General features: G+C 42.2%; 1 long non-coding RNA gene across 1 annotated transcript; it reads left to right on the plus strand.

Annotated features, from left to right (window-relative positions):
* Positions 1 to 13963: 13963 nt before the first annotated feature.
* LOC135229235 (uncharacterized) lies at positions 13964 to 40111 on the plus strand. Its single transcript, XR_010320019.1, has 3 exons — positions 13964 to 14268; positions 31371 to 31871; positions 38631 to 40111. It is a non-coding gene; the product is annotated as an uncharacterized LOC135229235 (long non-coding RNA).
* Positions 40112 to 72089: the final 31978 nt, after the last annotated feature.

Raw genomic sequence — 72089 nt, forward strand, 5'->3', positions numbered from 1 at the left:
ACAAACGTGAGTGATGCCCTGCAGGCTCCAGTCGGCGGGGCAGCCCTGCTCACACGGTCTCAATACGGGTAGTCGGCTTCGTGCCTGGGGGGTGGTTTCCGAATGTTTCCTCGTGGCCCCCCCCCCCGTGCGGGGCGACAACTCTCCCCTGGGCGGGGACCTAGTAGAGGCCTGCAGGGCATCAGGGTATGGAGGGGCAGAGCTTGGGCGGGGAGGGCGCGGCCCTGCAGGTTCCTGTACATGACCACGGCAGGGGGCTGCGGGTCCTGAAGGCTGGGCCTGGTCGAGGACCCACTAGGTCTCGCAGAAGGAGTGGGTTAGGATAATCATAGCATTAATGGGAGTATTGAGAGAGCACCCTGGGGCGTTGGGTCCCTCGGGAAGAAAAGCCTCTGCTGTCGCCACTGGAGTGGTACCCAGGTCGTCCCGGCTTAGGTCCAGGAGGTTCCCATGCTCGGAGGGTCTGGTGGGCAGAACAGAACCGGCGGTGCGCACGCCCTCTCGCGGCCTTGCGCCGAATCGCTGAGGTTCAGTGTCAGGTGATTCTAAGCCATGGTTTTGGAACTCAATAGTGAAGCAGAGCAAATAAATGATGCAGTGCCTTGATGGGACCGGTGGAGACAACAAGAAGCAAAGCACAGCTGAAACTTCAAAATTCCACTGAGTGTTAGTAGGATTTGGAGGGAGAAAATAGACGGAGAGTCGAGAGGCCCAGAGATGCAGAAGGGTTAGAGGATTAGGGGTTAGGGTTTGGTGTTAGGGGTTCAGGTTGGGGGGTTAGAGGTTTGGGAGTTAGGTTTAGGGGTATAGGTTTTAGGTGGCTGGGGGTTGGGGTTAGGGCTGGGGTTACTAGGCTAGGGCACAAGTGGTTTAGGGTTATGGTTAGGGTTAGAGTGAGGCTGAGGTTGATTCCCAGTCTTGTGTACCGTCTCTTCCTTCACCAGAGTTACCACATATCTGTCGTTTGGTTGGAAACCCTGATGGCATAGTGGTTAAGACCCACCAGTGCTAACCAAAGGTCTGCAGTTCGAATCCACCAAGCGCTCCTTGGAAACTCTATGGGGCAGTTCTAATCTGTCCTATAGGGTCTCTATGAGCTGGAATCGACTCGACGGCGGTGGGTTTGTTTTTTTTGGTTATTGTTTAGTTAGCTTTTCTCTACCCACTCTCCGTCTGCCTGGTGAACATCAAGGATTGTTTCTGTGTGTAAATGTTTTCATGAGTTTTTATGATAGTGGTCTCTTAGTGTATATGTCGTTTTGTGATTGACTTAGTCAGCATGATGCGCTCCAGATTCATCCATGGTGTGAGATGTTTCGGAGATTCATCATTGGTCTTCATTGTCGTGTAGTGTTCCACTGTGTGTATGTACCGTAGTTTGTTTATCCATTCCTCTGTGGACGAGCACTGAGGTTGTTTCCATCTTTTTGCTACTGTGAATAATGTCTCAGTGAACACGGGTGTGCATATGTCTATTCCTGTGACTGCTCATGGAAACCCTGGTGGCTAGTGGTTAAGTGCTACAGCTGCTAACAAAAAGGGTTAGGGTTTGAGGTTCGGGATGTTAGGGTTAGGGTTGTTAGAGTTCTGGTTGTTAGGGTTTGGGTTTAGGGGTTGGGGTTAGGGTTTTGGGGTTAGGGATGTTAGGGTTAGGGTTGTTAGGGTTTGGGTTAGGGTTTTTCGGTTGGGGTTAGGTGTTAGGCTTAGGTTTAGGGTTTGAGGTTAGAGTTTGGATTTACAGGTTAGGTGTTAGGGGTTGCAGTTTGGGGTTTACAGTTTTGGGGGTTTAGGGTTTTGGGGTTTAGTCATTAGGGTTTGGGTTAGGTTTTAGGGGTCAGGATTTAGATTTAGGGTTGGGGTTGGTGTTGGGTTTGTTTGGGATATGTGGTTTGGGGTAAGAGGGTGGGTGTTAGAGGTTTGGGGGTTAGAGATTGAGGGAGTTAGAGGGTGAGGGGTTAGAGGTTGAGAAGATTATAGAGTGAGGGAGTGAGAAGGTGAGGGTGTGAGGGGGTGAAGGTTAGGGTTTAGGGTTAGAGGGTTTAGGCTTAGGGTTCAGAGGCTTAGGGTTGGGGGTTAGGGTTTCAGAGTTCAGAGGTTGGGGTTGGTGTTGTGGTTAGGGTTAGAGAGTTAGGGTTAGAGGGTTAGGGTTGGAGGTTTAGGGTTAGAAGATTAGGGGTATGGTTTAGAGGTTTAGGGTTAGGGGTTAGGGCTAGGGTTTAGGGGTTCAGGTTTAGGGGTGTGGGATGGGTCTGGGGTAAGGTTTTAGAGTTTAGGGTTAGAGGGTTATGTTTAGGGCTTAAGGCTTAGAGTTTAGGGTTTTAGGACTTAAGGTTTAGGGCTTAGGGCTTAGAGCCTAGGGTTTAGGACTTAAGGTTTAGGGTTTAAGGCTTAGAGTGAGGGTTAGGGCTGGGGGCTGGGGTTAGGGTTTAGGGTTTAGTGTTAGGGTATTAGGGTTAGAGGGTTAGATGGTTTAGCGTTTAAGTTTAGGGTTTAGGGGTTGGGGTTAAGGGTGTTAGTGTTTAGGGTTTTGGCATTTAGGATGTTAGGGTTGAATGTGTTAGGGCTAAGGGTGTTAGGGTTTTGTGTGTTAGGGTTTTAAGTGTTAGGGTTTACAGTTTAGGATTAGGCTTAGACCCATTCTTAGGTTTAGGGCTAGGGATTTGAGGTTTAGGGTTTGGCGTTGGGTTTGGGGGTTGGGGTTAGGTTTAGGGCTAGGATTAGAGGGCTAGGGTTAGAGGGTTAGAGTTTCAGGTTAGCGTTAGAGGGTTAGGGTTCGAGTGTTAGGGTTAGGGTTAGGGTTGTTAAGGTTAGGGTGGTTAGGGGTTAGGTGTTAGGATTTAGGGTTTAGGGTATAGGGGTTAGAGTTTGGGTTAGGGTTAGAGTTTAGGGCCTTGGGGGTTAGGACCTAAGGGCTTAGGGCCTTAGGGGCTTTGGGGCTTAGGGCTTAGGGGCTAGAGTTAGAGGGCTAAGGCCAGAGGGCCAGGGTTATGGTTTGATTCCTGGTTGGCAATTTTTTTCCTTCAATATTTTGTATAAGTCATCCCATTGCCTTCTTGCCTCCATGATTTCTGCTGAGTAGTCCAAGTTTATTATTATTTACTCTCCTTTTTTGGTGACTTCCTTTATCCCTAGCCTCTCTTAAAATTCTCTTTATGTTTGATTTTGGCAAGTTTGATTATTATATGTCTCGGTCACTTTCTTTTGAGATCACCTTATGTGGAATTTGATGAGCATCTTTCATGATATCAGGGAAGTTTTCTGCCAACAAATCTTCAACAGTTCCCTGTGTATTTTCTGTTAGCCCTCCCTGTTCTGGTACTGCAGTCACTCATAGTTATTTCTCTTGATAAAGTCCCACATGATTCTTTGGATTTCTTCATTTAAAATTCTTTTATCTGGTTTCTTTTCAAATATATTGGTCCCAATAGTTTTATCTTCTATCTCAGTAATTCTGCCTTCCAGTTCTTCAGTTGTGCTCTTCTTACTTTCTATCGAGTTTTCTAACTCTGTAATTTTATTGTTAATCTTCTGAATTTCTGATTGCAATCTCTCTATGGTTTCTTGCAGCTTATTAAATTTTTAATTATGTGCTTGAGTAACCTTTTTAATTTCTTCAGCTGCTTTATCTTTGTGTTCCTTGGCTTGTTCTGTATTTTGCCTCATTTCCTTCCTGATATCTTTGAGAGCTCTGTATATTAATCTTTTGTATTCTGTATCCGGTAATTCCAGGATTACACCTTCATCGAGAAGATTCCTTGAGTCTTAGTTCTGAGAGCTTGTTGAAGCAATCATGGGTCAGCTTCTTTTTTTTTTATTTTAATAATTTTTATTGTATTTTAAGTGAAAGTTTACAAATCAAGCCAGGCTCTCACATAAAAACTTATACACAACTTGTTACATATTCCCAATTACTTTCCCCCCAATGGGACAGCCCACTCCCTCCTTCCACTCTTTCTTTCCGTGACCATTTTGCCAGTTTCTAAGCCCCTCTACCCACCCATCTCCCTTCCAGGCAGGAGATGCCAACATTGTCTCAAGTGTCCACCCAAACCAAGTAGCTCATGCCTCACCAGCATCCCTCTCCAACCCGTTGTCTAGTCCAACCCATGTCTGATGAACTGGCTTTGGGGATGGTTCCCGTAGTGGGTAAACGGAAGGTGTGGGGGCCATGATCACTGGGGTCCTTCCAGTCTCAGTCAGACCATTAAGTCTGGTCTTTTTATGAGAATTTGGGGTCTGCATCCCACTGTTCTGCTCCCTCAAGGGATCTCTGTTATGTTCCCCGTCAGGGCAGTCATTGGTTGTGGCCCGGCACTGTCTAGTTCTTCTGATCTCAGGATGATGTAGTCTCTAGTTCATGTAGTCCTTTCTGTCTCTTGGGCTCGTTATTATCTTATGTTCTTGGTGTTCTCCATTCTCCCTTGATCCAGGTGGGTTGAGAATCATTGATGCATCTGAGATGGCTGCTTGCTAGCATTTAAGATCCCAGATGCCACTCTTCAAAGTGGGATGCAGAATGTTTTCTTAATAGATTTTATTATGCCAGTTGACTTAGATGTCCCCTAAAACCATGGTCCCCAAACCCCTGCCCCTGCTTTGCTGACCTTCGAAGCATTCAGTTTATTCAGGAAACTTCTTTGCTTTGGTTTAGTCCAGTTGTGCTGACCTCCACTGTGTTGAGTGTTGTTCTTCCATTCACCGAAAGTAGTTCTTGTCTATCTCTTTAGTAAATACCCCTCTCCTACCCTCCCTCCCTCCCCCCCTCATAACAACAAAGGAATATGTTCTTCTCAGTTTAAACTATTTCTCAAGATCTTATAATAGTGGTCTTATACAATATTTGACCTTTTGCTACTAATTTCACTCAGCATAATGCCTTCCAGGTTTCTCCACGTTATGAAGTGTTTCACAGATTCGTCACTGTTCTTTGTTGATGTGCAGTGTTCCATTGTGTGAATATACCATAATTTATTTATCCATTCATCCATTGATGGGCACCTTGGTTGGTTCCATCTTTTTGCTATTGTAAACAGTGCTGCAGTAAACATAGATGTGCATATATCTATTTGTGTAAAGGCTCTTATTTCTCTAGGATATATTCCGAGGAGTGGGATTGCTGGGTTGTATGGTAGTTCTATTTCTAGCTTTTTAAGGAAGCACCAAATTGATTTCCAACGTGGTTGTATACCATTTTACATTCCCACCAGCAGAGTATAAGTGTTCCAGTCTCTCCACAGCCTCTCCAACATTTATTATTTTGTGTGTTTTGGATTAATGCCAGCCTTGTTGGAGTGAGATGGAATCTCATTGTAGTTTTGATTTGCATTTCTCTAATGGCTAATGATCGAGAGCATTTCCTTATGTATCTGTTAGCTGCCTGAATGTCTTCTTTAGTGAAGTGTCTGTTCATATCCTTTGCCCATTTTTTAATTGGGGTGTTTGTCTTTTTGTGGTTGAGTTTTAGCAGAGTCATGTAGGTTTTAGAGATCAGGCACCGGGTGGAGATGTCTTAGCTGAAAACTTTTTCCCAGTCTGTAGGTGGTCTTTTTACTCTTTTGGTGAAGTCTTTAGATGAGCATAGGTGTTTGATTTTTAGGAGCTCCCAGTTATCCGGTTTCTCTTCATCATTTTTGGTAATGTTTTGTATTCTGTTTATGCCATGTATTAGGTCTCCTGATGTCCCTATTTTTTCTTCCATGATCTTTATCGTTTTAGATTTTATGTTTAGGTCTTTGATCCATTTGGAGTTAGTTTTTGTGCATGGTGTGTGGTAGGGGTCCTGTTTCATTTTTTGGAGGTGGCTATACAGTTACGCCAGCACCTTTTGTTAAAAAGACTATCTTCTCCCCAATTAACTGACACTGGGCCTTTGGCAAATATCAGCTGCTCATATGTGGATGGATTTATATCTGGATTCTCAATATTGTTCCATTGGTCTATGTGTCTGTTGCTGTACCAGTACCAGGCTGTTTTGACTACTGTGACAGTATAATTTGTTCTAATATCAGGCAGAGTGAGTCCTCCCACTTTGTTCTTTTTTAGTAATGCTTTACTTCTCCGCGACTTCTTTCCCTTCCATATGAAGTTGGTGATTTGTTTCTCCATCTGTTTAAAAAGTGTCATTGGAATTTGGATCGGAAGTGCATTGTATCTATAGATGGCTTTTGATAGAATGGACAATTTTACAATGTTGTCTTCCTATCCACGAGCAAGATATGTTTTTCCAATTACGTAGGTCCCTTTTGGTTTTTTTGCAGTAGTACCTTGTAGTTTTCTTGGTATAGCTCTTTTACATTTTTGGTAAGGTTTATTCCTAAGTATTTTATCTTCTTGGGGGCTGCTGTGAATGGTATTCATTTGATGATTTCCTCTTCAATGTTCTTTTTGTTGATATAGAGGAATCCAACTGATTTTGTGTGTTTGTATTGTAATCTGAAACTTTGCTGAACCCTTCTATTAGTTTTCTTGAGGATTCCTCAGGGTTTTCTGTGTATAAGATAATGTCTTTGGAAATAGAGATAATTTTATTTCTTCCTTACCAATCTGGATGCCCTTTATTTCTTTGTCTAGCCCAGTTGCTCTGGCTAGGACCTCTAGCACAATGCTGAATAAGAGCAGTGATAAAGGGGATCCTTGTCTGTTTCCCGTTCTCAAGGGAAATGCTTTCAGGCTCTCTCCATTTAGGATGATGCTGGGTATTGGCTTTGTATCAATACCCGTTATTATGTTGAGGAATTTTCCTTCTATTCCTATTTTGCTGAGAGTTTTTATCATGAGTGGATGTTGGACTTTGTCAAATGCCTTTTCTGTATCAATTGATAAAATTATGTGGTTCTTGTCCTTTTTTTATGTGGTGGATTACATCAATTGTTTTTCTAATATTGAACCAACCTTGCATACCTGGTATAAATCCTACTTGGTTATGGTGGATTATTTTTTTGATATGTTGTTGAATTCTACTGGCTCGAATTTTGTTGAGGATTTTTGCATCTATGTTCATGAGGGATATAGGTCTGTAATTTTCTTTTTTTGTGTTGTCTTTAGCTGGTTTTGGTATCAGGGTTATGCTGGCTTCATAGAAGGAGTTAGGTAGTATTCCATCCTTTTCTATGCTTTGAAATACCTTCAGTAGTAGTGGTAAGTCTTCCCTGAAAGTTTGGTAGAACTTTGCAGTGAAGCCATCAGGGCCAGGGCTTTTTTTTTGTTGGGAGTGTTTTGATTACCTTTTCAATCTCTTTTTTTGTTATGGGTCTATTTAGTTGTTCTACTTCAGTTTGTGTTAGTTTAGGTAGGTAGTGTGTTTCTAGAAATTCATCCATTTTTTCTAGGTTTTCAAATTTGTTAGAATACAATTTTTTGTAGTAATCTGATATGATTGTTTTAATTTCAGTTGGATCTGTTGTGATATGGCCCATCCCATTTCTTATTCAGATTATTGGTTTCTTTTCCTGTATTTCTTTAGTCAGTCTGGCCAATGGTTTATCAATTTTGTTAATTTTTTCAAAGAAGCAGTTTTTGGCCTTGTTAACTCTTTCAATTGTTTTTCTATTCTCTAATTCATTTAATTTTGCTGTAGTTTTTATTTTTTGCTTTCTTTTGGTGCCTGACAGTTCCTTTTGTTGCTCTCTTTCTGTTTGTTCAAGTTGTAGGGAGAGTTCTTTCATTTTGGCTCTTCTTTAATATGTGTGCCTTTATTGATATAAATTGACCTCTGAGCACTGCTTTCACCATGTCCCAAAGGTTTTCATAGGAAGTGTTTTCAGTCTTGTTGAATTCTGTGAATTTCTTTATTCCCTCCTTAAGGTCTTCCATAACCCAGTCTTTTTTGAGCAGGGTATTGTGCAGTTTCCAAGCATTTGATTTCTTTTCCCTGGTTTTTCTGTTATTGATTTTTACTTTTATGGTCTTTCATTCAGAGAAGATGTTTTGTAATATTTCAATGTTTTGGGTTCTGCAAAGGCTTGTTTTATGACCTAATATGTGATCTATTCTAGAGAATGTTTCATGTGCACTAGAAAAGAAATTATAGTTTGCAGCTGTTGTGTGGAGTGTTCTGTATAAGTCTATGAAGTGAAGTTGTTTAATTGTAGCAATTAGATCTTCCGTGTCTCTATTGAGCTTCTGACTGCATTTCCTATCCTTCACCGAGAGTGTTGTGTTGAAGTCTCCTGCTATAATTGTGGAGGTGTCTATCTCACTTTTTAATTCTGTTAACATTTGTTTTATGAATGTTGCGGCCCTATCATCATTGGGTGCATAAATATTTAATACAGTTATATGTACCTGGTAAATTGTCCCTTTAATCTTTATGTAGTGTCCTTCTTTATCCTTTGTGGTGGATTTAAATTGAAACTCTATTTTGTGGGAAATTAATATTGCCTCTCCTGCTCTTTTTTGATTGTTGTTTGCTTGATATATTTTTATCCATCCTTTCAGTTTTGGTTTATTTGTGTCTCTTAACTCTAAAGCGTGTCTCTTTTAGGAAGCATACAGACTGATCGTGTTTTTTTATCCAGTCTGCAACTTTCTGTCTCTTTATTGGTGAATTTAGGCCATTTACATTAAGTGTAATTATAGACAAGTATGAGTTTAGTGCTGTCATTTTGATGCCTGTTTTTGACAATTTCATTTTCCATTTACTTTTTTGTGCTGAGTTTTTCTTTGTAGAATGTGTGTTCCTCCTTTTTATAGTAGTTGAATTTATTTTGGTGAGTCGTTATGTTTATCTTGGTTTTTATTTTGAAGTATGGAATTGTTAGACCTTGTTGTGGTTATCTTAATATTTACCCTGGTTTGAGTAAGTAAAAACCTAAGTTGTTTCGCCCTGTATCGCCTTGGTTTCCTCTCCATATGTAATTTCTAAGCCTCCTGTATTTAGTCCCTCTTTTTTCACTATCGTAATCTTTTACATAATCACATCAATGATTCCCTGTTTTGAGCAATTTTTTAATTAATCTTATTTTGTTTTTGTGATTTCCCTATCTGGGTTGATATCAGGATGTTTTGTTCTGTGACCTTGTGTTGTGTTGGTATCTGATATTATTGATTTTCTGACCAAAGAATTTCCTTTAGTAATTCTTGCAGTTTTGGTTTGGTTTTTGCAAATTCTCTAAGCTTGTGTTTATCTGTAAATATCTTAATTTCACCTTCATGTTTTAGAATTTTGCTGGATATATGATTGTTCGCTGACAGTTTTTCCTCTTTCAGTGCTCTATATATGTTATCCCATTGTCTTCTTGCCTGCATGATTTCTGCCGAGTAGTGCAAACTTATTGATTCTCCTTTGTAGGTAACTTTTCGTTTATCCTTGGGTGCTTTTGAAATTTCTCTTTATCTTAGGTTTTGGCAGGTTTGATGATATGTCTTCGTGATTTTCTTTTGGGATCTATTTTGTATGAGGTTCGATGAGCATCTCGGGTAGATATCTTTTCATCTTTTACAATGCCAGGGAATTTTTCTGCCATCAGATCTTCCACTGTTCTCTCTGTATTTTCTGTTATCCCTCCCTGTTCTGGAACTCGAATCACACGCAAATTATTCTTGATAGAGTCCCCCATGATTCTTAGGGTTTCTTCATAGTTTTAAATTCTATTTGATTTTTCTTCAACTATATTTGTGTCAATTGCCTTATCCTCCAGCTCCCCCACTCTGCATTCCAGTTCCTTGATTCTGCTCCTGTGACTTCCTATTGAGTTGTCTGAATCTGTGACTTTATTGTTAATCTTTTGGATTTCTGAATGCTGTCTCTCTATGGATTCTTACAGCTTATTAATTTTTTCACTATGTTGTTGAATAATCTTTTGGATATCTTCAACTGCTTTATCCGCGTATTCCTTGGTGTTTTCTGTAGATTGCCTTATTTCATTTGTGAGGTCATTCCTGATGTCTTGAAGCATTCTGTATATAATTTTTTTATATTCTACATTTGGCAATTCTAGGAATGTATCTACATCTGGGAATGATTTTGATTCTTTGATTTGGGGGTTTGTAGAAGGAATCATGGTCTGCTTCTTCATGTGATTTGATGTCGACTGCTGTCTCTGAGCCATTTATAAGATATTGTAATATTTTATATTTGCTCACTGAGTCTTATCTTCTTATTTTGTTTTGTTACAATACACCCAGATGGGCTACTAGATTGTGGTATCGTGATTGATGTAGCTTTTGAATCACTTACGTCCTGTTACCAGCTTGCCTGAGCTGTTACCAGGTATATAAGTGTATGAGTCCATTCACTATTCTTGAATACAATCAGCTCAGGTGTCCTGATAGCTGGTCACCTAGTGTGTGGTGTAGGCTCTCACCTATTATCTTAGAGGAGTAGTGGTGATGGTTGTATGCACCAGTTTCTATTAGTGGCAGGGGGTCACATTTCGAGGAGGGCAGGATGCTGACAGCCTTCCTTCAAGTGTCAGTGAGGTAGGTGTGGCTCTATTCTCTAGAGCACTCTGGTGGGTGGGCTTTGCAGCTGTATCTTAGGCACCCAATGCTTGGGTAGGCGTCACTATTCTCAGACCCCTCTAGCAGGTGGCTAGGTGATGTGGGTGGAGTCTCAGCCCTCAGTTCGCTGGTGTGGATCAGCGAGGGCTCTGTTTAATAGGTAGAGAGGTATCTGACCTCCAAAACTTGCCTTTCCACTGCTGAGCTAAAACAATTATGGTCAGATCTCTATCAGAATTGCCTTTACATTGTAATAGCCACCTAGTTACCTGTAGGGTGAAAGCCAAAGACTATGGGTCTGTTAATGCCTGGATGGAGCTGATTCTGTACTGTTATTTCAGTTTAGGGAAGTCAGGGAAGGATTTTTTCTTTGATTGTTAAATGCTGCTTTTCTCAGGCCAGGAGAATGGGTTAGAAAAGAAAGAAGAAAAAAAATTCAGCAGTGCACTTCACTCTCTGGCACAGAGGATTCCAATGTTAATGAAGCTGGCTGGGGCAATGAGGGGTGGAATCAGATATATAGAAGAGAGTAGCCTGGCAAAATATACAAAGTTACTTATGTTGTTTGGTGAGGACTGTTTTTTCTGAGATTCCAGAGCATTGTGTCGCTCGTGTGTGCTGGCTGGATCCCTGCTGAGACTGTCCCAGAGGGTTAGGGCTGCATCCATGCTCACACTGTCTCAGGAAGCCACAATCGGCTCCCCCACACTTAGTCCAAAGCCCAGCACCAAGGTTTCCTTTCTGGGACGCTGCACTCCAGGCTCCAAAACCAGTCGCTGCTTCCCTATAGTTTTTCGTTTCCCTGTCAGCCGCGTCTGTGTGGAGCCTGCGTGTGCTGCCTGGGTCCCCTCTGAGGTTGGTCCTGAGGGTTAGGCCTATATCTGTTCTTCCCTGTCTCAGTAAACCACAATCAGCCCCACCACTCTGACACCAGGAAACCGCGAGGGCTCAAGGCTGCGGCGTGGGACACTGGCTCTGGAAGCGGTCCCTGCTGCAGCGTGGCTTTCGCTCCCCCGTCACTCAGGTCAACTCCTTAGTTCTGTGTTTGATGGTCAGGGTTTGTAGATTGTCCTTTATGTAATCAGTTCACTTGTTTTTTCGAGTCTTTGTTTCAAGAAGTATAAGCGGAATCTTCTACCTAGTCAGCCATCTTGGTCCTGCCCCCGTGTCTGCCTCTTTATGTGATTTGATATTGACTGTTGTCTCTGAGCAATCTATAAGTTATTGTATTAGTTTATTTTATGCTTGCTTTTTGTATCCTAGCTTCTTGCTTTGTTTAGTTTTGGTATTCCCAAATAAGCTGCTTGAGTGCGCTAGGTTGATTATTTTCACCTTTGAAGCTCTAATGTACTATCACCAGATGGCTAGCACTGTTACCAGGTATATGAGCCTAGGAGTTCATTTACTTTTCTTGTATGCATTCAACTCAGGTGCCCAGGTAGTTGGTCATAAAGTGTGTGGTACAGGCTCTGTCCTACCGTCTTAGAGGGGCAGGGGTTATTGGTGTAGGCAGAAGTATCTGGCTGCAGTAGGGGGTCAGGCTCTGATCAAGGCAGGGGTCTGACAGCTGTCCTCTGAGTGTCTGTGAGGAAAGTGCATCCCTGTTCTGTAGAGCACACGGGTGGGTTCTGCAGAAGGGCGATGGGTACCCAATGCTTTTGGTTGTAAGTTCTGGGAGGTACTACTTACCCTTGGAGCCCTGTCACAGGAGGCTAGGTATTGTGGGTGGAGCCACCAGTCCTTAGGCCCCTGATGTGGGTAGGTGAAGACGCCGTTTAATAGGCAAAGCAGTGTCAAACATCAAACACCCATCTTTCCACCGTTCAGCTGAAACAGTTGCAGTCTGGCGACAAGGGCCTATTCTCCTGAAATGGGCCCACACAGGTCCATGCTGGGGTGAAAGGTATTCAAAGCCCATGGACTGTTTGTGCCTGAACAAGAGCTGCTTCTGTCCTGAGCTCCCCAGCTTAATTGAGCTGGCAGATTATCTTTCCCCCAGTTGTGAACTTATACCTTCTTCAAGGATGGAAAAATGGCTCAGAGTGGTACCAGGGCCTATCTCAGGCCCAGGGAAGTTGACAGCCACTGAAGCCGGCTTGGGGGCTGGGGGCGTGGTAAAATAAACACAAGTAATTAGCTTTTGCTGAGAGTGCCGTTCTTCTCTTGTTCTGGAGGTGTGAGTAGTCTGTGCAACTTGCTGTCCTTCCCTGAGCTAAACGCCTCTGGAACACTACTGCCAGCCCCGCTGCAGTCGCTCCAGGGAACGGTGCCTGAGGGTTCCTGGCTGTTCAGGTCCAGTAACTCCTCTCCACTTCTGAATAGTCTCTCCCTCCCCCTGCCGCTGAGTCCATTTTCTAACTTTACCTTTGATGTTCAGGGCTCCTAGCTTGTCATAAATATAATCGCTTCACTTGTTTTTTCTGGTCTTTTTTGTAAGAGGGATCACTGGTGGCGTCTCAATACTCAAAACTTCATCATTTCTTCCTTTCACTTTAGCTACTCGACATTCAAGAGCAACGTTCAGAGTCTCTTCCGACATCCGTTTTGGTCTTTTCTTTCTTTCCTGTCTTTTAAAGGATCTCTTGCTTTCCTCATGTGTGATGTCCTTGATGTCATTCCACAACTCGTCTGGTCTTCAGTCGTTAGTGTTCAACACGTAAAATGTGTTCTTGAGGTGGTCTCTAAATACAGGTGAGATATACTCAAGGTCATATTTTGGCCCCTTTTGACTTATTCTAATTTTCTTCCGTTTCAACTTGAACTCCCATATGAGCAATTGACAGTCTGTTTCACAATCGATCCCTGGCCTTGTTCTGACTGATGATATGAGTTTTCCCATCTTCTCTTTCCACAGATGTAGTCAGTTTGATTCCTGTGTATTCCATCTGGTAAAGTCCACGTGTATAGCTGCCGTTTATGTTGGTGAAAAAAAATATTTGCAGTGGATGAGTCACTGGTCTTGCAAAATTCTTTCATGAGATTTCTGGCGTCATTTATTTCAGTGATGCTGTATTTTCCAACTACTTTTCCTTCTTTGTTTCCAACTTTAACATTCTAATGACCAGTAATTATCAATGCATCTTGATTGCATCTTTGATCAATTTCAGGCTGCAGAAGTTGTTTAAAATCTTCAATTTCTTTATCTTTGGCATTAGTGGTTGGTGCATAAATTTGAATAGTCATATAAACTAGTCTTCCTTGTAAGTGTATGGATTTTAGCCTATCAGTGACAACATTGTACTTCAGGCTAGATCTTGAAATGTTCTCTTTGATGATATGTAACGTCATTCTTTTGACTCTGGTGGAATATCCATGTTTGTAAGACTGCTCACAGACTGTTTTACCAGAGAGTTTTCTGGTACTGCAACATCTACCACTAATCTCTGTGATCCCTTTGAATTGGCAAAATAAGAATAGTGCTATAGATTTCTTCCAAATACAGAAAACGTAAGTATGAAAATGTTCTTGCTGTTGATTATATTCTTTACCAATCTGTTCGTATGGGATTTTTGATACTTCACTTGAAAAATGAGTCCAAGGTACTGTGATGTGATTGTTTACTTTGTGTGGCCTTTCTAGCCATGGTCTTATAACATCCACCCTGGTGCTTGGGCAGGACTGTGTGATAGGGTAATTGTGGCTCACCAAGAGGATTGTTTATTTTGCCTTCAAAGAGAACCAGTTCCAGAGCAAAGAGGAGGATTCAACTCCCATCAAGGAAGAACAGCCAAGAGCCGAGCGTATATTATGGACCTGAGATCCCTGCACTGAGAAGCTCCTAGAAGCAGGAGACTGAGATAGAGAGAGGAAGCTGTAACCCTGAAGATGGTAAGATGCCATGGCAGGAGAGACCGAGCAACAGGGACCTGGCTATAGGAGATGATGGCCCAGGGAGAAGGAAAGCTGAGTGCCTTTGGAGAGAGGCCGGCCCAAGGCCAGGCAGAGGCACGCCTATGAGCACAGGAGGGAAGAGGCTGTCCTGATAGAAAAACTGTGTTCTGAGTGTCTTTGAGCCTGAGCTATAACTGTTACTTCCCTAATAAACCCCATAATCGTGAATATGGACTATGAGTTCTGTGTGGCCATTGCAATGAGTTATTGAACCCGGCAGAGAAGTAGGGAGTGCTGTGTGAGGGACAGTTGGTGTCAGAGTTAGTGAAGATGGTGGAGAGAGGGTAGTTTTTTCACCAATGCCTTCAATGCAGCTTCGATTCCTTCCTTTTATACCATCAGTTCTTGATCTTATGCTACCTATTGAAATGGTTGAAAATTATCCAGTTCTACTGCAGTGGCTGTATTAATATCAGACAAATTATACTTCAGAAAAAGGAGTATTATTGGGAATAAGTAGGGACATAACATAATAAAGGTTCAATTCTCCAAAAAGATACAACACTCCTAAATGTGTACGTGTCTAACAACAGCGCTCCAAAATACAAAAACTAATAAATCTGAAAGGGGAAATGGACAAATACGCATTTATAACTGGTATCAGTACTTTTCTATCAATAATTAATAGAGCCCTGCTAGTTGAAGTCCAAAGCATCTGTATGAACCACTCATGGATGTCTATGTGTGTGTGTATGTATGTGTGTGTATGTGTGTATATAGTATAAAGAGAAGTAATACAGAAATAAACATAGATACATGTTGTAGTCCTTGGGAGGTACAAACGGTTAATGCATTCAGCTGCTAACCAAAATGTTGGAGGTTTGAGTCCACCCAGAGGCACTTTGGAAGAAAGGCTTGGTGATCTACTTTTGAAAAATTAGCCATTGAACTGACACACTTGTGTGTCAGTACTACTCTGACACACATGAGGGGAGGGGTCACCATGAGTCACATCAGCTTAACAGCAATCGAATGATTTTTTTATGCATTCTGCCAATGTTTGTCTTTTAATTGGTATCTTAGGCTGGGTTCTCTAGAGAAACAAAACCAGTGAGGTGTATATATATATATTTATATATAAATAGCTTTATATCAAGAAAATGGCTCACGAGGCTGTAGAGGCTGGTAAGTCTCAAGTCCATGGGTCAGGCTTGTGGCTTCTCCTGACTCACATAGATGCAGGGACTGCAGAACTCAAGATCTGCAGGTCATACAACAGGTCTGTGGCTCACAGGCTGCAAAGGCTGACAGATCTCAAGATCGGCAGGTAAGCTGGCAGGCTGCGGCTCACAGACTGCGGAGGCTGGTGAATCCCCAAATTGGAAGGTAAGCTGAGAGTTCAAGTCCCAAAAACTTGAGATCAGATGAAGAGGAGCCAGCTGCAGGATTCAGAGTGAGCAAAAGCTCAAGAGCCTTGCCAGAAAGTCCACCTATATTGGATGCAGTCCACACCTCCGAGGAAACTCCCTTAGATCTGATTGGCTACTCACAGCAGATTCCATCATGGAGGTAATCACATTATATCACATCTCATCATGGAAATGATTGCATCGTTATTCGACTGCTAAACTACATCATAACTGCCAAAGCACTGAGAATCATGGTCCAACAAAGTTGACACACAACTTTAATGATCCCAATTGTGAATTTAATCTATTTAAATTTAAAGCAATTAATGATAAGGAAGGACTTATGTCTTCTACTTTGTAGTAGGTCATATATGTATTTTGTTTCTCATTTTCTTCACTACCGTCCACTTTTGTGTTTGACTGATTTTTTTCAAGTGTACAATTTTGATCCTCTCCTTATTTCCTTTCCTTATATTTTTTAACTTCTTAGTGGTGACCATGAGGATTACAATTAATATCTTATGTTTATAACAATCTTCTTTTAATTAATACAAATTTAGCTTCAACAGTATACAACATTCTGCTTTTATTCAGCTCAGTTACCTCCCCTACTTACGTTGCTGTTACAAAAATTGCATCTTTATACATTGTGTGTCCATTAAGAGAGATGTGTAAGTATTTTTATGCATTTGTGCTTTAAATCATATATGAAAAAAAGAGTCGTGATATAAAAATATTACTGACTTTGTTTTATCTAAGTAGTTACCTTTACGGAGTCTTCGTTTCTTTTTATGGCTTCAAGTTACTGTCTAGTGTCCTTCCGTGCCAGCCAGGATGATTCCCTGTAGCATTTCTCATAAGGCAGTTCTGCTGCTAACATACTCCCTCAGGTTTTGTGTATCTGGGCATGTCTTAATTTCACCTTCATTTTTGAAAGATAGTTTTGCTAGATATTGACATCTTGGTTCATAGTTTTGTTTCTGTATTTTTTTTCCAGTACCTTAAATACATCATCCGACTATTTTCTTGTCTCAATGGTTTCTGATGAAAAATCAACAGTTAAACTTGTTGAGACTCTCTTGTACATTAGGGGTCACTTATCTGTTGCTGCTTTCAAGTTTCTGTCTTCGTCTTTTGACATTTTGATTATGTCTGTCTGTGGATATCTATGTATTTACTGTCCTTTGAGTTTATTGAGCTTCTTGGATATCTAGATGACATTTGGGAAACTTCCAGTCATTACGTTTTTAAATATTCTTTCTGTCCTTTCATCTTTCTTTCCTTTCTGGGACTCCCTTAATGAGTATATTGGTATGCTTGATGTTGTCCCGCAGGTCCCTTAGGCTCTATTCATTTTCTTCATTCTTTTTCCTTTATGCTCCTCAGTTAGAACAATTTCAGTTGTGCTTTTTCAAGCTTACATTTTCCTGCTTTCTTGCTCAAATCTCCTGTTGAGCTCCTCTAATGAAATTTTTATTTCAGCTATTCAACTTTTCAGCTCTATAATTTCTATTTGGTTCTTTTGTATAATATTTCTTTATTAATGTTTTCTACTTGTTCATACATTCTTCTCTTGGTTTCCTTTTTTTGTGTGTGTGTCTATGGTTTGTTTAGCTCTTTGAGGAAATTTAAGACAGTTGGTTTAAAATCTTTGTCTAGTAATCCCAATATCTGTGTTTCCTTAGGGATGCTTTCTGTTCATTTCTCTTCTTTCTTTCTTCTTAACAAATGAACCATCCTTTTCTTTTTTCTTTTTATGACTTAGAATAGTGTGTTGCAAACTGGATATCTTAGATATTATAATGTGACTCTGGAAATAAGATTCCCTCCTGTCATTAGGGTTTGCTTTTTTTTTTTTTTTTAATTGTTGAGGGCCAGTCATCCATTTGCTTAGTGATGTTTCCAAACTATTTCTGCAAAGATTGTATGTCTTCTCATGTGTGGACACTGAAGTTCTGTTCTGTTATCTCAGCAGTCAGTTCATGACCTGACAGTGCTTTCTTTAAATGCTTGTAGCCAAAAAGAAAAAGTAACATTATCCCAGTCTTTGCAGATTGGCTCTGAACTGGCACGTTCTTTCAATGCTAAGCAAGAGTGCCTAAAACTCTGCCCTAGCCTTCACTTCCTGCCCCCATGGAGCCCAAAGATCAGCCAGAGATGCAAGCCTAAAGCTTTGTCAGGATCTTTATGAGCATGTCTTCATCCTTAGGCAAGAACATTGCACTTCAGATTCCTCAGTATATATGGTAGCCCTTCAAAGCCCTTAAACCACCAACCATTGTCCTTTCAGCCCTTTTTCCAAGCTTTTGGATGTCTCTGCTGTTTTCTCTGTCCTTCATCCTTTGACCCTGGAGGTAGGACCAATTCTTTTTAGCTTCGTACTTCTGAGTTTCCATCACATCATACATTTTTTCTTGTGTGCTGTTGAGTCAATTCTGACTCATAGTGACTATAGGATGGAGTAGAACTTCTCCAAAGGTTTCTAAGGCTGTAATCTTTATGGAAGGGAACGGTCATATCTTTCTCCTGTGGAGTAGTTGGTGGATCAAATCAAACCGTTTAACAGCTGAGTGCTTAACCACTGCACTACTGGGGCTCCTTTTGACATCATGCATCATAATAGATTTTTAACACACCCCTCAGAAACATAGAAGTCCATAAATTATCAAGGATACAGAAGATTTAACATGTAAAAAAATACCAAATTGCTATATGTGTATTTGTGTGTATTATCTAACCATGAAAGAATATACATTCATCTCATGCACATACATAACATAGTGTGTATAAAAATTAACTGTATACTGTGTTATAAAGCAAGTCTCAACAAATTTCAAGAGTCTGTAATAATATAGAGGATACTATGTAAGTACACCATAATTAAAAAAAAAAACCATCTTAGAAAATGAAAATACAAAATCTCCATTTTTTTTTTATGTAAGTACACCATAATTAAAAAAAAAAAAAAAACCATCTTAGAAAATGAAAATACAAAATCTCCATGTGCTTGGATATTTTAAAATACTATGAGTCAAAAAAGACATCATAATGAAAATTAGAATACATTTTGAAGTAAACAATTATGGAGATAGTGCATACAAAAATTTGTGCAGTACAGACAATATAATATAGGAAACTTATAGCCTTAAAAATATAATTGGAAAGAACAAATCTTGAAAAATAAGTGAGTTAAACATCCATTCAAAATGTTGGGAAAAAACCAGAAACAAACATTCATAGGAATTTTTGTTTCTATTAATGATTGAATACATGCAACAGATGATCAACAAAGACTAAAGTTGATTCTTAGAAAATGCTAGTAAAATTGACAAACTTTAGGCAAGATTGATCAAGTGAAAAAGAATGAAGATATAAAAAACGAATATCAGGAATTAGAAAGAAAATGACTACAGATCTTGCAGAACATAAAGATAATGTGAGAATGTTATGAACCGTATTAGCCAATAAATTTGCAAATTTAGGTAAAGTAGGCAAACGTATCATACCATGTAAGTTAATAACAACGATTCAGGAAGAAACAGGAAGCAAAAGTAATTTCACAACTGTTAATACAATTGAATTAGAGCTCAAACTATTCTCAAAAAGAAAACTTCATATCAGATGGCTTTTCCTGCAAATTCTGCCAAATATTCAAGAAATATTTCACAAATTCTTCAATATAAAAGGAAATATATACCCAAACTCATTTTATAAAGCTTGTAGAATGAATATTGATACCAAAACCTGACAAGAGCAGCAGAAGATGGGAAAATTACAGGCCAATGTCACTGATGAACATAGATGCAAAATATAAAAAGAAATAGGCAAAACAAATCCAGCAATACTCTAAAGAAGAATATATTATGACCAAGTTGGGTCTATCCCAAGAATTCAAGGTTAGTTTAACATTCAAAAATGAATCAGTATAATTTGCCATATGTACAGGAAAAATAAATGTGATTATATTAATAGGTGTAATAAAATAAGTATTTGATAACCTTCAGCATCCACTCATGTTTTTTAAAAGAACATCTAGCATGCCATGAGACCAGAAGAACCAGAAGGTTCCCAGCTGCTGTCGCTGAACATTTTGATCAAAGAGTCCATAGAAAAGCCCTGATCAAAAGGGGGAAAATGCAGAACAGAATTTCAAATGAACCCTAGACTTTTTGGAGCCACTGAGGGTGAATGAACTCCTGAAACTATTGCCGTGAGATAATCTTTAAACATTACACCAAAAGCATTCCCTTGAATCGTCTTAAAACCGAAGTATGAAAAAGAAAAAACCAAACTGTTGCTGTTGATTCCAACTCAGAGACTCTGTAAGACAGAATAGCACTGCCCCATAGAGTTTCAAAGGTGCAGGTGGTGGATTCAAACTGCTCTTCTTTTGCTTGGCTACCGTATCACTTAACCACTGTGCCATGAGGGCTCCAGAACATTAGCTTACTTAACCAATAAAAATGGTCTACCTTGAGCATATGCTCTTTTAAGAACTGTCTACATGGCATCAGATTGACAACAGCTACTGAAAAGATTAGATAGGAACCTTAAGGAGCAGTGGGTTTATGTTAATGACAGAGGAACAACTCAGAAAAGGAGGGTAAGAATGGTTGCACAACTTCAAGAATGTAGCCAGTGTTATTAAATTGTACAGGTAGAAACTGTTGAGTTGGTGTATGTTTTGCTGCATATATTCTCAACCAGAAAAAATACAGGTAATAATTAACAAAAAATGTCAAGGAGAGCTAAATATTTTGAAAATAAGACAGAGTTGCGTGTGAGGGAATGAGTGGGGTGAGCTGTTTTAGATTAATAGTAAAGGCTTATGGGAGCAGGATATTTGAGGAGATAACTGACCTATATCAAAGGAGAGAATAGGTTTATGAAGTTCTGAAGGGAGGGATATTGCCAATAAAGGAAAGAGTTGTTTCTGAGGCCCTTAAATAACCAAGTGTTTTGGCACATTTGAGGAAGCTCAGGAAATAAGTCATGGCTAGTGTGGAGTGAACCGAGGGAAGACTGTTAGGAAATGAGGTTAGTATGGTGAGCAAGCCCCGCATCATGAAAGACCATGGGAAGGATTTGGGAATTTTTCCTAATTGCTATGAGAAGCCACTGAAATGATGCTGTTATGTAGATTGTAAGAGGGAAGATCGGTGCATGGAGTCCAGTTTTAACCAAGAGATGATGGTGGATGTAAGGTGGAGGTAGTGAGAAGTGGATAGAGTCAGGATTTATGTTAAGGTAGTGCCAAGAGTCCAGAATATGTCAATGGATTGGATGCAAGATTTGAATAAAGGAGAGAAATGAAGGATGATTTCTAGGTTTTTGTCCTGAACAACCCAGAGGATAGTGAGAACATTTGCTGAGATAAGGAAGACTGGGAGGTAGATAAGACACTTGGACGAAGAATTTTATTTGAACCACATTAAGTTTGAGATGCCTAGTAGACATTCCAGTGGAGATGTGAGGTCAGCCATTGGTGAAGGAACAGGGCAGAGTATGTAAATGAGGGTATCCTAGGGCTCAGGTGGAATTGACTGCCATGAATTGGCTCAGATAACCTAGACAGTGAGAAGTGATGAGTGATGTTACTTAAACAGGGCATGGAAATCAATGAAAAAGGTGTGGGAGTGGCAGGGAAGCTAAGGTAGAGAAGTTTCTCTCTCCCTAAACCTGATTAGCTGGATTTGAAGACATCATAAGTTCCTGTATGAGAAATATCCAGCAAATTACCAGTTGATTTAATAAATTGATAACAAAGTCCACCTTTCAGCCAAAGATTGAAAAGCAAACAAACCAATTGTCATCCAGTGAATTCTAACTCTTATCAACCCTATAGGACTGAGTAGAACTACCCCATAGGGTTTCTAAGGAGCAGCTGGTGAATTCAAACAGCAGACCTTTTGGTTAGCAGCTTAGCTCTTACCCACTGCACCACCAGGACTCAGACCAAGAATAACACATGTGAGGAACTTACTCCTTAGTTCAATCAAGTATGTAGAAATTGAAATTTGTAATTTTGGAGATTCCTCTCTTTTTTTTTCGAAATGGGGGGCATTGAGATGGAGGATTTTCCTATGCCCACCATCCTAAGGGATTTAATTAACCCATAGTTGAGACATTGTAAACATCTCAAGAAATTATTACCTTTGAGAAATTTGAGGGTGAGTAGGCATATCACCTGGCTCCTCTTAAACTCCTTATAAAAACCTGACTTGAAGACTCACCTGCCTTTTTGAATAAGTGCCAGCTTGAATAGGCAGGGTTCAGGGAATTGCCAACCAAAGGTATGGTTTCTCCAGAGGCCTCCAAGGGATGTAAAAGAAGAGTGGAGCCAGACCCCGTGCTTGGGACACACCCTTGGTATGAAATATTTGAGTGTGTGTGTGGTGGGAGTGCACTGGGTGTGGGAGAGTGGGGTGGGTGGGTAATAGGGAAATGCCTGTTTTGTTTTTTTTTTTTTTTAAGAAACAGTTTTTTACTTTTTTTTTTTTTTTTTTTTTTAATTACAATGAACAGTTCAGTGGAGACACATTCCTTATCTGCAGGGGCTAGTGGAAGTGCTGATAGCTGAGAATGTAGCCTGCTCCCCAAGTGCCAGTTGGCATTTTGGAGAGAAAACTTAATGTTTGGAACACTGACTGGCCCTGCCTTTTCTAAATAATTAAGGGTGGTGGGGTGGTGGTAAGAGAAAGAGGATGGTCTATGAACACTGACCCTGGAAAATTAACCCGAGTGTGTGGGTTGTGGATAGCAGGAAAAGAACATCACCCGCAAATGACAGCAGTGCCTTTATTTATTTATTCATGCTTCTTTTTAGTTCTGAGTTGTTTTTAAGCCATAAATTAATGGGGCCACCATGAATTTTCAGAGAATGAGTTTTACAAAAATCTAAGTGTTTTAAATATTGCCAGGATTTACTTATATACGCTGTATATGAGAAAAGTCCTTCCAGTTATAGGGAGGAGAAAGAAAGTATATTCAGGAATTAAATTTTCACAGTTCTCTGAATTCTTATATTTCTCCTGTTGTCCATTTTTCTTTTTTTGTCCTTCATCCACCCCTTCCACCTTGACCCACTGTCTTCATCATCTAGTGCTGCCATAACAGAAATACCATGAGTGGATGGCTTTAACCAAGAGAAATGTAATACCTCACATTAAAGTAGGCTAATAGTCCACATTCAAGGCATCAGCTCTAGGGGAAAGCTTTCTCTCTCTTTCGGCTCTGGAAGAAGGTCCTTGTCCTTAGCCTTCCCATGGTCAAGGAGCTTCTCAGGTGCAGGGACCTTGGGTCCAGAGGACATGCTCTGCTCCTGGTGCTGCTTTCTTGATAGTCTGAGGCCCCCAACTCTCTGCTTGCTTCCCTTTCGTTTTATCTCTGGAGAGATAAAAGGTGGTGCAGGCCACACCCCAGGGAAAGGTGACCTGAGTGAGGGTGGTGTTACAATCAATCCCACCCTAATCCTCTTAAAGTAAAATTACAATCACAAAATGGAGGACAACTACACAATAGTGGGAATCATGGCCTAACCAAGTTGAGACACACATTTTTTAGGGTCATAATTCAATCCATGACACCCACCAAACCAAACTTGTCACCATCAAGTTGATTCCAACTCATAGAGACCCTAGTTGATTCGAACTCATAGAGACCCTATAGCATAGAATAGAACTATTCCATAGAGTTTCCAAGGACTAGTTGGTGGATTCGAACTGCTGACCTTTTGGTTAGCAGCTGAGCTCTTAACCACTATGCCACCAGGGCTCCTCTTGATCCACAGTCCACCCTAATTCACCACTGTGTTAGAAACTAAGGTTTTGCTACTCTGAAATAAGAACCTTTTACTATACTTTTGTGTTAGTGGTTGCTTTTGGTACGTCTTTAAGCACTGAACAGTTACCTCACACCCGTTAAAAACCCATTGCCACTGAGTCTATTCCAACTCATAGCGGCCCTATAGGGCAGAGCAGAACTGTGCCATAGACTTTCCAAGGAGCGCCTGGTGGATTTGAACTGATGACCTTTTGGTTAGCAGCCATAGCTCTTAAACAGTACACCACCAGTGTGGGAGGGGTTTAATTGATAACATGATGTCTGGGCTCCAAGGGAGATGGAATGGATGTGCAGGAGAAGGGCATGCAGAGTCTGCCTGTATAGTCCCCAGAACTCTGTTCAAGATCATAACACACCTCAGTAATCACTTGAATCTAAACATACAACTTTAACAGTTGATGTAAATGACTTTACACATGAATTTTGGAACTCAACTCTTTCTCAATGGAAGTTCCTTCAACCTAGCCGTTTGTTTGTATTCCCTTAATAATTATGAAAGCTAACAATTATTGTGTTCATTCTGTGTGTAAGGCCTTTTTCTAAGTGCCTTGTGTGTTTTCTTTAACCTGCGTAACAACCTTTTGAATAAGACCCATTTTAGAAATGGGAAACTGAGGCAGTGAGAGGTAAAGTAACGTGCCCAGATCACCCAGCTGATAAATTGAGTTAGGATTTAAACCCAGGCAGTTTGTTTCAGAATTTGCTTATGTAATCACTGTACATGACAGCAGTGAGCCCTAGTGGCTCTGTGGTTAAAGAACTTGGCTGCTAACTGAAAGGTCAGTGGTTCGAACCCACCAGCCTCTCTGTAGGAGACAGATGTGGCAGTCTGCTTCAGTGAAAACCCTATGGGGCAGTTTTACTCTGTCCTTTGGGGTCACTGTGAGTTAGAATCGACTTGATGACAGTGGGTTTTGGCACATAATACTAATGTGCAGTGTATTCTGTATGCCGTGTATATGTTCAGAAACTAATTTTCCCAACATTTATGCCATATATAGATTACCAATCCAGTTGCCATTGAGTAGATTTTCACTCATGACGACCCCGTGAGTTTTCAGAGTAGGACTGCCCTCCATACGGTTTTCAATAGCTGTGACTATTTGGAGGTAGATTGCCAGGCCTTTCTTCCAAGGCAACTCTGAGTGTATTTAAACTGCCAACCTTTCAGTTAGTAGCTGAGCACTTAACTCTTTGTGCCACCTAATACATATATATACTAGGAGGTTTTCCTCCTTATTTGTACTTTAACGTTTTTTAGACTCTTACGAATACTTGTTCCTGGCAGTGAACTGGATGCTAAAGAACAGAATAGGCACATGTAACCCTCTCTCACCTTCTCCCTCCCCTCTTTCACAGAGATGAAATAAAAAGGAATTAATGAAGACAGATCATTGGATTAGGGCCCATACTCAGGGCTCTAACAGCATGGGGGGTTTCTCCTGTCACTTCAGTTCTTGTTCAGGAATTGGTACCTGCTTTTTGTGAATCACAAAGACCAGTGCTGTATATCAAGCCATTTAGATTTGGGGTATGGAGCAGTGATTTAAAAAAATTAAATTTTATTTTCAGAGATTTTTTCTAATAATTGTTTACATTTATTTATTTATTTTTAAAGTTAGACCCTGCTTTATTTTAGAGAGGAACAAACTTTCAAAGTTTTTAAGCAAACATTGGTCAGGGCTGGGCTTTTTTTTTATATTAACTTTTATTGAGCTTCAAGTGAACGTTTACAAATGAAGTCAGTCTGTCACATATAAGTTTGTATACACCTTACTCCGTACTCCCACTTGCTCTCCCCCTAATGAGTCAGCTCTTCCAGTCTCTCCTTTCGTGACAATTTTGCCAGCTTCCAACTCTCTCTATCCTCCCATCCCCCCTCCAGGAATTGGCACCTCCTTTTTGTGAATCACAAAGACCAGTGCTTTATATCAAGCCATTTAGATCTGGGGTATGGAGCAGTGATTTAAAAAAATTAAATTTTATTTTCAGAGATTTTTTCTATTAATTGTTTACATTTATTTTAATTGTATATTCTAAAACCCCTACAAAAAGGCATGAAATAATTGTTTAAATTTTAATTCATATGGGTCAAAATGTATGTTAAACTACCTATCGTCACCTTCACAGTCGTCGTTATGTTTGAGCCAATTGTTGTGGCCACTTGTTACCAAGTATGACCTGCTTCTCCAGGGACTGATCTCTCCTGACAACATGTCCAAAATATGTGAGATGAAGCCTCGCCATTCTTGCTTCTAAGGAATATTCTGGCTGTACTTCTTTCAAGACAGATTTGTTCATTCTTTTGGCAGTCCATGGTATATTCAATATTCTTTGCAAACACCGTAATTCAATGCCTTCAATTTTTCTGTGGTCTTCCTTATTCATTGCCCACCTTTCGTATGCGTATGAGGCGACTGAAAGCACCATGGCTTGAGTCAGGCGCACATTAGTTTTCAAGGTGACATCTGTACTTTTGAACACTTTAAGAGGCCTCTGGCAGCAGATTTGCCCAATGCAATGTGTCGTTTGATTTCTTGACTGCTGCTTCCGTGGGTGTTTATTGTGGATCCAAGTAAAAATGAAGCCCTTAATGACGTGAACATTTTCTCCGTTTATCATGATGTTGCTTATTGGTCCAGTTGTTAGGCTGTTAGTCTGTAGTCTTTGATCTTCAGCAGTAAATGCTTTAAGGCCTCTTCACTTTCAGCAAGCAAGATTGTATCATCTGCATATCTCAGGTTATTAATGAGTCTTGCTCCAATCCTGATGCCTTATTCTTCTTCAGACCAGCTTCTCAGATTATTTGCTCAGCATACAGGTTGAATACATATGGTGAAAGGATACAACGGTGATGCACACCTTTCTTGACTTTAAACCATGCTGTATTCCTTGTTCTGTTTAGATGACTGCCTCTTGTTCTATGTACAGGTTTCTCATAAAAACAGTTAAGTGTCCTGGAAATCTCATTCTTCCCCATGTTATCCATAATTTGTTATGAGCTGGAGTAGGTCTCAGAAATAATGTACCATTTCTTCCAGTTGGTTGTGCATGGCTGCCTACTTCCCTAGGTGGTAGCAGCTAAGGCCTGTCTCAGAAACACTCTCCTCCCCACTTAGCATGAGTTTTCACACTGGTCCATCTTCTTTCCCTTGTGTGTCTCCTGCCCTCCTCAGTGGCTGGGGAAAATGATAGTAGTCCACTGATGAGATTTATTCTTTTATTATACTTTATTTTATTATTTGTTTTTATAACATAGTTCTGTTAAAATCAAGGGTAATAAAAATGTTTGTATGATGGAAGTGGATAATCCCACCCACTGTGTCCATCTAAAGTTTCATGAGAAAACTGTGCCCACAACAGAGGGCTCCCACTCCTCTGGCTCACTGTATTTTCTCCTTGTTTATTTGCTCTTCCCTCTTTCCTGATGGATGCATGGAACCACTGAGCTTCAGGACTCCACAATTCTGCTTTTCATACCAGTGTTACTGTAATCTTGGGTTCATGGGCTGCCTTGCCACAGATTTACTCATTCTGTTTCTGTTAATTATTTCATTACTTAAAAATCTCTCATGAATTTTTCCAGAAGTACATTCTATTCCTCAAAAACTTGGAAGCAATGGGAAAGTATGCAAAAAAAAAAAAAAAAAAAAAACATACGTAATGCATAGAATAAATTATTAACGTTCCGATATGTCTATTTTCTTGCTTATATTGGCATGTATGTGTATTAGAGTCTCTGGTTGATGCAAATGGTTAATATCTTGAGCTGCTGACAGAAAGTTGGAGTTCAGGTCCACCCAGAATTGCTGTGAAAGAGAGGTCTGGCAGCCTACTTCCGAAAACTCAGCCATTGGAACCCCTATGGGGTACAGTTCTACTCTGGCACACTGGTGTCATCATGAATCAGAACTGACTCAGTGGCAACTGGTTTTATGTGTGTATTAGCACACACATTTATGTATATTAACACAGATATTACATCCTGATATTTTCATTCAACATTAGTCTTTTCATGGTAATTTTTTTTTGTTTTTTTTTAATGAGGGCATTAAATTACTTTGTAATATTCTGTGTGCATGTAGTATATGGTTTTTAGCGATTTGACTATAGTTGCAATAATGTACATGTTTCTAGTAATCTTCAACCTATACTTACCTCTTTTTAACATACATCTCTGCCATTAAATCTCTTTGTTTAAGTGTTGTTTAACACTCATTACGCCTAAGGGATGGTCTCAGAAGCAGCCCTGATCAATTTTTCTCCCTCTTACTCATGAAGCCCCTTAATGTATTTCAAGGTATCAACTACGAAGGATTTTACGTACTTATCCTTTGTTTATTTTTCATTCAGTCAGTATATTCCATGGGCCAGAAGTAGTCTATGTTATGCAGATACAGTGGTGAAAGGTACACACTGTCCCTGTCGTCATGAAGGGGACAACCCAGTGCAGGTGGGAGGAGCACTGGGGAAATGCAGCTGAGAGAAAGGACAGACAACCCTCCAGGAACCACACTGGACTTCAGAGAGGCTTGTTGGCTGCTGTTCACCTGGCAGGCTTCTAGATACCAGAGTACCCTTGGGCTTGGTGCCTGCTCCTCTCTCTATTGACACCCTCCCTCTTGGATGCCTCAGTGAGTTTACTGCTGTCTATTTGTAGCTATGGACCTGAGGTTTATACCTCCATCCATTCAAACTCCTCCTGGGTCCAGACTCATATATTCAAATGTCAGCCTAACTCTCTGTATTGACCTCTTTATGCATTATAATGATACATTCCTCATATGGCCATCATGAAAAGCAAACATGAAAGGAAAAGCACAGGAGTGCCTGGCACCAGTGTAGGTACTCAATGAGCATTAGCTGTTGGTATTATTCTTGACATCTCCGTGTGGGGTGAAGTTTTATTACCGGACATCTCCATGTGGATATCTAACAGCTGCACCATGTTATCTAGGCTATGAAACAATTCTTGGTTCCAACCACCATTCCGTTCTTATCGATGAATTTCTCAGGACTTCGGTGATGGGAGTGTGTGTTTTTCCACACAATGGACATGATTAGGAATGGTAGGCCAGGTCCTGCACAATAAATTGCTCCAACATTCCTATGGGTGACCATTGAGACAAGTTTCAGCCACTGAATGTAGCAAAGAATTGGAACTACTCTCAGCTGTTCATGTGAGTACTCTCAATCCAGAATATCTGGTAAATCAACTGTTAGGGATTGAATTGTGTCCCTCCAAAATGTATGTGGAAATCCTAACCCCTGTACCTGTAATTCTGACCTTGTTTGGAAATAAGGGGCCTGCTTTTATTATGTGAATGAGGTCATACCAATGTAGGGTGGGTCCTAAGCCTAACTCTTCTTAGTTATAAAAGGAGCAGAATACACACAGACACAAACAGGTGAAAAGGAAGACAGACAAAGAAGACAGATGCTTCTAGAAGGCCAGGAACACAAATGATTGCTGGCATCTACTAGAAGCTGAGGTAGACAAGGAAGGACCTCCCACTACAGCCATGCCCTGAATTCGAACTACTACCTGCTAAACTGTGAGAAAATAAATTTCTGTCCTTTAAAAGCCATCCAGTTGTGTTATTTTTTGTTATGGAGGGACTAGGTAACTAACACACATACCCGTTCTTATAAGTTCAGCCCAGTGCAGAATAATTTTCTTCCCTCCTTGGTCTAGCCCACCCGAACCTCCTCTTTCCCTATCAGTGTCCTTTGCTTTCACCTAAGAGCTATGACAGAGTCCGCTTGATGCTGACGCATTGAAATTTCAATTTATTTTTTATTTATGATTACTATTAATTCCAATATTTTCTACAGTTTTCAATGGAGACAGTCCTATAATCTATGAATAGCAGTTATACTTTTTTTGTACTAGCTTACACTTCCAGTGTTAAATGTTTAATAAAAATAATGATAGAAGCATCCTTATTTTATTTTTTATTAATTTTAAAGAGAATGTCCCACACGTCACCATGAACTATCATGCTAGTTGTAGTTTTCCACGTTCGGGAACTCCTTTTCTGTTCCATGTTTGCACCTAGTCCTTATCTGTCCGTGTGATTGGATTTTATCAACCTGCTTTGCCCCCATCTCTTGAGGTGAGCATATGTCTTCTCTTCTTTCACCTATGCATGTGGTGAATGAAATTACTAAATCTTTAATGTTCACTCAAATTTGTATGCCTACAATAAACCGCCTTGATCATGGCATGTTACGTGGTTTACCCTTTGCTGGATTTCCTTTGCTGGCATCTTATGTAGGGTTTTGCATCTCAGTTACTGAGTGTGCTTGTCCTCTAACTCTTCTTCTACCTTCCTTCTCTAATTTGTTATCATTTTTAAACTAGCCATAAGGATCAAGTTAGGGGAGTGTCTCATGGTTTTCTAATCTCTGTTGACTGCGTACAAGATTAAAATGACTGTTTCTTGCATGTTTGCTGGAACCTGACTGGAAACGATCTAGGTCTGCCATTTTCTTTGTAGGGAGATCTTGAACTACTGACCCATTTTATTTAGTGGTTAAAGGCCTCTTCTGGTGCTAATTTACTTGTAAAAAATTCTGATGCATGTTCTAGATTGCTCGAATCTCATCTTTAAATATTGATTATCAGGGCTTGTAGCCTCATGCAAGCCAATTAATCAATCCCAGATTTCCCCAAAGTCAGGCTCTGCAACTATTCCCGGTACCAAATTCCCTCATCTAAGACTTATTTGCAAAGAAAGATACAACAGTATGCTATCTACGCGGTTGTGTATCCGCAGCCTTCTTGAGTCCATAACGTGAGGTTACAGTCTTCTAATACTTTTTTTGTAATTGTTCTCTTTCTTTTTTTTTTTTTTTTCCTTTTTTCACTGCCAATACCGCCCCCCACCCCAGTCTAGTAGTTTTAAAGTTGTGCGTTTCAGGTTCAAGTCTGTAATCCAGCTGGGATTCTGTGTGTGCTGCATGTGTGCATCAAAAGAACACGCTTCTAGAAGCAGAAAGCAGGCAGTGCGACTGTTCGGTGGTTGGCGGGGCGGGGGGAGGGGAGCTGCTGCCCAGAGAGGGCGCCCGAGGGAGGCAGGAGATGCCGGGCTGCCCACCGCAAGCCCGCAGACTCCAAGGAGGCGGAACCTGCGTGCACCATGAGCCTTTTGAGACAGGCCCAAGCCCGCCCAGCCGGGTGCTAACCTCGCACCCGCCAGGCTTGCGGGTTCCCCCAGGACTAGGGGAAGCCTGAGGCCAAGGAGGACAAGACCTAGGGTCTGGACCTGGGAACTGGTTCTGCCACGTGTGATCGCAGCACTTATGCTGGGAAGGAGGGCAGGAAGCATATCGCAACGTGCGTCCGGACGATGACCCAGAAGGGCAGGAGTTGTGGTCACCCACGGACTCTGCGTCTGCATATGGACGCCCCCAGGGTGCAATTCCAGGAGCAGAAGGCAAAGCCACAGAGGCCACAGTGCACCTCGCTGATGCTCCCCAGGGGCATTTCCCTAAATTTGGGGAACAGTCCCTCCTCTGGGCTAGGGACTTTGTTTCCTCCATTGTCATCACTGACTGTGAGCAGACTCTTGTCTAGGCAGACTAACGAGGAGTTATCAAAATGAGCTCCAAACTCCGGATTTGAGTTAAGGATCATAAATTAACACAGAGAAATACGACTTTAGCAATAAGTGCCTGCTTGAAGCCCAAGTTGCCTGAAAACACGGAATTTCAGTCTTTCAGCTCCTCTGCTAATCTAGGGACTAAGAACAGGATCTCACTGGAGCTCAAAGATGTGGGGCACTGGGAATACTCTGGGTCTGTCTGCTCATGGCTGATTGCCTGATTCCCAGTTTTATTATACAGCTTAAATACAGACCAGAAGAGGAGTTTGGGGCTTGACACCTGACATCTTAACACCAGTTCCTGTTTCTTGAGGAAGGAAGAGGTAAAATAAATCAGCGTTTGCTGTTTCCTTCTCCATCCCCGGAAGTCCTGATGAAGACCCTCTCAGGTAAGGATTGACAGGGAGTGGCTTGGTTTACTATTCAACTTTGTCCTTCAGTAACTTTGTTTATGTCCTGCATGTAAACTGTTGTGCATTGAGAAGCATTCTAATTCTTGTGCAGAAGGACTAGACCTCCTGCAGAATGACTATATTGTGCCTCCCTCGGGCACCCCTGTCTGCGCAGCACCCCCCAACGCCAACTGCCCAACCGCCTCTCTCCTGGCATTCTGCTTCTAGAAGCATGTTCTTTTGATGCAGAGATGCAGCACACACAGAATCCCAGCTGGATTACAGACTTGAACCTGAAGACCTTATGCAGAATGACAATTTATGAACCACTAAGCTCAGTACTAAAGCAGGTACTTACCCCTCAGAGAAGGCCCTGGGGGAGGTTGACACCTGCATTCCCCAGCGCTCCTGCTGCTCTAGAAGTGCCTGAAATGCCTCTCTGGGAAAGGCCTTCAGAGTAGTAGGCTCATGGCCCACGTGGGAATTCAGGCCTATTTTTCTGTTAGAACATCTCATTTCGCTCTGAAAATATTATTATCCAGTTTATCCACCAGGCATGAGTACAGACATCTCATATTTTCAAAATTAACCCCATTCTCTAATACTAATGTGCCACCAAGAGTATATTCCAAAGTTTTTCCAATAGGCTAGAAAGTCTTTGCAAAGAGGGGAGTCCTGCGCCATGTTGTGCAGTGACAACAGGGTTGGCATAATATGTTTACCGAGATACCTACCACTTTTTTTAATTTTTTATTGTGCTTCATTTGAAACTTTACAGAGCAAATTACTTTCTTGTTCAACCATTTATACACAATTGTTTTGTGACATTGGTTGCAATATTCATGATGTGTCAATATTGTCCTCTCCTATGCTCCAGTTCCCCGTTTCCATCCGCCATGATTCCTGTTCTGTCCTGCCCTCTTTTCAGTGCTTTTGGGCTGGTTTTGTACTTTTGGTCTCATACACATGATTGAACTAAGAAACACTTTCTTCACGTGTGTTGTTGTTTGTTTTATAGACCTGTCTAATCTTTGGTGGAGGGCGAACTTCCGAAGATACTTTCCACTTTGTTGCTTTCCATAATTCCTGAAATTCCAAGCCTGCCACCTGAAGAACTTCCTTTAGTGTTTCATTTAGAGCAAGTCTGGTGGCGATGAATTCTCTTAAGCGTCTTTCACCTGAGAATGTCAATATTTTTCCTTTACTCATGAAGGAAATAACAGCCTATAGAACACCGGGTTAATGTTTCTTTTCTTTCAGTGTTGAAAAAATGTTGTTTTCACAGCCTTTTCGCCTCCATGGCTTCTGATGATGAATACAGAGTCATTCCAATTGTTTCTCCTGTGTGAGATGAGTTGTTTTCTCTCTAGCTTCTTTGAAGATATTTTCTTGGTCCTTGTTATTCCACAATTGACAATGAGGCATTTGGGCATAAAATTATGTGAGTTTAACTTGTTGGAGTTTGCATAGCTTCTTGAATCTGTAAGTTTGTGTCTTTCAACAAATTGGGAAAGTGTTGAGCCAGTATTTCTTCAGATACTTTTTTCTACACCACATATTTTTTCTACACCGTATGGAATTCCAATAAATAAATGTTAGATATTTTTGAATTTTTTTGAGGCTCTGTTCATTTTTTTTCAATATTTGTTCTCTGTTTTCAGATTGGATATTTTCAATTGAACTGTTTTCATCTCATTGATCCTTTTGTCTGTCAACAGCATTCCGCTGTAGAGCTGATCAAGTGAATTTTTTATCCTATTTTTCTGTTTTTCCTGTCTAAAATTTTCATTTGTGAATGGTTTCTATGTATTTTTCTATTTTTCTAAGTTGTGCCTGTTACTTCTTTGAGCATGGTTAAAGTAGCTTTTTAAAGTTTTTGTCTGTGATTCCAAGACTGTGTCTTACTTCAATCTTACAGAAAATGTCGATGTTGTTTGTTTTAGGAATCACTTGACCCAGTTATGTTCAGGCTGCAGGTTCTTTCCCAACTTCTGTGTGCTGTGGCTCAGATGTCAGTTCAGATTTTGAAGACTTTGCAGTGATATTTGGATGTAATCTATGGGAGTGTCACTCAGTCTGGGACCTTGTTGGTGTTCTAACCCATAATGCAGTTCTCAAAGGATTGATCTACTTCTTAGGGTCAGAGCAAAGCATATGCAACTGTGGGAGTGGGGAGGGGTATGAAAAACAACTTTATGGTATCCCCCTCTTGAGCCGCCTGGTCTCTGTCTCTCTGAGGCTCTCTGATGTCTGAGCAGCTACCTTCCTGGTCCACTGGCAAGAATGTTGGGGCTTTAATCTCTTCATTCTGCTGCACAATTAAGTGACTGGGTCTGCGTATGAGGCCAAATAATGGTAAGATGGAGAAAATGTAACAGAGATTCCTGTACATTATTTGGTCCTTATATACTTAGGTCAGAGAGAAGGCACACTGTTTCGGGTGATACTTTGAAACAGGTATGGAGAAAAAGGCATTAACAGGTCGATAGCTGCATACTAGGTGTTACGGATTAAATTCTGTCTTCCCAAAATGTATATATCAGCTTGACTAGGCCATGCTTCTCAGTATTGTGCGATTATCCACCATTTTGTCAGCTGATGTGATTTTCCAATGTATTGTAAATCATACCTCTATGATGTTAATGATCGAGGATTTGAAGCAGTTATGTTAAGGAGGCAGGGCTCAGTCTACAAGATTAAGTTGTGTTTTAAGTCAATCTCTTTTAAGATATAAAAGAGAAAAGAGCAGAGAGACAGGGGGACCTCAGTAGCACCAAGAAAGAAGTGTCAGGAGCAGTGCATCCTTTGGACCTAGGATCCCTGTGCTGAGAACCTTCTTGTCCAGGGGAAGATTGGTGACAAAGACCTTCTCGTAGGAGTGACAGAGAGAAAAAGCCTTCCCCTGGAGTTGGCACCCTGAATTTGGACTTATAGCCTCCTAGACTGTGAGGGAATAATTTTCTTTGTTAAAGTCATCCATTTGTGGTATTTCTGTTACAGGAGCACTAGATATCTAAGACGCTAGGTACCAGGAGATGTACATTTCCCAGCTCTTTCGCTCCCAGGGACACTATGACTAAGTAGCCAATGCCATAAATCCATGCGAGCAGACTGTTCTGATTACTGCTTTGACTCTACTGTCTGTTATGGTAACCACACCCACCTTGTCTTTGTTGATTGAGTGCCACCACTTGGATGCTACCACCATGGGGTCCAGTCAACTGCATTGTAGTCAGGTGTCTTAATTCAGTTAGGGCAGTTCTCACTGTGGACTCTTACTTACATAAAATAGCAACCACAGAAGTCTTCAATAATGCTGGGGCTTGCTTCCCAAATTTGTACCTCACTGCTATGGTAAAAAGAGAGCCCTCTGGGCACTCCGTGTGTGGGTCTGTGGGTCCAGCCTAATAAATCCATTCTAACATTCCAATTTCCCTCAGCCTTTGGATACCTTCTCCTACAGTATACAATGGCAGATCTGCCATTTCCACTTGATTTATTTTAGGCCACCACTTAATCCATGCTTCAGTAAACCAGCCAAATAAACTATGAGATCCTTTTCTAACCTCTCAAGCTGAAACACTGAATGAAGAATCTATGCTTCCTGGGCCTATATCAATAAACTCAGACTAATCCACCTTTATGTTGCTTGCACCGTTATCCCACACCCAAAATAGCCATTCCCACACATATTCACCAGGTTTCTGTATGTATATATTAGAAAAATCAAGCAGTTCTTTTGGAGTTTAGCATAGCTTATCCTGGGTCACACTTCATAGCTCACCTTTTGGGGCTTGTTGGGACTGAAGTCTAGGTATAGGTCTAGAAGCAAAAATGGGCAGAGGCAGTGGGATGTTCAGCCGTGTCTTATAAGGCATCTGCCTAAGGTGATGCCCCAGGCAATGCCCCAGACACCACCCCAGGAGACAACTCAAACAAGACACTTCAGGCACAGCTGGGGTAATCTCATCAGATGGAGGTGGAAGGGATAATTGTTTTACTGGGAAGGGTGGCTTAGCCGGCAAAGTTAGAGAATCTCTTTAGATGGGAGTAAGAGATCTGGTTCTGTTAGGAAGAGCGATTCAACAGAAATTGGAGGTTCATTGTCCCCCGCTTCCTGACTATCTGCCCATATGTCCTCATCCCAAGTTTCAGGATCCCATTTCTTCCCAATCAGTGCCCTTACTTTAACTTCAGAAACCATTTGAGGTTGGATATTCAACTGGTGCTTTAATTCAGTCACTCTTATGATAAGAATCTGAGTTTATTTTTGGCAGCATTAGCCTTGTTAGTATAAGAAATATGGTTTTCTTTCTGGGCACAAGTGGCAGCTTTCAGATCTTGTATGTGGTGCTTGAGCTTTGAGTCCATTTCTTTCATTCACCAGTGTGGCTAGCAAAAGCAGGACCAACCAAGCAGCTTCCTTATTATTCTTATTCTGACAAAATTATAGAAAAGTATCAAATATGTAATCAGGCAGAGCCTTGTCTCTCACAAATATTTGATCCAGTTGTAGTAGTATTTTGCGTATTTCTATTGTCACCTCCCACCATGGATTAGCAATAGCCTATTTACTACTGGAGACAGTCATCAGTGCCTTTAAGATTAGCCAGACTTGAGAATCAATTCAGAAAACTCATCCTTAAGATTTGGTTCCTCTGGAACCAGTGTAGGTACCAAATGTCTTAGCCTGGGATCTCTAGAGATGCAAAACTGGTGAACAGAATATATATATACACACATATATATATAAAAAAAAAGAGTGTGTGTATATATACGTGTGTGTATGTGTGTGTATATATATATATATATATATATAAAAAAAATTTTTTTTTTATATGGAAACCCTAGTCGCATAATGGTTAATAGCTATAGCTGCTAACCAAAAGGTTAGCATTTCGAATCCACCAGGCGCTCCTTGGGAACTCTGTGGGGCAGTTCTGCTCTGTCCTGTAGGGTCACTATGAGTTGGAACCGACTCGACGGCAATGGGTACACACACACACACACACCCACCCACCCATATATGCTTACATATGTTAGTTGTGGCTGTTAGAGGCCATCGATCCTGTGTAAAACAGAATGAAACACTGCCTGATCCTGAACCATCCTCACAATCATTGCTATGTTTGAGCCCATTCTTGCAGCCATTGTGTCAGTTCATGTTGTTGAGCGCCTTCCTCTTTTTTTCTGACCCTCAGCTTTTCCAAGCATGATGAGCCTTTCCTGGGACAGGTCCCTCCTGAAAATATGTCCAAGGCACGTGAGACGAAGTCTCGCCATCCTTGCTTCTAAGGTGCATTCTTGGTGTACTTCTTCCCAGATGGATTTGTTTATTCTTCTGGCAGTCCATGGTATATTCAGTATTCTTTGCCAACACCATATTTTAAATGAATCAGTTCTTTGGTTTTCCGTATTCATTGTCTAACTTGCTCAAGCATGTGAGGTGATAGAAAATATCATGGCTTTGCTCAGGCACACCTTAGTCCTCAAAGTGACATCTTTCCTTCACAACACTTTAAGGAGGTCTTTTGCAATAGATTTGCCCAATGCAATACATTGTTTGAATTCTTGACTGCTGCTTCTGTGGGCATTGATTATGGATTCAAGTTAAATGAAATGCTTGATGACTTCAGTATTTTCTCTATCATGGTGTTGCTTACTGGTCCAGTTGTGAGAATTTTTGTTTTCTTTATGTTGAGGTGTAATCCATACTGAAGGCTGTAGTGGTTGCTCTTCATCAGTAACTGCTTCAAGTCCTCTTTACTTTCAGCAAGCAAGGTCGTATCAGCTGCATATCATAGGTTGTTAGTGAATCTTTCTCCAAAACTGATGCCATGTTCTTCTTCTTACAGACCAGCTTCTCAGATTATTTGCTCAGCATACAGATTGAGTAAGTATGGTGAAAGGATACCACCATGACACATAACTTTCTGATTTTAAACCACACGGTATCCCCTTGCCCTACTCAAATGACTGCCTCTTGGTCTACATAGATATTCCGCATGACTACAGTTAAGTGTTCTGGAATTCCCATTCTTTGGTAAGCTATCCATAATTTGTCATGAGCCACACAGTTGAGTGTGCTTGTATAGTAAACAAAAATAGGTAAACATCTTAGTGATAGTCTCTACTTTCAGCCAAGATCCATCAGACATCAGAAATGATATCCCATGTTCCATGTCTTCCTCTGAATCCAGCTTGAATTTTTGGTAGTTTCCTGTCTGTGTACTGCTGCAACTGTTTTTAAATTAAATTCAGCAAAATTTTTCTTGCATGTAATGTTAATGACATTGCTCGATAATTTCCGCATTGCGTTGGACCACCTCTCTTTGGAATGGGCACACATATAGATCTCTTTCAGTCATTTGGTCAGGTAGCTGTCTTCCAAATATATTGGAATAGACAAGTGAGCACCTCCAGCACTGCGTCCCTGTGTTGAAACATCTCATTTGGTACGCCATCAATTCCTGGAGCCATGTTTTTTGCCAATGCCTTCAGTGCAGCTTGGAGTTCTTCCTTCAGTACCATCAGCTCTTGATCCTATGCTACCTCCTGATATGGTTGAACGTCGACCAATTGTTTTTGGTGTATTGAGTCTTTGTATTCCTTCCATCTACTTTTGATGTTTCCTCTGTTGTTCGATATTTTGCCCATAGAATCCTTCAGTATTGCGCCTAGAGGCTTGAATATTTCCTTCAGTTCTTTCAGCTTGAGAAATGCCAGGTGTTTTCTTCCCTTTTGGTTTTCTAACTCCAGATCTGTTCACATTATATTATCATACTTTGTCTTCTCCAGCTTCCCTTTCAGGTATTCTGTTGAGCTCTTTTACATTATTTTTCCTTCCATTCTCTTTAGCTACTGTACATTCAAGAGCAAGATTCAGAGTCTCTTGTGACATCCTCTTTGGTCTTTGCTTTCTTTCCTGTCTTTCTAATGACTTTTTGTTTTTTTCATATATGATGTCCTTGCTATCATCCCACAACTAATCTGGTCTTCGATCATTAGTGTGCAGTGCATCAAATCTATTCTTGAGATGGTCTCTAAATTCAGGTTTGATATACTCAAGGGCATACTTTGACTCATGGACTTGTTTTAATTTTCTTCAGCTTCAACTTGAACGTGAATATGAGCAACTGATCATCTGTTCTGCAGTCAGCCCCTGCCCTGATTCTGACTCATGATATTGACCAAGTGAAGAGTGATTCAGAGAAAAACATGGATAGAGTGTGACCTAATTTCCATAAAAACAAACAAATGAATGTACTTACATGTGTCCCGGCAAAAAGAAGTGTGTAAAAGGGTACATATGTATCTTTGGACACTGGACACTTCAGGGGAGCAGGTATAATATACTTATGTGGGGATGGCTCTTATTATAACTTCTATATACAAATCTCTATTGTTAAATGTGTTATAAGAATGTAAAAGCTTTTAAAGTTTAATAACATCATACGTGTATGTGTGTGTATTTGAAACTTTTTTTCTTTTGACTATTTTATATATGTGTTTTTTAGTTATCTAGTTTTTTTTTTAGTGTGGCTATAGCAGAGATACCAAAAGTGGATGGCTTTAACAAACAGAAACTTATTCTCTCACAGTTTAAGAAGCAACAAGTTTGAAGTCAGGGCACCAGGTCTAGGAGAAAGCTCTCTCTCTTTGTGGCTCTGGGGGAAGGTCCTTGTCATCTATCTTCCCCTGGCCTAGGAAATTCTCAGCGCGTGGACACTGGGTCAAAAAGACGTGCTCCACTCCAGGCACTTCTTCCTTGGTGGTATGAGGTCCCTCTCATTTCCGCTCACTCTTCTCTTTGTATCTCAAAAGAGACTGACTCAAGACTCACCCTAATCCTGTAGATTGTGTCCTCCCTCATTAACCTAACTGCCTCTAATCCCGCCTTATTTACATCACAGAGGTTAGAATTTACAACACATAAGTAATCACATCAGATCACAAAATGCAGGACAACCACACAATACTGGGAATCATGGTCTGGCCAGGTTGGCACACATTTTGGGGGACACTATTCAATCCATAACAACAGAGAAAACACTGTCTTCAATGCCAGATTCAGAGACTTTTATCAATCTATGAAGGGCAAACACAGAAATTGAACAAAATTCAGACCAGCGAATTATTGCTTGCTCTTGTAACTAATGACTTCTTCTGGTCTCTGTACCTGGAAATGGCCAAAAAGAATTCTGTGAGGATTAATTCAGTTATTGCTAAAACATCTACTGCATTTACATGTCTACAGATAAGGAATAATGCTGGACACCATGTGTGATTCATTAAGTAACACAGGGACTATTAGACTGTTGTTCTCCTTCTCTGATATGCCACTATCACCTTCTCCCCTTGTTGCTCTCCTGAAAAACCCACACTTGTATATTCTAGGCTTTTTTCCAGGATTGAATTTGCAGGAAGTTGAAGATACATCTTTGAAAGATAAAGAAGACTTTGGCCACATTGTCTTTAGACAGTCGAACTTCCCAGCCAGCCTCTGTGCAGGATGGGAATTCACAATCCCTCCTACTCAGTACCTCTGAGCAGGACGGGATTTCTGTTTCATTATCAGGAGACTGTGGAATTCACCCCTCTTCAGAAAACTTACTTTCCTTTGCCTCAAACTGTCCCTCTCAGGATCTGTCATGGTCACTCTGAGAAATTCACATGGGCAGCCTGTATGGAAGTGCCCATCCTAGAGTCCCTGCCCTCCCTTCCTTGCTCCGTAGGGCTTCCTCCGACACTTGGGGTCACATCTCCCAGGGAGTACACACCTCTGGCACTTCCAGGGATTCCCAGGCCCTGGGATACTGTGGATGGGACTTGGAACTCAATCTGTTTCTTCCCATCCTCACCTTTGGTTATCTGTGTTCTGTCTTCACCAGATTTAGGAGGCCTTGTCTTCTCTTTGCTCATTTCATTTCAGTCAGGCTTTTCTATTCCAACTCTCTGATCTCAGGACACATCAGGTTAGACCACAGAAAAGAGAAAGACCAAGCAAACATCACTGATCTGTGCAGAAGCTGCTGGGAAGGGATTCGATTCTCATTGGTTTAGGGTTTTAAGCCCACTGCTCACCGGCAGGCAGGTTCCCCCCAGAGTCTGGCTTCTGTCTGGTACCTTGTACTACAAAGAACTCAGTGACCAGCCCACCTTCACAATCACACCTCCCTTAGAGCTATCTTTGCAGAGGCTCTTTCTCAGACTTCCATGTCCCACTGAAATCCCATTTCTCTTTCCTTACAAACATTGTGCTCATTCTCAGGGCCCTGAGACCTCATCTGCAGGTGAGTCTTGTCCTCTTCTCTCCTTGGCGGGGGGAGCTTTGGAGTGGACCTCATGTCTTTGGACAGCTATCCTGGGGCTTCTTCCACCCTGGTGCTCTAGGGCTGGATCTCTCCATGTACTTGAGGGGTCGTGGAAGGGGCACAAGGCTAAAAGAGTGGATCTTCCAGGTGAGGTGGGTTTAAGAAGCCTGAATGAAGTTCTTCCCTGAAGGGTGCATATTTTGCAGTCCAGACATCCTGCTCCTCTCAGTCTAAGTGTCCTAGCACGTCTTCAGGTGCTTTCTCCTTTGACCTTGAGGCCATGCCTGCACCCTCTGCAGCCAGGTCTCCGACATGTGTAGCAGCACCAGTAGGTGTGGTAGCCTCTTCAGCCCCTGTCTCCTCCTCCAGATGCTCCTGGAGGTGCCTGGCTCTTCTTGCCAGGACTCCAGGATGCTGACCAGGGACTCAGTGTTGGTTAGACTGAGGGCAGACCTGATGGCACTCACTTTCTTCAAAAACTCGGCCTCAAGACCAGGGGCCTTTTGCCGACAGGGGTGTGAGATGTTTTGGTCTGGTCTGCCAGACCATGGCTAACCCCTTGACCTTACACACTTGGGTAGAATACTCATACTTGACCTATGGATCTCTGGAGTAATTTGATGAGTGGGAATTCTGCCTAGTGGAAGCTGATGCAAAAGGCCTCGCTGATACTTGGGGAATCCTCCTGGGCTTGGAACTTGGGCTTTTTGTTCTCATGTTCTACCCTGAGTGACACTTTCCTCTTGGGTTGAGACTTGCAATAATGGAGAGTTAATTTACATGAGCCCTCTGGGCTCTGGTGTCTCAACTGTGACCTAAGTCTCTGGTCTAGGCATCCCTGGAGGCCTCTCCATCACCACCATCCTCCACTTCCACAGTCCCCATGGTTTCTTTCTTCTTCCCCAGGCACAGACCATACTTTAGGGAATTTACTCTGGGCAATAATGTCTCCTCCAGAAAATTTCAGCGATGGTACTACCTTATAGCAAAAGTCTATCGTTTTTCCAAAAATTATAATACATTGATTTAAAAATAAAACTCCCAGTTTTCTTTTAGTAGATTCCAATTCATAGCAACCCTATAGGACAGAGTAGAACTCCCCTTAGGGTTTCCAAGGAGCAGCTGGTGGATTCCAACTGCCAGACCTTTTAGTTAGCAGCCGAAGGTTTATCCTGTGATAGTTTATAATATAAACAGAGGATCGCCACATTAAAAAAATTTTTTTTTTTTTTGCGTTTGTTGGATGGAAGTGAATTTGCTCCTGTGGAATATGGAAGTTACCTCATCCTCTGCACCTTCATGATAATACATGGTTTCTCTAAAAACTGTTTTCTATGAAAGTTATTTTTTTTAGTAAATTTAGAGTGTAAACATTGAAACAGGAGAATCGGTCTCCTCTTTGTAACTTGTTTTCATACTCCTTTTAAGGGAAGGATTTTCACAGAAGGAATTATACTTAAAGAGACAGCGTAATTTGTACTTTTATGTGTGATTTAAAACTTCTCCTCGTACCCTTAACTAGCCTACACCAGGAGATTAAGATTGCCTTTCTCTGAACAGAAGCCCATTACCATGTCCTTCAGCGTGAGGCAGAAACAGATGTCCATATTTGAGAGTCTGATGGCACAAACCTTAGTAGCTGAATCACAACCATGCCTCCTGTGTGGGCGAGCGGGGCTTGTATATGTCAGCTTAAGGGTCAGTTTTTTTCTGAGTTTGAGGGAAGGATTGGCGAGTTAAGGAAGAAAGAGAAGGAGTTTGGGAGGGGAGTGTAAGCTCCAGTGACAGACAGAAGATGGGGTGGGGGATCTCTCAAAGGGTATTAGAGGCCAGTCAGAAAAGCAGGAAGCAGCAGGAAGCAGGGCCAGTGGAGGGCAGCACTGGGTGGAGGAGGACAGCAGAGGTAATAGTAGTAGGGAGGGCAACAAAACTGGCCTGAAAAGAGTGATACATGACTGATCCTAGATGAAGCTCAGGTTGAGAAAAGTAGGAAAATAAAAAATTCTATCCTGTAGCCATGTTTGTGGTTAGGGGTTGTTAGGCTCTTGAGGGAGGTGGGCAGGAGACACAGGAGGGGAAGGGGAGTTCCTGGATCTAGGAAGGAGTCTACAGCCCTTCTTCTGCCCTCAATGATGTGGGTTCTGGCCTCTTCAACCTACCACTCCCAGAACCTCCTGAGAAATTTCCTTAGTTCTTCACATGGTATATTAATTCCATCTCATTAGAAAATATAATAATGAAGTACGCTTCTTGCAACCCACCCTTTCCACCATCCTATACTCTCTGCCCCAGTTGCCCACTGGCTTCCTTCCCTTCCACCATGTTCAGATCCAGAACAAAAGAGTGCCTTTTCTGCAGCTATTCTGGAAAGCTCTCAAACTTACAATTGAATTCTTTCATTTCATCCCTCATTTATTCCTACATTTCTTATTGACAAAATAAACTTTGGTTAATTATCCACTAAATGACAGAATGTGCTTTCTCAGGAGAATCTTCCTTATGACCTTATCCATTCACCCCAAATCCTTCATCTTGTCCTACCATGGCTCTCTTTTCTGGTGGAAGTCAGACCTTTTGTTCTGTAGCACTCATCAATCGGGGACAACTTTTCCTCACCTTTATCTGGAGTCTTAGAGAAAGGCCTTTTCCTCGTGTATCACTGTTTCATCCTGCTTGGGTGAAGATGTCCAAACATAATGGTCTGAAGGACCTTTATCCCTTCTCCCAGCAGGAAGCTTTAATAACCTGGGGACTCTGGCTTGCTCCTGAATTTCCTTGATTCAGTAGCTACAGTTTCTCTCCCACAAGACCTGAGGTTGGCACCCTTTTCAAAAAGCAGCTGAGATCTGAGTTAGCACCAAGGCTTCCGTAATCCTGTGTGACATCATTGCTGACACTGCTGAGTTCCATGGGCCCAGTTTGAAGCTAAACACGGCAACCAGAAAAACATGAAACTGTCAGGTAGGCGCTTGAGAAGTGCTAGTGCCAATGTGGGAAGAAGGAGATTAGATACTAAAAATGAATTGAAACTTTTCGGTGCCGTGTAAGGGGTTACTATCCCTTGGTGGGTAAAGAGAGCACAGGGAATGATAACAGTATCATGGGCAGCTGCTTTCTCCCAGTCCTCTCATTTGACTCTGTTGGAATCATGTCTCTCCAGCTCTGGTTATAAAATGTCCACTCTGAGCCCCTCTTAGGTCTCCTTAGTCTCTGAGTCTTCACACAGGCTCTGCTCTCTGACTAGGAGATGTTCTCTCCCTTCCCATCTGCTGGCCTACTCTCCCTGGTGAAGCGTGGAGGTGAAGAAAACTGACCCCACTGGAACAGATGAGGTTTATGACTTACCAAAAAGCCCTAAGACTCAGGAATTTTGTGGTCAGCCAGAATGGGAAGTTTGGGAGTTGACTTGGGGAAAGCCCATGACAGACTCTGCTTTTGTTTAGGAGGCCATTTAGAAGAGAAACCAGCAAATGGGGAGACCATTTGAGGAAGAAATTAAGAAGGTTGGGGTGGTGATGAGGAAGGAGGAGACTTCTCCAAGGAAAATAAAAATTCCAACATGGGGATGGTAGGGGTTTGTTTTGTGTGACCGAAAAGGACAGAAGAGGCAGGAATGGTAGGGAAACAATAGAAGAAAAGATAATCTGTGCCTGTTCACAAATGTAACAAATCCCCCAGTGCTTTTACCCTGTTTCCTCAGACTTTTCTCATCAAGCCATCCTTCCCCTTTTACTGAAGCCTGTGGAAAATACCTGGGGCTTCCTGGATGCTCGGCCTTTTTTCATCCCTTAACTATTCAGTCATATTCCCAACTTGGTTCAGGCATGACTTCCTGGTTGTAGTCTTCCCTGAATCTTCTCCTGGTAGATGAGTCCACTTCTTGCTCTGTACTCCATTGTACCCAGGAAACCCTTTACCACAGCATAAAACACAATTGCATTTACTACACATTCTTCCCCTCTCTGTGCCCATGCCTTCTATGAGACTCCAGAACACCTTTCATTAGCAGTAGGAGTCTTCTTCTACCTGTTGAAGGCCGACCTTACGGTTGCTTCAGCCATTGAAATAGTAGCAGAGATGATAGAAGGAGAGAATTGAAAAGATTTTACATTGAGTCTTGCCCTTTTGTTGCTCTTAAACCCTGAGAACCTGTGGGAATGACCCCAGGCCAGCCTGCTGAATGATGAGGGACCATTGGAAACAGGATCCAGCGGTTTCACTGAGTTGATTTTATGAAACTGGCTCGCAGGTGACCTGGAATCAAATTGTAGACACATGAGTAAGCCCTGCTGCGAGCCACTGTGGCTGGCCCAGATCAGAAGAACCCCAAAGTGACAACCTGAAAAATTGTGAGCTTAGTAAATGGTTGTTTTTTTAAGACACTACCTTTTGGAGTCATTTGTTACACAGCAATACGTGACTGATACACCTGTTGACTTGGCCGTTTCTCTTACCAGGCAGTGAGGCAACTTCTCTAAGTCATTTCATCACCAAGAGCATCTGGCCTAGGGTCTGACATGTAGCTGTTTATACAGGAAATCTTTGTTGACTTACTGCATGAATTAGTAATACGAATTTTATGTGCGAGTCTGCACAAAATCATGTATGAAAAAAAGCATGATTTTTTAAAAAATAAAATGAATTGAGGTTCAGAACTACCTGCTTACAAAATTGAGGGGAGTTTTTAACCTCACTTACTTTTAGGGTACTCCCTCATCCAGATATGCAGTAATTCCCAGGGTCTAATGAAGGACCAGTGCTTGGAGAAGACCTTCAACACACCCATTGCCTCAGCCTACGTGGGTGGTCTCTCTAGAAGCATTCGTTCTGCTGTTTCCATTCTCAGCTGGAGCATGAGAACCTTGGTGGGGCTGTCAACAGCATAACAGGGTTTGTCTACTTATGTGCCTGCATCAGCCTTTGAGGTGCTGTAACCTACCCCAGGGCACTATCAAGAAGGAGCTCCTACTCCTCCCAATGTCTAGGACACTACTATCTGACTGTCACTCTTCCCCTGGGCTCCAGTTCACTCAGTGTGATCACCTCAGTGAGCTGAGGCTTTTACCACAGACTCTTCAGAGTCTTGAAGTTTCAGAACTTCAACACTGTGAGTCCAGCTATCTCCTTGAAATGAGGTAGGGAAGGAGGAAAAATGTAGGAAGACTTTATTTTCCATTTAATGTTGCAATAAAATTTCTTGCCCTGCATTTTTGAAGGGTCCTGCCTAACAATTCCCTCTGTTCTCTTCCAAGATGTAGGACGATGAAGAGTGAATGTTTGTTGTGTCATAATCTGCAGAAGGCTGCAAAGTGCACATGGGGTCCATTCCCCCGATGCTCACACTAGAGCACCCCACCCACGTGGAAATCTCTGCAAGTGTTACTGAGTCCCTCCCACATCCACAGTGAACAGCTTTCAGATTCTTATAAGAGGGAATTGTGTCCTAACACCAGCTGCTCCCTGGAAACCCTATGGGGCAGTTCTACTCTGTCGTATAGGGTCTCTGAGTCAGAATTGACTAGATGGCTACAGGTTTGGTTTTTTCTTTCAGCCAAGTGGTGAGAGTTTGATGTCAGCTCCATAATCGTGTTATTAAAAAATGATGACAAAGTACCAGGTGAAAGTAACAAAACAAAACTGAAATGTAATGGCTTTTTCACATTTATTGGCCCCACAGAGTTCCTTCGAGGTGTTTACTTTTCACTAGATTCGGAGAAATCTTTGTGAGAGAGACAACAGCTTGAGATAGCTCCAAAATTACGTTTCCCTCCTTAATGTTAGGTTACATTAAGAGCTGGTTGGCTGGTTTATGATCTGCCTGCTTCACAAAAATAGAAGGCCCATGCAGGCAGGAACTTGTCTGTTGTGTTTGTCAGAGTATCCTGGTACCTGGTGCCTAAGAAGTGCTAAAAAATTATTTGAGTGAATGTGGGTGGGTTTTTATAAAAAAACACTGTGTTGCTGTCTTTATTTAGTTAAATAGTGAAAACAGGGATAAGGAAAATGGAGACAATTATTTGTATAATTTAGAGTTACATAAGGTGAGAATAGAAGTTGAATAATGAAGAGATAAAAAAATAAGCTGTGTGGATGGAATGTACCCCCTTCCCTTTGCTTTGGAGGGAGACATTTTAAAATTGGATCGTTTTTTCCCTACTGATTTATAGGTTCTATATGTTAATTGAAAAGTTAGTCTTTTAGGAATCACAAATACTTCTATTGAGATACAATTCACCTGCCGTAACACTGCCTTTGAAAATATGCACAATACCGTGGCTTTTAGTATATGGGCAGACTTGGCACAACAGTCACCACTGTCTAGCTTCAGAATATTTTCAGTGCCCAGTAAATAAAGGCCCTTGTTAATGAAGGCGTATTAACAGTCATCCTCATTACTCCTTTCCTCCACGCCGTAGCAACCACTAATCTACTTCTGTCTGTGTTGGTTTGTTCTGGACATTTCATGTAAATGGAATCATGCACGTTGCGGTCATTTGTGTTTGGCTTCTTTCATTTAGCGTAATGTTCTCAAGGTTCGTCCATGTTGTGGCATGTATCAGTACTTGGTGCCTTTTTGTGGCTGAGTAATATTCCAGTCTATGAATATACCACATCCTGTCTATCAGGTCATGACATTTGGGTTCTCTCCACATTTTGGCTGTTATGAATAACACTACTAGGAATCCTCTGTGTGAGTTTGTATGTGAATATGCTTTTGATTCTCCGGGGTGCAGACCTAGGAGTGCAATTGCAGTGTTGTGTGGTAATTCTATGTTTAACTTTCTGCAGAATTTCCAAACCGTTTTCCAAAACAATTGGATCATTTTACATTTCCACCAGCGGTATTCCAGCTTCTGCACATCGTCGCCGACACTTGTCCATCCTGTTGAGTTTAGCCATCTTACTGCTTTTGAAATAGTAGTGCACTTTAGTTTAGATTTGCATTTCCCTGATGACTAATGAGGTTACGCTTCTTTTCCTGTGCTTGTTGACAGTTTCTGTATCTGCTTTTGAGAAATCTCTATTCAAATCCTTAGCCTGCAAACCTTTTTTCAGCTTTTTGCCTGTATTTTTACTCCCTTCATATACTTTTTGATATGCCAAAGATCTATAGATCTTAACAGTTTTAGCCTTCATATTTTGGGATTTTTAAAAAGTCTTTCTCTTTTATCAATAAAAAGAAAATAAAAACTTCTAAAATTTTTATGGTTGCATATTTTAATTTTAAATATTCTATCCATCTGGAATTTCGTTTTGTGTAAGGTATGAGAAAAAGGATGAAAACATTTTTACAGGTGGTCTGAGTGATTACCAGATTGCTACAAACGCTCCTTTTCCCATGACCCATATCTTCACTGCATTTTCCCGTAGTCCGTACAGAGACGCCTTTTTATAAAGGGAGGCCACCATTCCCAGCCATTTCATTTTAAGGTTTGTTTTCTGCAATTAAATCCCTTGTGTATCTTATCTACACACCTTTTCTTTTAAGCTAATACAAATTTTGTGTGAGTAGGACCTTGGCGAGTGCAAGATGGGCTTGAATTTCATAACTGGTTCCGTGTGGTGCAGCCCAGCAGATGGACAGACAGAAGCAGGGGCTGCAGAGGCGACAGAAGCTATGAGAACGTCAGCCTCTAGAGATTTGCTGTGGAATTTCAGATAAAGATTCCATGTGCCAGGAATAGTCTACATCATGTGGACGCAATGGTGAAAGTACCCATTGTCCCTGCCATTGTGAAGGGGACACCCAGTGCGGGTGGGAGGGGAACTGGTAAAATGCAGTCAAGAGAAAGGACAGACCATGCTCCAGGAACCACACTGGACTTCAGAGAGCTTTGTTGGCTGCCGTTCATCTGTCCGGCTTCTAGATGTCAGAGTGCCCCCAGGCTCAGTGCTTAGTCCTCTCTCTCTATTGACACCCTCTCTCTAGGATGCCTCAGGGAGTCGGTTGCTGTCTGTCTGTAGCTGAGGATGTGATGTTTACACCTCCATCCATTTCAACTCCTCCTGGTTCATGACTTCTATTCAAATGTCAGCGTAACTCTCTGTACTGAGTTCTTCATCTGTAAAATGTGCCTTATAATGATACATTCCTCACATGGGTATCATGCAGAGCAAGTATCTTAAGAAAGGAGAAGCCCTCACAAGAGTCCTGGCACCAGTAAGTGTTAGCTGTCAGTATTATTACCTGACATCTTTACGTAGATGTCTGACAGCTATGCCATGTTACCAACGCCATGAAACAATTCTTGGTCCCAACCCCGTTCCACCCTTATCGATGAATTTCTCAGGGCTTCACTGATGGGAATGTGTGTGTTTTTCCACATAATGGACATGGCTAATAAAGGTTGGCCTGGTCCTTCATAATAAGTTGCTCCAAAGTTTATATGGGTGGACTCAGACAAGTGATAGCCAACTAATATAGACAAAAAATAGAACTCTCAGCTGCTCATATTTGTACTCTCAGCCTAGAATATCTGGTGAGGGTACTATATGGACTGAATTGTGTAACCCCAAAGGTACGTTGAAATCCTAACTACTGTACCTATAAATGTGACCTGATTTGGAAATAGGGGATTTTTAAAATTATTTTAATGAGGCCATACCAGTGTAGGGTGGGTCCTAAACCTAATCCCTTCTGAGTTACAAAATGAGCAGAATAGACACAGACACAAACAGGGGAAGAGGGAGACAGACAAAGGGGAAGATAATCTACAAGGCCAGGAACGGAAAGGGTGGCTGGAAGCTGCTAGAAGCTGAAGTAGACATGAGCCATGCCCTGAATTCCTACTTCTAGCCTCCCGAACTGTGAGAAAATAAATATCTGTTCTTTAAAGCCACCCAATTGTGTTATTTTTTTCTCATGGCAGTACTAGATGACTAACAAATACCCATGGTTATACATGAAGCCTGGTGTAAAATAGTGTTCTCCCCTCCTTGTCTAGCCCACCCAAATCCTGCTATTTCCCTATCAGTGTCCTCTGCTTTCACTAAGAGCTACAACAGAGTCGGCTTGATGCTGATGCATAGAAATGCAGTTTATTTTTTAGTTTATATTTACGATTGACTGGCATTAATTTCAATGGTTTGTAAATTTTTCTGTGGAGGCATTTCTGTAATCTATGAATAATAGCAGTTGCAGCTTTTCCTTCTTTTTGTTGTCGTTTTGTTCTAGCTTGGACCTCCAGTGTTAAATATTTAATACAAATAATGATAGAAAGCATCCTTATTTTTTTAATATTTTTTTGTGTGCTTTAAGTGAAAGTTTTCAAATCAAGTCAGTCTCTCACACAAAAACGCATATACACCTTGCTACACACGCCCAATTACTCTCCCCCTAATGAGGCAGCCTGCTCTCTCCCTGCACTCTCTCTTTTCGTGTCCTTTTCGCCAGCTTCTAGACCCCCTCCACCCTCTCATCTCCCTTCCAGGCAGGAGATGCCAACATAGTCTCAAGTGTCCACCTGATCCAAAAAGCTCACTCCTCACCAGCATCCCTCTCCAACCCATTGTCCAGTCCAATCCATGTCTGAAGAGTTGGCTTCGGGAATGGTTCCTTTCCTGGGGCAACGGAAGGTCTGGAGGCCATGACCACTGGGACCCTTCCAGTCTCAGTAAGACCATTAAGTATGGTCTTATGAGAATTTGGGGTGTGCATCCCACTGTTCTCCTGCTCCCTCAGGGTTTCTCTGTTGTGTTCCCTGTCAGGGCAGTCATTGGTAGTAGTCGGGCACCATCTAGTTCTTCTGGTCTCAGGATGATGTAGTAGCTGATTCACGTGGCCCTTTCTGTCTCTTGGGCTCGTAATCACCTCGTGTCCTTGGTGTTCTTCATTCTCCTTTGATCCAGGTGGGTTGAGACCAATGGATGCACCTTAGATGGCTGCTTTCTAATGTTTAAGACGCCAGACGCCAGTCTTCAAATTGGGAAAGCATCCTTATTTTAATGCTAATTAATTTTAAAGAGAATGTCCCACATTTCACCATGAACTATCATGCCAGTTGTATCTTTCCAACTTAAGGAACTCCTTTTCTGGTCCATGATTGCTCAGAGTCCTTATCTCTCAGTGTGATTGGATTTTATCAACTGCTTTGTCCCCATCTCTTGAGGTGAGCATGTCTTTTCTTCTTCCATCTATGCTTATGGTGAATTAAATTATTAAATCTTTAATGTTCACTCAAGCTTGCATGCTGACGATAAACCCCCTTGATGATGGCGTATTACCTGGTTTATACTTTGCTGGATTTCCTTTGCCAGTATTTTATGTAGGTTTTTGCATCCCAGTTACTTGGTGTGCTTGCCCTGTAACTCTTCTTCTACCATCCCTGTCTAATTTGGTGTCAATATTAAACTAGCCTTAAGGATGAAGTAGAGGAGCATCTCATCTTTTTCTCTTCTTCTCTGACTTTGCACAAGATTAAAATGCTCTGTTTCTTGCCTGTTTGCTGTAACCTGAATGAAAGTGGTCTCGGCCTCCTATTTTCTTAGGGAGATCTTGAACTACTGATCCATTTTGTGTAGTGATTAAAGGTCTTTTCTGGTGCTACTTAGAAAAATTTCCACTGCATGTTCTAGGCTGCTAGGATTTCATCTTTAAATGTTATGTTGTTATCACGATTTTCAGTCTCATCCACGTCAATTACTCAATCCCAGATTTTCCCTCATTTTTCCAAAGTCAGACTCTACATCTTTTCCTGGCACCAATTCCCTTATCTAAGACTTCTTTGCAAACAAAAATACAACCCAGCATCTTTGAGTCCATGATGTGAGAATACAGTCCCATATAACTTTTTTTGTAACTGTTGTTAAGTGTTTCTCCTCTTTTTTTTTTTTTTTGTTCATTTCCCACCTATCTAGCAGTTTCAAAGTTGTGCACTTCAGGTTGAGGTCATTAGCTGGATTGACTCTGTGCAGGGCCATGGGGTGCCAGTTGCAAATGCGCATCAAAAGAGCACTCCTCTAGAACTAGGAGGCAGGAGGAGGTGGTTGGGCTGTTGGGGGGGGGAGGGAACTGGGCAGGGCTGTGTGGAGAGGGGCGCCTAGGGGAGGTGCCAGGTCGGAGGCTGCCCCACCACAATCTCACGTGCATCAGGAAGGAGCTGGCTGCAGGAGCCTTTCGCGAGAGTCCCAGCCCACCCAGCCTTGCCCTGAACTCAGACCCGCTAGGCTCACAGGTCCCACCAGAACTAGGGGAAGCCTGAGGCTACCGATGTCAAGTCCCAGGGTACACCCCTGAGCCCAGTCACAGTGCTTATGCTGGGATAGGAGGGCAGAGGAGGCGTATGGGGACTTGGGTCCAGAGGGTGACCCAGAAAGGGTGGGAGAGTTGTGGTCACCCTAGGACTCTGGCTCCGCACGTGAAGGGCCCCAGGTTGCACTTCCAGGAGGAGAAGGCGAAGCCTCAGAGGCCACACTGCTCACACAAACAATCCCCCACCCCCCTCTGCCCTTTCTCCAGGCTGGACGCCCCTCCTGTGCTGTCCTCAGAAGGGCTCTTCAGGGACCGCACCCCTAGTTTGCGGAGCAGCAGAGCCTGCCCCAGTCTGGACTAGGGACTTTATTTCTTCCACTCTCACCACTGGCTGAAGGCAGACTCCTGTCTCTACAGACTAAAGAGGAATTATCAAAATGAGCTCGAAACTCTAGATTTGAGTTAAGGATCATAAATTAACACAGAGAAATACAACTTTAACAACAAAGACCTGTTTGGAGCCCCAGTTGCAATTAAAAAAAAAAAAAAAACTTGAACAGGGGGAGTGATAAAGTCTTCCTTCTTTTCCACCCTCTCTCGGTGGTCCCAAGCTTTCTCATCTCCCACCTCACAAGACTGTATCAACTGCTTTGAGACTTTTAGAATAAAGATCCCCAGGCATATCACTGCTGTTACCCTGTGAGGATTTCCCCAGTGCTGGGTTAGACTAAGACAGAATCCTTCCAAGGCTTCCAGGGCCTGTGTACTGGACGGTCAGCACACGGAGCCTCAGAGCCCACTTTGTTTTTCCTGCAGTTGGGCACGACCCCAGGGACATGACCCTTGAGAGTGCTGACACTTCCTGAAGCCAGTGACCCTCCCCCTGGGCTTCTCTCTGCCTGGGTCTCAGAATCTCTGAGGCCAACTTGTACCCTCGGAAGTGTTTCTGCTGAAGGACACGTAAACAGCACTGTGGATTTGTGTCCTGCAGTCTGCAAAACTGCCTCCCCTGAGTGGGGTGAGGAGCTAGTGAAATACTGAAATCATTGAAACTAGCAGAAGCCACAGCTCATGGTGCTGGGAGAGAACTGGGAAGGACGGAGAGGTGAAGAGGCTATAAAGGCCCAGTCGTGAAGGCGACCATGGGCCAGGATGTCCTGAAGTCGCAAAGCTGACCAATGCTGAGTGCCCTAAAACCTGCCATTCCTGTACCCATCTTTTCTTTCAATGGACAAAGTCTTCCCCTGCTCTTATGTGCCTGGGCTGGAAGGGCCTTTGACTTATAACATGAAGCAGCCTCCAGAGCCTCTTGGGGCAAGTGATGGTCAAGGAGGCTCTGCCTAACCCCACCCTGCCCTTCCCAGTTGTCAGAGGACCAGGAATTTCAGTCTTCCAGCTCCTGGGCTGATCTAGTGACTTGTAACAGGATTTCGCTGGAACTGGAAGGTGTTGAAGACAGGAAGTACTCCTGGGTTTCTTCACCCAGCTGAATGCCTAGTTCCTGGTCTTATTACACGGCTTACATTCAGGATAAGAAGAGGCGTTTGGAGCTTTACGCATGACCTCTTAGCAGAGGTTTCTGTTCAGGAGCAAAGAGGTAAAAAGAAGCAGTGTCTACTAAGTCCTTTTCCAAGAGTCTCAGGAAATTCTCACGAAGACCCTCTCAGGTAAGGACTGACGGGAAATGCCTTGGTTTAATATTAAACTTTGCCCTTGACACATTTTGTTTATGGAGGGCATATACATATTGTCCGCTCAAGGAAGCACTGTAGTTCTTATCTAGACTTTATGTAGAATGAGTATATATAAAACCTAAACTTGGTCCTTAAGCAAGGGGTTACCTCTCAGAGAAGGCCTATGGGAAGGTTTCTACCAAATTCTGTGGTGCTGCCATTGCTCCAAGGAGCCCAGGTGGTGCCAAATTTGAGCACTCGGCTGTTAACCGAAGGTTAGTTTTTTGAACCCACCAAAAGGCTCTAAGGAGTAAAGACCTGGCGAACTGCTTCCGTTAAGATTACAAACCAGGAAACCCTATCGGGGCAGTTCTCCTTTTACACTGGGCCACAATGACTCAGAAACCCACTCGATGGCACCTAGCAATAACAACAGGAAGCCGTTGCCCCCCATGTGCTTGAAGTGCCTCTCTGGGGAAGGTTGGCCTTCAGAGCCAGCTCATGGCCACACGAGAACTGAGGCTCATGTTTTGTTACCACACCTTAGTTTCAGTCAGTAAATTTATTTTCCAGTTTATTCACGAGACTTGACTGCAGACATCTCTCAGGTATTGTCAAAATTAATTCCATTCTCTAATAATGATTTGCCAGGACATATTTCCAAGCGTTTCCAAGAGACTGGAAAAACTTTCCAAAGAGGCTTGTCCAGCGCCATGTTGTGCAGTAACTACAGTGTTGACGTAGTATATTAACCACATAGTTTCCACGTTTTCTGCTTTCCATAAATACAACTGAAATTCCAAGTCTACCACCTGAAGTACTTCCTTTAGTGTTTCACTTAGAAGTCTGGTGATGAATTCTCTCAGGTTTCTTTCCCCCAAGAATGGCATTATTTGTGCTTTACTCCTGAAGGTAATGATACATAGATACATGATACATAGAATTCTGGGTTAATATTTCCATCTTTCAGGGTTGAAAAAATGATGTTTCACAATCTATTTTTTTGGCTTCCATGGCTTCTGATAGTGAATACAGAGTCATTCAAATTATTTTTCTCAGGTGAAATGTGTTGTTTTCTCTCTACCTCCTTCCTGAGTATTTTCTTGACCTTTGTTATTCTGCAGTTGATTATGATGTATGGTATTTTTATGCAAGTAACCCATGTTCTATATATATATATATATATATATGTGTCAACTGTTTCTCCCCTCCCGGGTGTGTCTGTGAGTACAGTATACTGTTTTTTTCTTTTTACACGCTGCTGTTTAAAAAAAAAAAAAAACAAAATTAGAGTAATGTACTTACAAATATACTTGGGATGTGGGGTAAGGCCCACTGGGTTGGCAAAAAACCTATAACCCGCAGAATATTTTTGTGCAAATACAGTATTGGGGCATGGAATTCTTTAACTTGCTGTGGTTTGCTGAACTTCTTGAATCTGTAAGTTTATGTCTTTCACCACATTTGGAAAGTGTTCAGCCAGTATTTTTTCAAATACTATTTTCTTCACCACACATTTTGTCCACTTCTTCTGGAGTTCCAATAAATAAGCTTTTTGTCTAGTTCTTGAGGCACTGTCCATTTTTTTTCCATATTTTGCTCTCTGTTTGCAGAATGGATATTTTCTACTGATCTTATTTCAAGTATTTAGTTTTTTTCTCTGTCATCACCATTCTGCTATTGTGAAAATATCAACTGAATTTTTGATTTCTACAATTGTACTTTTAACATGTAAAATTTTCATTTGCAAATAGCACCTATTATCTTTCCATTTATTTAAAAAGTGTCCCTGTTATTTCTTGGATTAGAATAGCATTTTAAAATCTGTTTCTTATGATTTTGAGAGTACAAGTCCTGCTTAAATTTTATGGAGAATTTTTTTGTTTTTAGCAGTCAATTGACCCAGTTATGTTCAGGCTCCAAGTTCTGTCCCATCTTCTGTATTCTATGGTTCAAATGTGAGTTCAATTTTTGAAGGCTTTGCAGCTGTATTAAAGTCTAATCTATGTGAGCGCCACTCAGTATGGAACCTTGATGGCATTCTAACCCATAGTGCAGGTCTTAAAGGATTTGATAATGCTTCTTTGGGTCAGGGCAATGGATATGCACCTGGGGGGTGAACCAGGAGTTCATGGCAAGTCTGCAGAATCTCTTTCTTGCACAGCCTCCTCTCTCTCTTTCTCTTCTGCTCTCTGAGTTCAGAAGGAGTGCTTTCCTGGCCCACTGGCGGGAATGCTGGGGCTTTAATTTCCTCATTCTGTTGTGCACATCAGTGACTGGTTCTGCCTATGGGGCCAAAGCACTGGACAACCAGCCAAAAGGCTGGCAGTTTGAACGTGTCAAGAAGCACCTCAGAAGACAAGCCTGGCAATCAGCTTTTGAAAAGTCTCACCCTTTGAGGTAGAATTGACTAGGTGTCAGTTAACAGCAGAGAGAGAGAAAATGTAATGGAGCTTTCTCTACAATATTTGGTTCTTCCATACTCTGGTCAGAGAGAAGGATTCTCCTCTGCCAGAGTTTCAAGTGTCTGCCCACCTACCCAGCTGCCTGTCTCTCTCCTTTGCGGACCTTCTATCCCATTTATATGAGAGAGGGCTTCTCTCAGAGCTGTTTCTGTCCACAACGGGTGTGCAGCTGTGAGATTTGGGGTCATTTAATTTCAGCCTCTAGAATGTTCATACTTTATGTTCTGGCTCCGCCCTGCCCCCATCCACCTTCAACACTTTCCTTTGCAGAGTCCTGAGATAGTGACCCATGCATTTGTCCAGATACTTAGTTGTCAGATACCAGCATAGCCACCGGGGGCAGTGCTGGTTGTGGTTGGGGGGGAGGGACTGTACACTGAAGGAGCTGCAAGACCTGGCTGCCTTGTGTGAGCAGGACGGGGGTGTGCTGAGGAGTGGGTGCTGAAGGTGCTGAGTCAAGGGGTGTTTAATATAAAGTTGGGTCAAGGAGTGTTTGTTGACAAGGATTTATTGCCGTAGCAAGGGTTCTGGAAATGGGTTTAATATGCTGTGGGATTGCTTTTGGAAGCTTAGAAAAGGCAATGGCCCACATTCTCTGAAATCGAAATGCCAGACCTGCTGTGTCAGATGTTGGAAGAGGGATTAAAAGCCTCCAATATGTGGGCATGTCTGAGTTAGTCTTCTATAAGACCATTTCTTGGAAGTCCTGAAGGATACCCATTTCATCAGAAGAATAAGGAATGCGGACATGAGGGGAGCACTAGCAACACAGAGCTTACCAATATGTATACTTTGTAGGGAGTCCCTGGACACCACAAACAGTTAAGTGCTTGACTATTATCCGAAAGTCTGGCAGTTTGGCAGTTTGAACGTACTCAGAGGGTCCTTGGAAGACAGTCCTGGCCATCTGCTACTAAAGGATGAAAGCCTTAAAAACACTATTGAACAGTTAGTTCTACTATGCCCACATGGGGTGGTCATGAGTCAGAAATGACTTGATGACAACTAACAGCAACAATCGTCTATAGGCTCAGGTTGTTAGTGGGAGCTGGGCTGCCTAGTAGCAATGCAAATCATGGGATCCCAGCTCCACAGAGGCCAGGTGGAAGTACTTAACTGTCAGAAACAAGTTGTGTGTGATTACAATAGTGGTCAGCAGGTCAGAGTAGTAGTTACCTATTGGGGCATAATAGAGTTCCCCAAACTTAGCAGGTGTGAGATAAATGGAAAATTAATATTCAACTCATTCTGATAAATTTGGAACTAGACAAATATTTTGGTATCAACATAGTTTTAAGGTGAAGGAATAAACTAGAAAATTTAAATAACTAGTATAAGTATAATAAGAGATTTTTCAAATAATGATGATATAATTGCATAGCTGAATAAAAGACAAATACATCAAAATCAATGGTTTCTCTCCAGTATAGACATGAGGGTCTCAAATTGGCAAGGGTGAGAAGGGCAGACCGTTCTCTTTCCCCTACTACTTGACTGGATCAAACTGTGTTCAAAACTGTAAAATATTTAGGAAAACATTGTTTTGACCAGAGCAGCAAAGGACTTCTATGACGAAAACTAATGTACTAAAATACATAAAATGAAACCTGAATATATGCAAAAAATATGCCATATTTCCAAATGAGAAGTCTTGTCAATCAAATGGAGGTCCCTAAAACTAATATATAAGTGGAATGTATTTCCAGTCAGAATATTAAGATAGTTGTTTTTGAATTGTATACAGTAATCGTATGCTACAAATAGTACAGTAGATAACAGAGGATGTTGCTGGTGTTAGGAGACTTGGAGTCCATTTCTGACTCATAGTGATCCCATTTCACTGCCCCATAGGGTTTTCTAGGCTGTGATCATTATGGGAGGAGAACAATAGGTCTTTCCCCTCAGTGCCCCCTGGTGGGTTCAACCTGCCAAACCTTCTTTGGATTAGCAGATGAGCACTTAATCACTGCAACACCATGGCTGCTTTAAAAGGTATAGAGAAGAAAAACATGAAAAAGCAGGATACTGACAGGTGTCTACCTCCTCAGGTAACAGAACAAATTGATATTACATAGCATAGAAACTGACAAGTCGACCAATGAAACAAAATCTGCTAAGAAGTCACAATAACCATTGATACAAAGGCGGTATTTTGAGAAAATTATATTTATTTAATAAACGGTGCTGACTCAAGTGATCGTTCTGGGGGACAAAGCTTGAGAAAATGTGATACACAAATGATAGATTTGGAAAATCATGTGAAATGGAGATGATAAGACTTAATAACAATTTCCATTTTACACAGAAGGATAAAAGTTAAGCACTTGAAAAATGAGCAGTGAATTCAAACAGATCGTTCACAGCAAATCCACATGCCCAATAAACATAGTCCAAGTTGCTCAAAAACACTGGTAGTTAAGAAAATATCAAAGTCCCAGTGAAACTGGCACAATTTAAAAATCAACACCATCTGTGGCTGGCGGGGCTGTGGGGAGAAGATACCCTGAGACATGGCTGGAAAGGTGCTTTAGGACAGCCTATAGGGGAAAGACACGGCCATGGCTCTGTACTTTTAAAACATACTTTGAGCTGGAAATCTCACTCTATGGAGTCTATTCCACAGAAACAGATCCTGTAGTATACAACGGATAGTTAATATTAATGTTGACCAAACATTGACTGTACATTGATAGTTGAATGATAGATAACTTATGGTAAAGCTACATCATCAATAAATGAGTTGTAGTAGTTGAGTGGGAAAAATATCTGTGAAGTATTATTTATTACTGAAAAAATCTAGGTGCATGCAGAGAAGTGTATATAAAATGAGCACATCTGGGTTAAACAAAATCAATTGTTTGAATATGCTTGAATACCTGTTTATGTTTATGAGTGTGTATAAGTCCATGTGCTTGTTTAAGCAAGGATAAGAGAGACTACTTACCACATTCTTAACCTGAATTATCTTGGATTCACTTGCGGGAAAGAACAGGGGGAGGAGAGCTAGAACACGCAGGAAGAGTGGACTTAAAAAGCATGGATGATAATGTTTCCATTTTAGTAGTGTTATGTATGGCCGAACAAATCTGTCTTAAAGGGAGAAAGCCAGAATATTCCTTAGAAGCAAGGATGGCTTTGGCCATGTTATCAAGAGGGAGGGACCAGTCCCTGGAAAAGGACATCATGCTTGGTAAAGCAGAGGTCCAGTGAAAAAGAGGAAGACCCTCAATGAGATTGATACAGTGGCTGCAACAGTGTGCTCAAATAGAGCAACGATTATTAGGATTGCCCGTGACCAGGTGGTGTTTTGTTCTGTGGTGCAAAGGGCCACTGTGAGTCAGAACTGACTTGATAGCTTCTGACAAGAACATGTAGAAGTATAGATAAAGTGTACTGAATTGAGATCATCTATTTAAATTATTCATGTAAGTTAAAAGATCAAAAAATATAGTGTCAGTGCCATATCTAATGACTTACAGAGAATCAAGGTAGAATATCAAGTGAAATAAGGGGCGAGAGCAATGTGGGTGGAGTGTGACCAGGCTTCCATAAAAGTAAACACCCCAGCAAATGTACTTGTGTACCTGTGACTGTGTGTATGTGTCCCTGCAGAGAAACGTAGGGAAGGATACACGTGTGTCTATTAACATTGGATACCCTGGGGGAGCAGGACCAAATTACATATGAGGGTGGGACCCTGACATAAATTTTTTTGCCACACAAATCTGTGATCTTGCAAATGTGATAAAAAAACAACTTCAGAGCTTTGGCAATTCATAAACATCATAGATACATGTATATTTTAACGTGTTTTGTTACATATTTAAAATAGGTGAAAATTCTCCAGAATGACAGACAAAAGATTTGAATCACTGGCAGGAGAGCACACCGCAGAAAGTAATAATAAGATCCAGTGGATTTCTTGTTGTTCTTGGAGCCAGTGAGTTCTTCTGGTCTTTATAACTGGAAATGACCAAAAATAATTTTGGGAAGTCAGTAGAGTTACCCCTCAAACACATCTTGCAAGCACACGTCTACAGCTAAATGTAGAAGGCTGGACGCCATGTGCAATTCACTAGGTAACTCATGCGCCTCTAGAAGATTCTCTTTCCTGGATATGCTGCTTCCACCTCCTCTCTGCCTAGCCCCACTGGATAACCCACCTTTGTGCATTCTAGGCCCCATTCAGGTCTGAGCCTAGATCATAGAGGACATCAACTGGGAAGGTAGCTTTTAAGAAGAAAGATGTTGATGAAAAGATTTCAGAAACCAGCACCTCCCCAGCCAGCCTCTCCCCAGCCTGGGAATGCCAACCCCTCCCACCCTGATACCTCTGAGAATCTCTGATTTTTCGGTTTGGATCCTTAGGAGACTGCAGAATTTACCTGGTCTGAACACCTTGGTTCTTTTCTGCCTGTGACCCTCTGCCTCGCAGGAGCCGTCCCTGTCACTCTGAGGAATACACACAGGACAGACTGTATGGAGGTGCCCATCCTAGAGGCCCTGCCCTCCATTCCTCTGCCCCTGGGGGGTTCCCTGTGATACTTGTGGTCTCATTTCCTGGAAAGATGGGTACACCCCTGTCATGTCCAGAGATTCCCCAGACTTGGGATTTGATGTCGTGACTGAGACTGGGGCTTTGTTGTCCACTGTTGAGTCTGGGCCTGAATCTGCCCCTGCTCACCATTACCTCTGATCACCTGTGTTCTCGCTGTTCTCCCTGGGTTTGAAGCCTTTCCTCTCTTTTGGTTCTTTCACCTCAGAGGGCCTTTTTCTTCCAGTTCTTTGACCTCGCGGCAGGTCAGATTTGACCACAGGAAAACAAAAAAAAATTAGCAAGTTTGTTTGACATGTCAAGAACCGGAATGTACAGCTTGATTTAGGAGAAGAAAAAGTTCCAAAGCTCTACCCCTTACCCTAGGACATGCTCTACAGGAAATATCCTGCAAGCCCTGGATCAACTCTTATCCAGAAATGGTTAACACCCAGGGGGATTTTTCTACACCACCTCCCACTTACATTCCCCTAATGTGGCAAAAAGGATGCATCCCAATCATAAACCCAAATTCACCCTAGGAGACCAGAAGACATGGCTTGGGTGAGTTCATTTTCCTTCCACCTGCCCCCCTCTCCTCCTACCAAGCCCTGCCTCTTTCTCTGCCTCTATACTGCTGGGAAGGGACCCAGAGTTGTTTGTTTAGGGCTTTATGTCCACTGCTCACCTGCAGGCATGTTTCCCAACAGCCTGCCATCTCTCTGATTCCTTCTTCTCCAAAGAACTCGGTGACACCCCCTTCACCATCACACCTCAGCAGGGCCCCCCCCCAATCCTCCCAAGTCCCACTGAAATCCCCTTTCCCTTTCCCTATTTATGTTGCGCTCATCCTTCGGGTCCCAAGATCTCACCATCCAGATGAGGCCTGTCCTGTCCTCTCCTGGGCCAGGGGAGCCTCTGAGGGGACCTGGTGTCTGCAGTCAGGTATCTGGGGCTTCTTCCATCCAGATCCCCCTTAGGGCTGGAGTTCTCTGTGCGCTTGGGTTGGGAGGGTTGGGGTCACAGGGGAAGAAGGGTATGATCTTCCAGGGGAGCTGGGTTAAACGAACCTGAATGGAGGTCTCTCCTGAAGGGCCCACGTTTCCAGCCCAAAGGCCCTGCTCCTCCTAGTCCCGGGGTTCTAGCACGTCTTCAGGCGCTTCCCCTTCTGGCCTCGGTGGTGCGCCTGCTCCTTCTGCAGCCTGGCCTCCTGCCTCTTCAGCTTGTCCAGCTGGTGCCTCAGCCTCTTCAGTTCTTCTCTCTGCTTCTCCAGCTGCTCCTCCAGGCGTCTGCAGACCGCTTTCTTCTCCCTCACCTCCCTCTTCTTGGCGGCCATCAGGCAACGCCTGGCCAGCTGGTGGCAGCGTCTGGGCCTTCGCTGGACTGAGCGTGGCAGCCGCCTCTCCAGCAGCTCTTCAAAGAAGACCGGCAGCTGAAGCCCTGGCTCACACCATGCTCCGCATGGGCCACGAGGGCCTCCCGGGACTCGAACACGCGTCAGCAGGCCACGCAGCGGAAGCCGCGCTCACGGGTCACCAGCCACTCCGGGGTGGTTGCGCGGGGTCTCTCAGCATGCTCCTCCCGTTGGTCAGTGGGCTCCTGGGTACAGGTCTGGGGCCCCTCCTGCCAGGGCTCCAGGTTGCTGACCAGGGACTCAGTGTTGGCCAGACTGGGGGCAGAGCCGATGGTGCTCTCCTCAGAGAGCTCGGCTTCAAAGACCTGGGGAATCTTGCCCACGGGGGCAAAGGAGGTTTTGGTCTGCCGGGAGACCGCCACCCCCTTGACCGTGCGCACCTTGGTGAAATATGCGCACCTGACCCATGGCTTTCCTGGGGCAGCCCCGTAGTTGGAGGAGTGAGAGGTCTGCTCGGTGGAAGATAAAGGAGAAGGGTTCTCGGATTGTTTTGGAATCTTCCTGGGCCTGGAGCTTCGACTTTTTTCATGGGATGTTGTTGACTGTTGCACATTTTCCTCTTGGATAGAGACCTCTGAGAATAGAGAGTTAATTTACTTGAGCTTTCAGGGTCCTTATTCTCACCTGTGAGCCCAAAGCTTTGGTCATAGGGACCCCTGGAGGCCTCTCCATCACCACATCCTCCACCTCTGCAGACCCCATGCTTTCTTTCTTCTTCCCCAGAGACCCACCACCCTTTGGGGGCACTGCTGTGGAAGACAAAGTCTGCATTGTAAAGTGGCACTGTTTATGGTAGTTCATTTTTTAAGAAGTTATTTTTCTTTAATTCCACATTTATTGAATTCCAATGAATTTGTTCCTTTGGAACTTAGAAATGACCTCATTCCCATGAAACTTCATAATAAATGTGTGACTTGATGTTTTGTATGCGGGTGATATTCTTAGTAAATTTGGAGAGTAAACACTCCAGAGCAATGGTCACCTCTTTTCATCCTCTTTTTACTGAAAGGCTTTTTATAGAGGAGTTATACGTAAAGAGAAGAATGTGTATATTTAGTTATGATTCTTACATGTATACCTCTTCCTTGCACCCTTCTTAACCCAGCCACAGTAGAAGATGAAAATTGTTTTTCTTGGAATAGAAGCCCAGTCCTTAGTAGATGAAGTGAGGCAGAAAGAGATGGCCGTATCTGAGAACCTTGATGCGAGAACTTCAGATGGAGAACACACAGCCTCCTCTCCTGTGTATGTCGCAGTGGGTTGTCTGTGTCAACCTAAAGGTCTGTGTATGTTTCTGAATCTGTGGGAATGACTGCAGAGTTCAGGATGCAGAAAGAGATGGAGCTCGGTCGGGTGTGTTGGATGGAGAGAAAACGTGAGAGAGAGACAAGATTCAGAGATGGAACATGCCAGCAGTTGGTTAGAAGGATACAGAGATCAAGGAGGGAGCAGAAAGCAGGGCTCAGCCGCTGAAGGGCAGAATGGGGCAGCAACAAAGAAGACAAAGGGGGGGCAGACTAGTCAGAGAAAGAATGGATAACTAAGAATGATAGCAGAAACTGAGGTTAGCTATAGTTGGAATTTTAAAATTCTTTCCTGCTAGACTTGGAAAACATCATGCTAAATGGAATAAGTTAGTATTTGCCCTAAGTATAGGGCAAATACTGTACGATCTGACTTATATGAAATAAGCAAATATATAGAAAGCAAGGATTATTGGTGGTTGGCAGTTGTGGGCAGGGGGAAGGGGAAGTTTTTCCACTGGGGCATTGAGGTTATGTTAATGGTTGTAGAAAAGTTTGGAGAAGGATATTGAGAATGGTTATATGACTTGAAGAATGTAATGAGTATCACTGACTCATACATTAGCAATTATTCAGTTATATTTTATGTATATTTTCAACACAATTTAAAAAAATAAAACTTTGCAATTACAAGAGAAAAAAAAACGATCTATACTATAGCTGTCTTTACCTAGAAGAAATGTTAAACCCTTAGGTAAAGATGGTCAGGAGACCTTGGAGGAGAAGGGAAATCCCTAGAGCTAGAGGGGCAGGGCCTTCCTGGACCTTCTTCTGCCTGAGTCCAGGCTGAGGACTGTGGCAGCTTACATTGACTGGAAACTCTGAATGAATGTGTCGTACTGTGCTCCATCACACCACCCACTCCCAAAACCTCCTGATAAATTTGATATTTTTTTTAATTCGCATGATATATTAATTCATTCTCATGAAAAAATTATTTACAAGTCTCTGTAACCACCCTTCTCCCTGGTTCTATACCCACTGCCCCAGTTGCCCACCTGCGTTCTTTCCACTAACAAAGCACGAGAGTTCACAAATCTGACTTGTCTGCTACTGTTATGGAAAGCCCCTCAGATGACAGTAGAGTTCTATACTTCACTCACATATTTATTCCTTCATTTATTTATTCACACTATAATTTCTTACTGTTTACTAATTGACAGGAAGTTTTTTCAGGTGAAAGCCTCGGTGATCCCTTGTGGTCCTTGTTTCCGGGGTGAATCAAACCCCTTGCTGCCCAGCACCCATCGCACAGACTGAATTTTCCTCCCACCCTTACCTCGGGCCTTAGAGAAAGGCCTCTTCCTCATGTATTGCCGCTCCATTCTGGCTGGGTGAAGATGAACCACAAAGGATGGTCACCAGCAAGATGTTTCTCCTCCTCCCACGTAGAGATGATGTCCCAAACTCTCACAAGTTGGGGACCTTGATTTAGGGAGAACCGTTTGTAATTTGGTATCCAAAGTCGCTCTCCCACAGGAGACCTCAGACCCACAACCTCTCCAAAGAGCAGTTGGGATCTGAGTGAGCACCAAGGTTTCCAGTAACTCTTGTGTGACATCATCGCTGACATCGCTCAGTTCCAAGGTCCCAGTTTGAATCTAAACACCGCACTAGGAAAAAATATGGCAACTGTTGTGGGAGAGGCTAGGAGGCTGGGAGGAGGGAAATTATATCTTAAAAATGAATTGAAATGTTCACTTAAAGAAGTCAACATCTAAGAGGAAGGAAACTGTGAGTTGAGGAAATAGAAGAGTATAATGAGTCGCTATTTCTCCCAAACCTCTTCTCTGGCCCTGAATCAAATCTCTCCATCTCTAGAAACACAATGTCCACTCTGAACACCTCTCAGGCCTCCTTTGCCACTTAGGCTTCACACAGGCTGTTCCCTCTGACTAGTAGACGTTCTCTCCCTTCCTGTTGACTGGTTCCTCCTCCAAGGTACCCAGTCTGTGCTTCTGGTTTATGTATTCAGAGGACCTAGTAATCTTTTAGTAATCCTCCATCATAGCACTGAGTCATAGGAGATGCTCAATTTCCAATTTGTGTCTTCCAAATGTGTTGTAAATAACTTGGGGACAAAGACAAGGTCTGCCTCATATTTGGCAGTCCCAGAAAGTGAGACAGAACCCCACCCATAGGAGATACCCAATATATATCTATTGATTAAATAAAAGAAAACTCTTCCAAAAGACTCACCCTTCGTAGCCATCCGTGCACAATGGAGTTTTTGGTCTGTTGCCTGGAGGTACCATCACTCGGTGGTGTCTAGGCCACTCTCTCTTGACCTCCTGACTCTCAACCCTGTGAAGCCTCTTGGCCTGTCCACATGCTTCTCCCTTGGAGCCACTAAAAAGGGTAGGATTACATCATCACAGAAAAGCACTGAGACTCCAGATGTCTGTGGTCAACCTGCCTGGGAGGCTTAGGAGAGCCCTCAGGGAAAGGTCCACTGTCCTCTGCTTGATCTCCTTTTTTGTCCAGGGGGCGATTAGAAAAGGAACAAGCAAATTGTTGAAACATTTTAAGGCAGGGTTTGGGAAGTTGTGCTTGGTAGGTAGAGGAGAGCCTGAGGATTTGAAGGAAAAATAAAGATGTCAACATGGGAGCAGAGGGCTCGCTTTGTGTGACGACAGATGGTAGAATGTGGGCAAGTGGTTGGAAATATAAAAAAAAAAGAAAATCTCCTAACCATCCACTCGTATTTCAAAATTTAGGTCAAACATCACTTCCTGGTGGAAGCCTTTCCGACCCCACACCTGGTAGAATTTCCCACCCTGCTCCACACTCTATTGTATTTAAGAAACGCTTCTGCCACAACTAGGGACAAACTTGGTTGCATTTACATGTTGTGATGGATAGCAAAAATGGCCACATGTTCTAATATGTATGTATCCATACATATTATATGACCTACAGCTCCCTTTCTCAAGAGCAAGATTCTTCCTCCACTCCTTGAATTTGGACTGATCTATGATTGCTTTGGCCTTTGGGACAGTACAAAGACCAATAGAAGCAGAGACCGAATATAATTAGACACATCGTGACTTGCTCTCTTACCAAAAACGAAACCCATCACTCTCAAGAATATTCTAACTCATAGTGACCCTGAAGGACAGAGTAGAACTGCCCCATAGGGTTTCCAAGGCTGTAATCTTTACAGACGGAAAGTGCCATGTCTTTCTTCCGCAAAGCAGCTGGTGGGTACAAACTGATTACCTTTCCTTTAGCAACTGAGCCCTTAACCACTGCACCACCAGGGCTGCTCCTTGACTTCTTGCTGCTCTTCAAACACTGAGAACCCATGGGAACAGCCCAGGCCACCCTAATAAATGACAAGAGACCATTAGAGAGAGAATCCCGCTGAGAAGATTTCAGGCCCTCTGCCCGCCAGCTGACATGGTGGCTGATTCCAGATACATGAGGGAGCCCAGCTGAGAGCAGCTGAGTCTGCCCCAGACCAGAAGAACCCCAAACTGCCAACCCGCAAAACTGTGAGCGAAGTAACTGCTTGTTCTTTTAAGGCGCTTCATTTTTGGGTCATTTGTTATACAGCAATTGATAACTGATTTGTTAACTGGGCTGTTTCTCTCACCAGACTGCAAGGAATCTTTTCTTAATCATTTCTGTATCAACAGTATCTGGCAGAGGGTTGTTCATGTAGTCATTAACAGTAGAAATTTCTTCATTTACATAATTTAAAAGTTTCTAACATTATGTTTTAACTTTCTTTTATAAATAAGATATGGGTGGATTTGCAAGTCTAAGCTGAGTGTACATGTTTTTTCCTTAGGTATTAATCCCTTTTTCTTGCTATTACTCATACATTTAGACATAATTCCCATATTATACTTCATATTCACTGTTCTTTTTTTTTATTATTATTCTGCTTTTCCTGTTTCTTTTTTTATTGGAATGATGAAATTTCTCTTACTTTTTTTTTCCTTCTAGCGATTTGAAAGTTGTATTTTCAATTCCTATTCTTTTATAGTAAACATGAGATCTTTGAACATTTTAATATTTGGTATATTGTATCAAGTTCATATCTCAGTTCTCCTCTCAAACAGTAATGTTTTGCTAGCTGCCATTGAGGTGACTCCGACTAATGGTGAACTTAGGTACCACAGAACTAAAGGTTGCCAGGTCCTGTGTCATCCTCACAAGTGCCAGCAATTTAGATTCCATCATTATGGCTAATGTGCCAGTCCATCTCACCAAGGGTCTCCTACAGCCTTGTTGGCCTTCTTCTTCATCAACCATGATATTCTCCTCTAGGACTGATTAATCTCTCCTGATGACATGTCCAAAGCAAGTGAATTGGACAGTATTCTCTTGTGATCTGTAAGGGTTTAATTGTCTAATTTTCAGAAGTAAATCTCCAGGTCTTTCTTCCTAGTGTGTGTTAGTCTTGAAGCTCCACTGAAACCTGTCCACCATGGATAACCCTGTTGGTATTTAAAATACTGGTGGCCTAGCTTCCAGCATCATAGCAACATCCAAACCACCACAGTACAGCAAACTAAGAGACAGGCAGTGAGCCGAACAGGGTATTGTTGTTAGGTGTCATCAGGTCAGTTCTAATTTATCGTGACCCTATATACAGCAGAACAGAACACTGGCCAGTCTTGTGCCATTCTCACACTTGTTATTATGCTGGAGCCCATTGTTGCAGCCACTGTGTCAATCCATCTCACTGAGGGTCTTCCTCTTTTTCACTGTCTACTTTACCAAGCATAATGTCCTTCTCCAGGGCCTGGTCTCCCCTGATAACATGTCCAAAGTATGTGAGACAAACACTCACCATCTGTGCTTGTAAGGAATATTCTGGCTGTACTTCTTCCAAGACAGATTTGTTTGTTCTTCTGGCAGTCTATGGTATATTCAATATTGTTCACCAACACCATAATTCAAAGGCAGCACTTCTTCGGTTTCCCTTATTCATTGTCCAGCTTTCACATGCGTATGAGGCGTTTGAAAATGTCATGGCTTGTGTCAGGCACACCTTAGCCTTCAGAGTGACATCTGTGCTTGTCACCAGCTTAAAGAGTTCTTTGCAGCAGATTTGAAATACATCATTTGATTCCTTGATTGCTGCTTCCATGAGCGTGGACTGGGGAACTGAATAAAATGAGATCCTTGATAACTTCAATCTTTTCTCTGTTTATCATGATGTTGCTTATTGGTCCAGTTGTGAAGATTTTTGTTTTCTTTATGTTGAGGTGCAACCCATACTGAAGGTTGTAGTCTTTGATATTCACCACTAAGTGCTTCAGGTCCTCTTCACTTTCACCAAGTTTGTGTTATCTGCATATCGTAGGTTGTTAATGAATCTTCCTCTAAACCTAATGCCACGTTCTTTTTCATAGAGTGCAGCTTTTTGGATTATTTGCTCAGCATACAGATTGAATAAATGTGATGAAAGGATAGAACCGTGACACAAACTATTCCTGATTTTAAACCACATAGTACCCCTTGTTCTCTCTGAAGAACTGCCTCGTGGTCTATGTACAGGTTTCAAATGAGCAAACTTAAGTGTTCTGGAATTTCCGTTCTTTGAAGTGTTACCCATAATTTGTTATGATTCACACAGTTTAATGCCATTTCATAGTCAATAAAACGCATGGAAACATCTTTCTGGTATTCTGGTATTCTCTGCTTTCAGCCCAGATCCATCAGACATCAGTAATGATATTCCTCATTCCATATCCTCTTCTGAATCTGACTTGAATTCCTGTTGCAACTTCTTTTTAATGATCTTCAGCAAAATTTTACTGGGTTTTGATATTAATGATATTGTTTGATAGTTTCTGAATTTTGTTGAATCACTTTCTTTGGAATGTGCCCAAACATGGATCTCTTCCAATCGGATGGCTAAATTATTCGGCATAGACGATTGAGCACCTCCAGTGCTGCATCTGTTTGTTGCAACATCTCAATTGGTACCTGTCAGTTCTTGGAGTCTTGTTTTTTGCCAATGCCTTCAGTGAAGCTTGGACTTCTTCCTTCAATACCATCAGTTCTTGATGACATGCTACCTCCTGAAATGGTTGAACATCGACCCATGCTTTTGTGTGTGTGTGTGTCTGTGCAGTGACCCTGTGTATTCTTTCCATCTTATTTTGATGCTTCCTGTGTTGTTCAATATTTTGCCCGTACAATCCTTCACTATTGCATGTCGAGGCTTGGATTTTTTCTTCAGTTCCTTTAGCTTGAGAGATGCCAAGCATGTTCTTCCCTTTTGTTTTTCTAACGCCAAGTCTTTGCACATGTCATTATCATACTTTGTCTTCTCGAGCCGCCCTTTGAAATCTTCTCTTCAGCTCTTCTACTTCATCTTTTCTTTCATTTCCTTTAGCTACTTTACGTTCAAGAGCAAGTTTCAGAGTATCTCTGACACTCATATTGGTCTTTTCTTTCAGTATAAGGGCTGTATTTGAGGGTACCATCATTTTTATAACTTGCAAGTATCCTCTGTCAGGGCAGTTATTGACTGTAGCTGCACACCACCTAGTTCTTCTGGTTTCAGGCTGATGGAGTCCCTGGTTTATGTGGCCATTAAAGGAAGACCTGTTATTCAAAAAATTATACTTAGAGCAAAATTTGTATATGTATAATTTAAAGCTTCTCCTTTAAAATTGCCTTTCCCTGAACAGAAAGCTCTCACCATGTCATTATGAGAAATACTCTTTCAGTGTGAGGCCGAAAGAGATGTCCATATTTGAGAGTCCGATGGTACAAATCTCAGTAGCCAAGACACAACCACATCAACTGTGTGTGTGGGTGGGTTGTATATGTCAACATAAGGGTCTGTATTTTTCTGAGTATGAAGGTAGGATTGGCGAGTTAAGGAAGAAAGAGATGGAAGCAGCTTGGGAGTGGAGTGCAAACTCCGTGACAGAAGTTGTAGCAGAGGATCTCTCAAGAGGGTTTTAGAGGCCAGTTAGAAACCTAGGAAGCAAAAGGAAATAGGGCCAGTGGAGGGCAGCACTGGAGTAGTGGTGGGGGGCAGCAAAAATAATGGTAGTGGAGAGGGCAACAAAACTGCCCTGAAAGGAGTGGCAAATTAAAGATCCTAGACAAAATTCAGGTTAAGAAAAGTAGGAATGTAAAAAAATTCTATCCTACAGCTCTCTTTGCTGTAAGGGTTTCTTAGGCCCTTCGGGAGATGTGGGGAGAAGACATAGGAGGAGAAGGGGAGTTGCTGGATCTAGGGGAGGAGTCTGCAAGCCATCTTCTGCCCTCAATGATGTGGGCTCTGGGCTCCTTCAACTTCTCACTGCCAGAACCTCCTGAGATATTTTCTTAATTCTTCACATAGTACATTAATATCATGTCATTAGAAAATATAATAAGTACGCTTCTCTCTAACCACCCTTTGCCCCATCCTCTACTCTCTGCCCTAGTTGTCCACTGGCTTCCTTCCTTTCCACCAGGTACAGATCTTAAACAGCAGAGTGCCTCGTCTGAATCTGTTCTGGAAAGCTCTCAAACTCCCAATGAATTCTGTAGCTTGATCCCTCACTTTTTCCTACATTTCTTGTTGATATAAGAATTTGGTTAATTGTCCACCAAATGACAGGAAATGCTTTCTCAGGACGCTCCTCCTTATGACCTTATCCATTCCCAATTCCTTCATCTTGTCCTATCATGGCTGTCTTTTCTGGTGGAAACCAGACCCTTTGTTCCGTAACACACATCAATCTGGGACAATTTTTCCTCTCACCCTTATCTAGAGTCTTAGAGAAAGGCCTCTTCCTTCTGTATCAGTGTTTCATCCTCTCTGGGTGAAGATGTCCAATCATAATGATGTTCTGAAGGATCTTTATCCCTTTTCCCAGTTCTTCATGATGCATGACCGTTTGGTGACTTGGGGACCCCGGTTTAGTCCAGAATTTCTGTGATAGAGTAGTTCCAGGTGCTCTCCCACAGGATCTCAGATCGACACCCTCTCCAAAAGAGTAGGTGAGATCAGCATGAACGGCATGGCTTCCATAACCCTGTGTGACATCATTCCTGACATTGCTCAGTTCCATGGTCCCACTTTGAATAGAAACACAGGAAAAAGAAAAATATGAAACAGTTCAAGTAGGAGCCTGAATACTGCCAGTCCCAGACTGGGAAAAGGGGGCTTGGATATAAAAAAGGAATTGCAACTTTTCTCTGCACTCCATGTCGTTACTATCCCTTGGTGGGGAGAGAGAGAGTACATGGAATCGTTACAGTGTGACCAGGAGTTGATTTCTCCAAAACTTCTCATTTGACTCTCTTGGAATCGTGTCTCTCCAGCCCTGGTCATACAACGTCCACTCTGAACACCTCTCAGGTCTCCTTAGCCTCTGAGGCTTCACACAGGCTCTTCCCCGTGACTAGATTTTCTCTCCCATCCCATCTGATGGCCTACTCTCTGGTGAAGCATGGTGGTTAAGAGAACTGACCCCACTGGAACAGATTGGGCTTATGAGCTCACCATAAAATGCTAAGACTCAGGAATTTGTGGTCAGCCAGAATGGGAGGTTTAGGAGTTGACTTGGGGAAAGTCCATGACCTGTGCATCTTCCAGGCTCTGCTTTCACTCTGGAGCCCATTTAGAAAAGGAGCTGGTAAATGGAGACAGCATTTGAGGAAGCAATTAAGAACATTGGGGTGGTGATGACTTCTCAGAGGAAAATAAAT

This window comes from Loxodonta africana, unplaced genomic scaffold, assembly GCF_030014295.1.
Source record: "Loxodonta africana isolate mLoxAfr1 unplaced genomic scaffold, mLoxAfr1.hap2 scaffold_171, whole genome shotgun sequence".
NCBI classification, from domain to species: Eukaryota; Metazoa; Chordata; class Mammalia; order Proboscidea; family Elephantidae; genus Loxodonta; species Loxodonta africana.